Here is a 63601-nt window from a genome sequence, read left to right as displayed (position 1 = left end):
CTTCAGGAGAGTTGGTAAGTCTGCTCATTGGTAGGGTTGGGTAAGTGATCAAAATTGTCATCGGTTATTAGAAGAATAGGTTCCTCCTGCGGTGTTTTTCAGATGAATAAGTCTGAAACGAAACTGCTATTGTACTCTGGAGTTTCTGTCCAAACGAAACTGCAGGTGGAACCTCACAAATTTTGCCATAACGAATGACAATTTCGACATATGTCAAGAGGTTCACCCCGGACATGATCATGGGTGTGGTTTTAAAAGAGGCGTGGCCTAAATAATCGTTATTAACCATTATCGAGGTAAAATGCTCAATTGATCCCAGTCTTTGACTTAGGTCATAATCGGACTTACCTCTAGGTAACTATAAAGTACGGCTGTGCAATTAATTGAATTTGATTAATTCGGCATTTCAGAAAATTCTGATTTTCATCAAAATTGTGAAATCGATGTCAGCCCTGCCCCGGAGTCTGATATCTTCCATACAGCCTTTGTCCTCCTCCTGTAAACTATGATCAACACTTTTTTCACTGCAGTCAATACTTGGATAGTAGGACGTGGACGCCATATGAAATATATCCAACAAAGTGTCTAATATCTAATGACTGTTGCTCACCTCGTATCCGAAGTCTAGGGGGTACACGATCTTTCGCCTTTGGACTCCAAAAGGCCATATACTGTATATGTAGACAATCACCAGATAGACCGCAATCCTTCCAGACTTCAATAAAATATAACTTTTAATCCAAGTTCGTTAAAATTATGTAAAATTCTGTAATTTTAACGAGCATGGATTAAAAGTTATATTTTATTGAAGTCTGGAAGGATTGCGGTCTTCTATCTGGTGATTGTTTACTAATTGAATATATAGGCCACAAAACACTTGTAAAACTCCCAGGAATTCTTGAAATATGTGACATTTTTTTTAGAAGTTTTGTATATTGTTAGGGAGCGTTCACACTACCGTCGGTGTCCGACATGTAGTGTCCGCTCCTAGTGTCCGCTCAAAATCTGTCACGGACACTAGGAGCGGACACTAGATGTGTCCGTGACACCTGTCATTCACTTTAATGGGCATCGGGTGCGTTCTTTTGCACTCCGTGCCCTTCCTTTCCTGTCCGCAAGAGAAGATGTCCGACTTCTCAAGCGGACAGAGGAACCCTGCATGCAGGGTTTTTCTGTCCGCTTGAGAAGTCGGACATCTTCTCTTGCGGACAGAGAAGGACGGGCACGGAGTGCAAAAGAACGCACCCGATGCCCATTAAAGTGAATGACAGGTGTCACGGACACATCTAGTGTCCGCTCCTAGTGTCCGTGACAGATTTTGAGAGGACACTAGGAGCGGACACTACATGTCGGACACCGACGGTAGTGTGAACGCCCCCTAAGATGCTGAAAAAAGTGTAAGTGAATTAAAGGGATGTTCCAACAAACAACACTTACCTCTGATCCACAGGATAAGGAATACATGTCTGATCCTTGGGGTCCTAGCCACTAGAATGGGCTTCTATGACTCCACTTTGTGCATGGACTGGTTGTACCCATACGTCCACGTCACCGCTCCATTGAGTTCCAGAGACTGGAGATAGTCAAGTACAGGTGTAGAAGTGGTGATGAATGCAAATGTTCGTTCCATGCATATAGAGTACTTGGGGAATCCTGTTCTTGTGATCATTGGGGAAGTTTCAGTACTGGACACCTGAGGGATCAGACACATAACTTTTTATTCTAACGCTGAAGTTTTTCATGCCACCATGTGGTCACTAGAGGGCACTATAGTCATTACTTATGGATCACTGCCGCTTCTTCACTTCTCTTACACTTTTGGATGATACAAGTTTTGTTTCTCTCAGACTTTGTTCTGCTATTTGCAGAAGCCACTGCTTTCCGTCTGGATAAACAGTGCAGCTATATGACTATAATTACACTTCTTACACTTCTACATTACACTTCTATAAGTATATAGAGAGGAGTAACTGGAAGCCACAATGTAAAATCTGCACTGGGGCTACTACCTACTAATTTATAATATAGCGGTATATTTTATGTGGCAGATAGACCTATAGCTATGTGCCTGAGTATAGGGTAAAACAATCAGAGCCAGCAGTACGTTTTTCAGTAATTTGATCTATATCACCTGTGGGATCGAACCAGTCAAGTATCAATGAGCCTTTGGCACCCTTGACCCCGACATTGGTTCATAGGTTTCCATTGTTGGACACTTTTGGTAGGTAGTAAAGACTATATAAGGGAACACCTGACAGGTCCTGCCTTTCTGAAGATGATTTGACCCAGCCATCTTCATTCATCACAATTTGGCTCTTGTCACATCAGCTCACATCCTTACACTGACTAGACCATTTTATCGGACTGTTCACCTGCTGACTTATCTCTTAGCCCTGACAGGTGCTGCTCAGATTCTGGACAGCCATGTGCCCTATATTATATACAACGGACCAATGACCCCTGTATAGTCCACACACGGCCAGAATGACTAATGTCCTGAGTGTATAATACACAGAAAATCACACAACTGACTGAAGTAAAGAAACAAGCACAAGTCCCTACTGTATGGGAAACCTTGTATCCCGGGATCAGCGAATCCTGCAGCTCCGGGTCTCTGTACTGATATATACTGATATAGGTGCTCAAGCACAGCAGCTGTGGTGTGTATTATGAGATACCCCAGGAGCTGAGGTGTCCATTATTAGGATCTACAGCAGTACAGCAGCTGAGGTGTATAATATGAAGTTCTGCAGCAGCTGAGGTGTATAATATGAAGTTCTGCAGCAGCTGAGATGTGTATTATGAGGTAACGCAGCAACAACAGTGTGTATTATGATGTTCTGCAGCAGCTTTGATGTGTATTAAGAGGTACTGCAGCAGCTGTGGTATTACAAGGTTCTGCAGCAGCTGAGGTGAGTATTATAAGGTTCTGCAGCGGCTGTGGTGTGTATTATGAGGTTCTGCAACAGCTGAGGTGTGTATTATGAGGTTCTGCAACAGCTGAGGTGTGTATTATGAGGTTCTGCAGCAACTGAGGAGTGTATCATGAGGTTCTGCAGCAGCTGAGGTGTGTATTAGGAGGTTCTGCAGCAGCTGAGGTGTGTATTATAAGGTTCTGCAGCGGCTGTGGTGTGTATTATGAGGTTCTGCAGCGGCTGTGGTGTGTATTATGAGGTTCTGCAACAGCTGAGGTGTGTATTATGAGGTTCTGCAGCAACTGAGGAGTGTATCATGAGGTTCTGCAGCAGCTGATGTGAGTATTATGAGGTTCTGCAGCAGCTGAGGTGAGTATTATGAGGTTCTGCAGCAACTGAGGAGTGTATCATGAGGTTCTGCAGCAGCTGAGGTGTGTATTATGAGGTTCTGCAGCGGCTGAAGTGTACATTATGATGTTCTGCAGCAGCTGAGGTGTGTATTATGAGGTTCTGCAACAGCTGAGGTGTGTATTATGAGGTTCTGCAACAGCTGAGGTGTGTATTATGAGGTTCTGCAGCAACTGAGGAGTGTATTATGAGGTTCTTCAGCGGCTGAAGTGTACATTATGATGTTCTGCAGCAGCTGAGGTGTGTATTATGAGGTTCTGCAGCAGCTGAGGTGTGTATTATGATGTTCTGCAGCAGCTGAGGTGTGTATTATGAAGTTCTACAGCGGCTGAGATGTGTATTATGAGGTTCTACAGCGGCTGAGATGTGTATTATGAGGTTCTACAGCGGCCGTGATATTACAAGGTTCTGCAGCAGCTGAGGTGTGTATTATGAGGTTCTGCAGCAGCTGAGGTGTGTATTATGAGGTTCTGCAGCGGCTGAGGTGTGTATTATGAGGTTCTGCAGCGGCTGAGGTGTGTATTATGAGGTTCTGCAACAGCTGAGGTGTGTATTATGAGGTTCTGCAGCAACTGAGGAGTGTATCATGAGGTTCTGCAGCAGCTGAGGTGTGTATTAGGAGGTTCTGCAGCGGCTGAAGTGTACATTATGATGTTCTGCAGCAGCTGAGGTGTGTATTATGAGGTTCTGCAACAGCTGAGGTGTGTATTATGAGGTTCTGCAGCAACTGAGGAGTGTATCATGAGGTTCTGTAGCAGCTGAGGTGTGTATTATGAGGTTCTTCAGCGGCTGAAGTGTACATTATGATGTTCTGCAGCAGCTGAGGTGTGTATTATGAGGTTCTGCAGCAGCTGAGGTGTGTATTATGATGTTCTGCAGCAGCTGAGGTGTGTATTATGAGGTTCTACAGCGGCTGAGATGTGTATTATGAGGTTCTACAGCGGCTGAGATGTGTATTATGAGGTTCTACAGCGGCCGTGATATTACAAGGTTCTGCAGCAGCTGAGGTGTGTATTAGGAGGTTCTGCAGCAGCTGAGGTGTGTATTATGAGGTTCTGCAGCAGCTGAGGTGTGTATTATGAGGTTCTGCAGCGGCTGAGGTGTGTATTATGAGGTTCTGCAGCAGCTGAGGTGTGTATTATGATGTTCTGCAGCAGCTGAGGTGTGTATTATGAGGTTCTGCAGCGGCTGAGGTGTGTATTATGAGGTTCTGCAGCAGCTGAGGTGTGTATTATGATGTTCTGCAGCAGCTGAGGTGTGTATTATGAGGTTCTACAGCGGCCGTGATATTACGAGGTTCTGCAGCAGCTGAGGTGTGTATTATGAGGTTCTGCAGCAGCTGAGGTGTGTATTATGAGGTTCTGCAGCAGCTGAGGTGTGTATTATGATGTTTTGCAGCAGCTGAGGTGTATTATGAGGTTCTGCAGCAGCTGTGATGTGTATTATGAGGTTCTGCAGCAGCTGAGGTGTGTATTATGAGGTTCTGCAGCAGCTGTGATGTGTATTATGAGGTTCTGCAGCGGCTGTGATATTACAAGGTTCTGCAGCAGCTGAGGTGTGTATTATGAGGTTCTGCAGCAGCTGAGGTGTGTATTATGAGGTTCTGCAGCAGCTGAGGTGTGTATTATGAGGTTCTGCAGCAGCTGAGGTGTGTATTATGAGGTTCTGCAGCAGCTGTGATGTGTATTATGAGGTTCTGCAGCAGCTGAGGTGTGTATTATGAGGCTCTGCAGCAGCTGTGATGTGTATTATGAGGTTCTGCAGCGGCTGTGATATTACGAGGTTCTGCAGCAGCTGAGGTGTGTATTATGAGGTTCTGCAGCAGCTGAGATGTGTATTATGAGGTTCTGCAGCAGCTGTGATGTGTATTATGAGGTTCTGCAGCAGCTGAGCTGAGTATTATGAGGTTCTGCAGCAGCTGAGGTGTGTATTATGAGGTTCTGCAGCAGCTGAGGTGTGTATTATGAGGTTCTGCAGCAGCTGAGGTGTGTATTATGAGGTTCTGCAGCATCCTGAGGTGTGTATTATGAGGTTCTGCAGCAGCTGAGGTGTGTATTATGAGGTTCTGCAGCAGCTGTGATGTGTATTATGAGGTTCTGCAGCAGCTGAGGTGTGTATTATAAGGTTTTGCAGCAGCTGAGGTGTGTATTATGAGGTTCTGCAGCAGCTGAGGTGTGTATTATGAGGTTCTGCAACAGCTGAGGTGTGTATTATAAGGTTTTGCAGTAGCTGAGGTGTGTATTATGAGGTTCTGCAGCAGCTGAGGTGTGTATTATGAGGTTCTGCAGCAGCTGAGGTGTGTATTATGAGGTTCTGCAGCAGCTGAGGTGTGTATTATGAGGTTCTGCAGCAGCTGAGGTGTGTATTATGAGGTTCTGCAGCAGCTGAGGTGTGTATTATGAGGTTCTGCAGCAGCTGAGGTGTGTATTATGAGGTTCTGCAGCATCCTGAGGTGTGTATTATGAGGTTCTGCAGCAGCTGAGGTGTGTATTATGAGGTTCTGCATTATCACAATGACTGATATAATAATGTGGAACATTCTGGAGTCACAGGTGACATTTCAGGTGATTTCTTTGGTGACTTTATGATGTCACTTCAAACAATTTGAGGTAAAATAAATCTATACTATCTTACAATGACGTACTATGCTATAATATACTGTACTGTGACGTAATAGCTGACCGTGTGTCCGTGTATAATATCCTGTCACATAATAAGACGGGTCGGCGTATAGGACATAGTAATAACTGGTATAATCCAGCAGGACCTGTGACCCCGTGTGATATATGACGTGCTATGACGTGTATATAATCTATGTAATGTTACATATGACGTCTTACACGACAGAAGAACCGAAGACTCTCCGTCACCTCAGATTCAGTCAGAAGTATAAGCCCCGCCCCCTTCGCTCCGGATTGGCAGGCACCTTCCTCACGTACACAAATCCTGGCCAGTGATTGGAGGAATGCCGTTACCAGCCCCGCCTCAGTGTCGCTATTGGAGGAACTTTGTCCCATCCCTCGGCCCGTACTTGCACTTCTCTCTCCCAGCTGATGACTGGAAAGTTTTAGCAAGAGTTCGGGCACGGCGACATAAAACGGGTGTCCAACCTGCGCCCCACTCCGTCCCCGGCTGGGCTGACGGTAAGCGGGGGGTGCCGAGGGGCTGTAGGGGGCAGAGCGGAGCCGGGCAGAGGCCGCGCTGGCTGAGTTGTGTGGTTGTCATGGTAACCAGAGAGGCAGCAGCCTGAGGCGACCATGTGATCTGTGGCCGGGGTCTCTGCAGGATGCCCCCTATGTGGTGTAGGTGCCTGCTGGTACCGCAGGGGGGCAGGACTCATCAGGGCTACGGAGGGCTCAGGGCACTGACCCGATACCAAGCAGAGAGACTGAAAATGGGCTCAGAGAATCCCAACATGCCCCATAGTGATGGCCAGTGGCCGCCATGTGGGACAGACGTGGAAAAGTTGTGTGAGTGGGTGTGGCTAAACAAAGCGCGGTCGCCAAATTCCTGATCGACTCTACAGACCGATCTACAGGATGGAAGTCGCACCAGATATCTCTAGCAGGAGACATTTATATATATTTTGTGTCATTTGAACAAGGTTTAGGCTGAATTATTGATAAATGTACCCCAAGAATGTGTGTGGGGTGTCCAGGGAAGTGCAGGGACTCCTAAAGATTACAGTGAGGAGTCTGGGTCAGTGCAGAGACTCCTAAAGATATTAGTGAGGTGTCTGGGTCAGTGCAGAGACCCCTAAAGATCTTAGCAAGGTGTCTAGGTCAGTGCAGAGACTCCTAAAAATCTTAGCGAGGTGTCTGGGTCAGTGCAGAGACCCCTAAAGATCTTAGCAAGGTGTCTGGGTCAGTGCAGAGACTCCTAAAGATATTAGTGAGGTGTCTGGGTCAGTGCAGAGACCCCTAAAGATCTTAGCAAGGTGTCTAGGTCAGTGCAGAGACTCCTAAAGATCTTAGCAAGGTGTCTGGGTCAGTGCAGAGACCCCTAAAGATCTTAGCAAGGTGTCTAGGTCAGTGCAGAGACTCCTAAAGATCTTAGTGAGGTGTCTGGGTCAGTGCAGAGACCCCTAAAGATCTTAGCAAGGTGTCTAGGTCAGTGCAGAGACTCCTAAAGATCTTAGCAAGGTGTCTGGGTCAGTGCAGAGACCCCTAAAGATATTAACAAGGTCTCTGGGGCAGTGCAGAGACCCCTAAAGATCTTAGTGAGGTGTCTGGGTCAGTGCAGAGACCCCTAAAGATATTAACAAGGTCTCTGGGGCAGTGCAGAGACCCCTAAAGATCTTAGTGAGGTGTCTGGGTCAGTGCAGAGACCCCTAAAGATCTTAGCAAGGTGTCTAGGTCAGTGCAGAGACTCCTAAAGATCTTAGTGAGGTGTCTGGGTCAGTGCAGAGACCCCTAAAGATCTTAGCAAGGTGTCTAGGTCAGTGCAGAGACTCCTAAAGATCTTAGCAAGGTGTCTGGGTCAGTGCAGAGACCCCTAAAGATATTAACAAGGTCTCTGGGGCAGTGCAGAGACCCCTAAAGATCTTAGTGAGGTGTCTGGGTCAGTGCAGAGACCCCTAAAGATATTAACAAGGTCTCTGGGGCAGTGCAGAGACCCCTAAAGATCTTAGTGAGGTGTCTGGGTCAGTGCAGAGACCCCTAAAGATATTAGCAAGGTGTCTAGGTCAGTGCAGAGACTCCTAAAGATCTTAGCAAGGTGTCTAGGTCAGTGCAGAGACTCCTAAAGATCTTAGCAAGGTGTCTAGGTCAGTGCAGAGACCCCTAAAGATCTTAGCAAGGTGTCTAGGTCAGTGCAGAGACTCCTAAAGATCTTAGCGAGGTGTCTGGGTCAGTGCAGAGACCCCTAAAGATCTTAGCAAGGTGTCTAGGTCAGTGCAGAGACTCCTAAAGATCTTAGCAAGGTGTCTGGGTCAGTGCAGAGACCCCTAAAGATCTTAGCAAGGTGTCTGGGTCAGTGCAGAAACCCCTAAAGATCTTAGCAAGGTGTCTAGGTCAGTGCAGAGACTCCTAAAGATCTTAGCAAGGTGTCTAGGTCAGTGCAGAGACCCCTAAAGATCTTAGCAAGGTGTCTAGGTCAGTGCAGAGACTCCTAAAGATCTTAGCGAGGTGTCTGGGTCAGTGCAGAGACCCCTAAAGATCTTAGCAAGGTGTCTAGGTCAGTGCAGAGACTCCTAAAGATCTTAGCAAGGTGTCTGGGTCAGTGCAGAAACCCCTAAAGATCTTAGCAAGGTGTCTAGGTCAGTGCAGAGACCCCTAAAGATCTTAGCAAGGTGTCTAGGTCAGTGCAGAGACTCCTAAAGATCTTAGCAAGGTGTCTGGGTCAGTGCAGAGACCCCTAAAGATATTAACAAGGTCTCTGGGGCAGTGCAGAGACCCCTAAAGATCTTAGTGAGGTGTCTGGGTCAGTGCAGAGACCCCTAAAGATATTAACAAGGTCTCTGGGGCAGTGCAGAGACCCCTAAAGATCTTAGTGAGGTGTCTGGGTCAGTGCAGAGACCCCTAAAGATATTAGCGACGTGTCTGGGTTGTTACAGAGACCCCTAAATATATCAATGAGGTGTGGACATTAGTGAACCCTTCAGGGAAGTCCGTGTTTATGGTCTGTCGGAGGAACAGAAGAACGACCCTGTTGTCTATAATGGGGCCCATCAGGTGTTCTTTGTTTTTAACTGACACCACCGGACAATACAGTTGGACTTGCAGCATTTTTACGTCCAGTAATTTCTGACGGTTCTGCTCAGGCGGACCCACGCTGTAGGTGAAATTGTAGCCTTACATTCAGGACTCCTCTTTGTGACTCGTCACTGACCACAAGCAGATATGGGAAAACTAATTCTGTTAGGAAGTTGCAGAACTGGAGCTTCATTTGCAAAAAACTGGATTCTGTCTCCCTCCATGCTTTACACTGCAACTCTGCTTGTTCAGATCGGTTGCTCTGTGTCTGTATATGGAAAGATGTAAGCACAGGAGGGGTACTAGTGTAATCTGGCCACAATCGTGTGCGCAACCCTTGCGAATGGCTTATGGGTCTGGTTTAGACCCCTTTGAAGCTGTCGACTCTCCGTAGACTCCAAACAGAAGATGATAAAAGAAGACTAATCCGGGGCGCAGCTTCAGGATAAAACCACTGCAATGGTGCAAGACAAGTACGACGCGTTTCGGGTAAGAACCTTCTCACTTCCACAAACCTGCCTGAGGCACTGAGAAAATGCTCACGAAACGCGTCGTACTTGTCTGGTACCATTAGTGGTTTTATCAAGGGCGATGCGTTTCATGAGCATTTGCTCACTGCCTCAGGTAGGTTTGTGGAAGTGAGAAGGTTCTCACCCGAAACGCGTCGCACTTGTCTTATACCATAGAAGTGGTTTTATCCTGAAGCAGCACCCCGGATAAACCTCCTTTTATTGTCCTCCATCAAATTACAATACAGTAAGGTTAGCGTATGAGGGGAGGAGCCTCAATAAGGGGGAGGGGCCTGTGGAGTGTTAGATGGGCGAAGATTGTGCACATGTTCAAAGAATAGGCTATATATATATGCCATTCAGGGCTTGTGCACAGCTGGGTGACAACCTCTATGCGCAGTGCCTCGGCCTATGTAAGAGGTTGTCACCCATTGCCTGAGACCATGCGGAGTCGGAAGCAGCTGAACAAGAGATGAATCGAAGCCGCAACAGGAGACGCCCCTGGGGCAGATCTCTCGGGTCACTATATATCAGGCCGCTCGCTCTGTAGGGTTTACGCCGCGCTTTGATCTGCAGTATTATAGGCTCAGACAGATTATCTTGTTTGCACATCGGCCGTGATAAAAGGGACAACGTCAGGGAGTGTAAACATGGCTGAAAGGCACAGATTGAGGAAAGGGGAGAGAAAGTAATTTCTAAATATAATCCTGGACATGCCCTTTAAGATGGCATCAACGTTGCGGTCTGTACGCTATAGGGTATTATACTATACATAATGAGGAGTGTCATGTGTCGGGGTACATTATGGGGCAGGTGCGGTCTGTACATCATAAGGTACTATCCCATATATAATTGGGGGATAGTATGTCATGTGTCAGGGTCAGTTACAGGACAACTCAGATCTATACATTATAGGGTAATTATCCTATATAATGGATGGGTCATGTGTCGCTCAGATGCAGGATAACTATGTTGTATACATTATAGGGTATTATGTATGTATACAATGGACGGGTCATTTGTCGGTGTCAGTTACAGGACAGTTGTACATTATAGGATATTATTCCATATATATATAATTAGGTGGGGTCCTGTGCCGGGGTGAGTTACAGAATAGCTGCAGTCTGTACGTTATTGGTTATTATACTATACATAATGGGGAGTGTCATGTGTCGGGGTACATTATGGGGCAGCTGCGGTCTGTACATTATAAGGTACTATCCCATATATAATTGGGGGATAGTATGTCATGTGTCAGGGCCAGTTGCAGGACAGCTATGGTCTATATGTTATAGGGTAATATATATACAGTATATGTAATGAAAGGATCATGTGTCAGGGTCAGTTACAGGACAACTCAGATCTATACATTATAGGGTAATTATCCTATATAATGGATGGGTCATGTGTCGCTCAGATGCAGGATAACTATGTTGTATACATTATAGGGTATTATGTATGTATACAATGGACGGGTCATTTGTCGGTGTCGGTTACAGGACAGTTGTACATTATAGGATATTATTCCATATATATAATTAGGTGGGGTCCTGTGTCGGGGTGAGTTACAGAATAGCTGCAGTCTGTACGTTATTGGTTATTACCAATATAGAATAGGGGGTCAGTTGTTGTATGTGCAGTAGATCTGACCCTCGGCGCCGCCATCCTCCAGGTACACGCTGTTCTTCCTGGCACTTCCAGACTGTTTTATTTGGCTGCTGGTCAGGATATCGCTCCGCTAATTGCTGTTTGGCGAGGATCGGCTGTCTGGCGTTCGCCGTCCGTCCGTGTCGTGGAATGTTAATAACTGACAGGTCACTTCTGTACACAGGGATTCAGTTACCGAACGTCTACTCTAATGATGAGCAAACAAAACGCCACAAATTCCTGTGGACTGCATGACTTCAAGCGTTCAGAAGTCCTCCTGGCTCACACAGCTGATCAGCTTGGTGCCATGTATCCGTACAGATAATGTGAAGTGAACTGAACCTGTCTCTCCTGTCCTAGAATAGTGAGCGCAGCTCTGGAGTATAATACAGGATAAGTAATGTAACGTATGTACATAGTGACCGCACCAGCAGAATAGTGAGTACAGCTCTGGAGTATAATCCAGGATAAGTAATGTAATGTATGTACACAGTGACTGCACCAGCAGAATAGTGAGCGCAGCTCTGGAGTATAATACAGGATAAGTAATGTAATGTATGTACACAGTGACTGTACCAGCAGAATAGTGAGCGCAGCTCTGGAGTATAATACAGGATAAGTAATGTAATGTATGTACACAGTGACTGCACCAGCAGAATAGTGAGCGCAGCTCTGGAGTTTATACAGGATAAGTAATGTAATGTATGTACACAGTGACTGTACCAGCAGAATAGTGAGCGCAGCTCTGGAGTATAATACAGGATAAGTAATATAATGTATGTACACAGTGACTGTACCAGCAGAATAGTGAGCGCAGCTCTGGAGTTTATACAGGATAAGTAATGTAATGTATGTACACAGTGACTGTACCAGCAGAATAGTGAGTGCAGCTCTGGAGTATAATACAGGATAAGTAATGTAATGTATGTACACAGTGACTGTACCAGCAGAGTAGTGAGCGCAGCTCTGGGGTATAATACAGGATAAGTAATATAATGTATGTACACAGTGGCTGTACCAGCAGAATAGTGAGTGCAGCTCTGGAGTATAATACAGGATAAGTAATATAATGTATGTACACAGAGGCTGTACCAGCAGAATACTGAGTGCAGCTCTGGAGTATAATACAGGATAAGTAATGTAATGTATGTACACAGTGACTGCACCAGCAGAATAGTGAGTGCAGCTCTGGAGTATAATACAGGATAAGTAATGTAATGTATGTACACAGTGACTGCACCAGCAGAATAGTGAGCGCAGCTCTGGAGTATAATACAGGATAGGTAATGTATGTACACAGTGACTGTACCAGCAGAATAGTGAGTGCAGCTCTGGAGTATAATACAGGATAAGTAATGTAATGTATGTACACAGTGACTGCACCAGCAGAATAGTGAGCGCAGCTCTGGAGTATAATACAGGATAGGTAATGTATGTACACAGTGACTGTACCAGCAGAATAGTGAGTGCAGCTCTGGAGTATAATACAGGATAAGTAATGTAATGTATATACACAGTGACTGCACCAGCAGAATAGTGAGCGCAGCTCTGGAGTATAATACAGGATATAACTCAGGATCAGTAATGTATGTACACAGTGACTATACCATTGATATTAGGATATGAATCTTCTCTTCCACAGTGTGGGATCTGTTTATTCTCTGGGTATTAGAGCGCAGATTCCGGTTACTTCCCTATGTTCGGCTATTATGTGTCTGCGTACAGGGTTCATTCCCTTGTGGGTTTGCAGTTGTTGTGTGCCGTGTCAGCCATCATTGATGTTCTGCTTTCTTGTATCTTGATGCTCTATGAGGACAGTTCTCTTAATCCACTGAGATCCGTTACACATGTCATATCTACAGTCATACAGTATTAGCATGTTGCACTGATCAGGTCCCTGAGAAGTGTAAGCTCTTTGGCTCGGGCAGAAGCCATTATGCTTAATTTGGCTACTTCTTTCCACTGAGGGCAATAGGCGCCTGTGAAGATGGAGCTGAGGGTATTATATGTGGTCACTTTGGGGCATCAGTTAAGAGGACAATAACCGGAGGACAGAAGGGTCATTACCGGGTGTCGCACAGTCGCTGCACTCTTTAGGGACCTTCTCCCTGTAGTTTCTGTCACTCTTAATTTTTCACAAGGTCAATCCACAGCAACATGGAAGCATCTCCTGGATCCAGACAACATGGTGGAGCCCTCAATACACATACGGTAGTCGCCAGTATGGCAGTCAATGGGGAGCACATATATGGCCGCCTCTCCAGTCCTTCTCCACTTGTATGTGGTGGCCACCAGTTGCCATGTGATGTATGTGCCTGGAATATATGTTACACGGATAGAGAGTGACCTATATAATTCCATTTAGTGTTATGGTTTTGGTTGTACAGAATGGCTCAGTCCACTGTGCTGTGCTATACCCTCAGTATATAGCACTATAGCAGTATATAGAAGTCACTCCTAGGCTGGTGACCTCGAATCTCCGTTTGTCCCTGTCACTCCTGTTTGGAGACCCCGAGACTTCCCCAACGATGACTTTGACTCCAGTCTGAATTTTAGTGACTTGCTACTTCAGGTATCCTGAGGCGACATGAGTACGATTTGTTGGTCTCGTGACGGGAGATGCGACTAAAACAGTTGTACATAGATGTTTTCTTTGAGTCTTTCGGATGCCTTATGCTGAAACATGTTTATGCAAATTACTTTGCTGCTGTCATGGGGGCGGTCCCAAGCATTGCAAATGCCCTGGCCCCTGTCAGTACCTATAGTTTTGCTATATCGTTGTGTGCTGTATCAGAACTCCTCGGACACGTTGTGTGGACTCCGGCCTGCGCCATACCCAGAGAGATATCCTGTTTGTGCACCGCATGACATTCTTTGTAACCAGAGTTTTTAGACTGTCTGTCTCTGTCTGTAGATGTCCCCGATTTTTGTGAACTGTCGGTATACAGTATATAGAAGCTGATGGTTGTACTTGCAGCCCGGATTATTCCATAGCTGAGCCCTCCCTCCATGACACCCCGAGTGGCCGCCTGTGTCCGCGTCCTTGGTTATTCGGTGTTCCTTTCTCCGCTTGACTTGCCCTTGTGTAGCGCGCTGTGCGTCAGCTGCTCCGGCTCATTGCCTATCAATGCCTGGACCTGAAGCGCATTGTCTTCCACCATCCGCTCTGATTTGAGAACCTTCTCTCGTGTTACTCACATAGCAACCCGAAATAGAGGATTTTTGCTGCAGTGTTTTGCTTGTTGCTGGTGGAGAGATTTGTTTCTGGGTTACCCCCTGCTCGGGGCAGTGCGTGCCTCATACCTCATTGTTGTCCTGTCCTGCCTTGGTTGATGTGATGGGTTGTGTTAGAGATCCTGATACCAGATACCTCTGTTATACTACATTGCAGCGCCGTATAGGACGTATGGCCTAATATCTGATCTCAGTGTTACTAGTGCCGCAGGTGGATGTGCCCTAAGTGGAGACGGTCGGATAATAAAGCTAGGAAGCTGCAGGGACGGTATATTCCCCGCAGCGGTCTGCAACCAACATATAGAATGCAGTTTGCATATACAGTATATTGATGTTTGTAATGGGAAAGACTCCTAACTTGAATGCAGTGTGCACAGGGCCCAATAGGGAAATGCAAATGACATTTTGAGAGGCGGCTATATCCCTTATATCCCTCTCTTCTTCATGATTAAGATGCCTAAGGCAGGAGAAAAAGAATCTACAACTTCTAAGGTCTCTGTAATGGTTACTCAGGTCTGTATCTATATATACTATTCATCCTGAGCCTCCTGGTTCATGAATAGAAGGCATAGGGCAGCAAGAGAGCAACTACATGACAGGTGCATAGCAACAAAGATGTATTGGTGGTTGTTATCCGGGTTTCTTTCAGTATCTGCCAGTTGTTAACAATCGTCTATGGATGAGGTGATAATGTAGAGAACGGATAAGGGAGCAGTGATGGCCTATGGAGCGCAACGCTTGCCAGGATATTGCACGTCCGGGTCAGAAGAGTCCTTTATTCTCAGAGAGTTCCCACGTTATGGGAAATTCTGCAACTATTGGCCTGTCAATGCATCAACGTTCTCAAGATCTCATGACTTCATGGCAGGCTGAGGCTCCTCCGATGGTGGATCCAATGATTATACAGCAGTTTCTGTCCTGGTCCATGACAACAAATCCCCCCCTTCCCTTTGCAATCCATATTGGCGTCCACTTTTGGCCGCATACAGACTTGCTTGGATGAACTGTAGGGAATGTGTTTAACACAGAACATCTAAATGTGAAACCACTTGTATTTCCTATCCTAATACTCCTTAAGATGTTACCCACGCGTTTCCAGTGCATGTGTTGGGAAGCGGCTGCTGTGGTGAAGGTTGTCTGGTGGCTCCATTGCCGCTCCAGCTGCCATCTTTTGCCACAGCCCTACTGGATTCGGTCACAGCTCTCCTGCTCTGGTTGAATTCTGGTCTTGACCTCTGCCTTGTCCCTGGCTCTCCCTCTGCTTCACCCTTAGACTTGTTCTTCTAGCACCTGCTTGGCTCTGATCCTTGCCTTGTTCCTATCTCATCCACTATCCTGTCACATCCTTACCTTGCCCTTCCAATGTCCCTTGGCTCCATTCCTGACATGGCTATTGTTGTATCAGCGCTAGCACTGACCAACCATAACCATTCTGGGAATTGCGACCCCCAGCGATGTCCTTAATTCCTTGCAGGGTAAAGGTGAAGACCCTCAGACTCCTCTGCACCAAACAGGTTGTATGTTGGAGAATCCTTATTTCCCATACGTGACCATACCAGGTCTCCACACGAAGGATCAGCTATCAGTATCTCCTTTAAGACATCGTGGTATGAGCAGGTGTGTGTCCTTGGAAGCTCCAGATACCAGCAGTCGCCTCTGCAAATATTGAACGGGTCGGGACGCGCCCTGTGTTTTGTCTGATTTCCTCACTGACGTCAGAAGCTGAAATACCTGAGTTATAGAGTAACGGCCGTATGTGGAGATGATAGCAACGCAAATACCGAGAGCAACAGGGACGGCGGACGCAATAAAAACAGAGGGTCAGAGGAGGGGGTATAAGAATGGAGGTAACTGCAGACTGGCCCAGAAAGAAGGGAAATGACCCCCACTGTCCACAGCTATGGTCAGTGACTCCATCTTAGCTGCATTGTATTTTGGAGCCTGAAATCCTGTCGCATCCCTCCCCTATACTTTACCCCGCAACTCTGCTTCTTCCCAGGACAGAAGGTTGTAAACTGCAAGAAGGGAGGAGCCTTAGTGAAAGAGGAGGAGCCTGGAGAGAATATCACAATGTTGTTCTATAATTTCGATCACTAAAACATGTTTTTCAATTGCAATCCTCTTTTAGACATCGGTCAGTACGTACCTATTTCTATTACTTGATCTTGCGCCCCCTGCTGTTCTTTGAATCCTCACTCAGAGCGTCCTCCAGATGTATCAATGGTCGCACATGCTCAGTAGCTCTTTCCCGCTGTCCTATGCTATTATCTATTCTGTTTGGTGCTGCCTAGTGTTACATACCTGTTACAGTGCCCCCTGTTGTTACATACATGTTATGTTGCCTCTTTTCAGAGCGTCCTTTTGATATTTTAGTGCTGGTGGTCACACATGCTCAGTCTCTCTGCCCAGATCTTCTTGTACACGGGTCAGAGTGTTACTGACAATGGAGATGCCAGCGCAGATCGGTGGACATAATGAAAGGAAATGAAAAGCACACCAGGGGGCACCATAATGAGTATATAACACGAGGGGGCGCCATAATGAGTATATAACACGAGGGGGTACCATAACCAGTCTGTAGCTGCAATATCTAGAGGTTTGTGAATGGATAGGGCTACTTAGGACACTTACGTCCAGCCCAAAGGTTGCCTTTTAATGGTGGAACAAGCCCTATAAATGGCCATAGCTGCCGAGAGTCTTATGTATCGCTGTGGCTTTGATGGCTATGAGGCGGCTGCACTGCTTATGTTATGACGGCAAGTGTCAGCGCTTTCCTAGGTGCAGGGCTTGTAGGGGAATGCTGGATCTTTCTCCCTGGCTTGGCAGCGATGCCTCTGGCTCAGCTTTTGCAGCGGACTTGGTGGCTTTCATGTGGCTCATGTAATACATTATTTCTGGGATCGTCAGACATGTGCCGCCTTGTTCTGTGGTCGTGTATCCAGGATTATGGAGACAATGTGAGCTGGTGCAGGGAGTGTTTGCCTTCCATGCTGCACGGCCGATCGAACCAACCGTTGGTAGTAAATATGTTTGTATAGCTTAGTCGGCCATTGTTCATGGCGCCTTCTTAGTTCATTTGGACCCATAACTCCATCCTAAACTTTAGATCATCCAAGTACATCCTGACAGCCTAGGAGAGTAGACGGACCAGGAGGTCGGACTGGGATGTCTAAGGCCCATCAGAGGAATCGATTTTCAGTGCCCATGACATACAAGCCATAAAAAAAGGTCACATCGCTTTCTTGGCTCCATCGGATTTATCATAAGAAATGGCAGAATTCTACGCCAACAAGGATCTAGGTTTTTTTAGGTGTTTGGACCCCAGAGGATTACGCCAGCAAATGATGTCTGCCAATTACTTATCGATCCTCGCACCTTCCCATAGCTTCCTCCACTTTTTTTTTTTTTTTTTTTTTCTTCAGCCTTTAGGGGGCCCTGTGCGCCCCACATCACATTCAGATGGTTTCCTGGTAGGCAAGTCTGAGCCTATGTGCAAGCTAGGGCTTTATGTAATGGTTACATGACGGCACATGCACATGAAGAACAGGCTCCGGACAGTCAGACAGACAGACCACCATCACATAGGATTGTTTCATACGCCGACAAGCAAGATCAGCTCACGTAGTTGCCTTGTCCTCCATCCACACACAGGAGGCGCCTTCATTACACCCCCTGTCTCTGCCCGGATCATTTCCAGGTTCTCAGCAGAAGTAAATTTGGTGTTGCGGGGCCCGTTATGAGTCCTGGCATTGACAGCTGGTCACTCTCACCTTCGTTTGCTGTCTTTTCACACACAAGAAACTTGGACGGCTAAAGACTGCAACCGTATTATCTTCAGTGATGAATCCAGGATCTGATCATAGTCGGGTTGAGTATGAGGGCCTTGCGGTGAGCTCTTTAATCCTGCCTTTGCTGTGTAGTGACACTGCCCCCTGCTGGTGTGGTGTGTGGAGCCATCACATAGGACAGTCAGTCACCCCTAGTGGTGATACAAGGACACTAACAGATCAGTAGTATGTGCAGGACATCCTGCGGACACTTGTATGGTCTCTCATGGCAGGACGAACAACTGGTAATTTTCAGCAGGATAATGCTCACCCTCACACAATAAGAGTTTCCCAGGAAGGTCGAATATATTACACCCAACCCGTATATACAACTTGCAGCCACCACCTACTGAGTGACTGTTTGGTACATATTGGCTGTGTAAAGAGTTAACACACTTTACATAAGGTCATGGATTCTTTAGAGCATACAAGGACAATACGTAATAAAGTGTTAAGCTTAAAAGTTATGAAAGAAGACTCGTCTGCCGCTTTGAGGGACGGAAGAACAAGGGGTACATGGTGGGGACGTCATATCCGAATGCCCAGCAAGCAGGTGACATAGATTTCGGCACAGGCGCACAGACCCCGGAGGTTGCACCTAGTTCATGATGTGGCTGTGATCTGGAGGACGGGAGACCAAAAGTTCCCCTAAAACGTCCATGTCCATTGTATGACCGTCGTCCTGCCGGGACTGTAATCTCCAGCAACCTCATCGAAGTGAATGAATTTGCGGTTCTTTCCTTTACTTCTTGCTCTGTCACAGGATCGTCTGTTCCAGCTTTCAGCGAAATCCAAACTCAGCGCAACGTTTCATCTATTAAACGTTCAAATGACAGAAGTCAAAGACGACACAAAGAAGCTGCGCTCGCAATTCGCCACCGCAGACACCGAATCTTGTGCTAATGTTTAATAATCTCTATTGGAATGTGATCGCGGGGATCCCCGTTTGTGGCTTCTATGTAACCATTTGATGTAATGGACGTAGCGCTAGGCAGCCCCCTGCTGGTAAAGATTGGAATAGCACATGCACCAGTATTGCACAATGATGGGAGCAGTGGACTCTATGAAGAAGAGCTGACAATCTAAGCAGCGTTATATGCAGATTTATGTCCTCAAACATCATGTGATCCCGGGCACGGGTCTTCCCGGATACTTGCGTACCTAATAGGTGTCTTATTTTATAGCATAAATCAAAAATTTGCCTTGTCTTGCTTTCTACATGACGTTATCTAGTTACATTACTTCTTATACTCCAGTCGCCTCCAGAGCTGCATCTACAAATCTGCTTGGTAGACACGCGTCTTACAGTTTAGTAAGATCCCACAATGCTGTGCAATGTTACTTTACTGCAGAGGGTGCAAACACCACATCTCCCAGAATGCACCACACCTGTATAGGTATCTGCTGGGAGAGATTCATCCTGCAGCCTGCAAGGAGAATTGTGAGTGCAGCTCCAGCTGTGACTGGAGTATACATCAGAGAATTTTACTGAGCTATCCCTTTAAGTCCATGGACCCTGCGGCATTGTATCTGTGTGGTGTTCTTCTATCACTGAGCCGTAACTGTGAATTCAGTAAAACGATTGCCATAAAGTGAGTCGCGTGTCTGACCGTGTAACCACCCCGGGATACTCTTCTCTCCGGGACCGAGGATGCTAAACTTTGTTGTAACTTGTAAAGTGTCTCCTTTAATGCAGTCCTGTCAGGTGTTGTCTATTAAATTACCGCGCTTCTCCCTCCTGCGGCGGCCGCCGTTATTACAGCAGTCACGGCGGCCAGATGGTGCTTATATATTACTTTTTATGAACAATCTTGCAGTTACTTAATGTCTGTTCTATAAAGTACAAAGCAAAGTGTTAGAGAAGTCGAGGACGCTCTGTGTGTCGTGACCAGAACTTTGTACTTCTGCAGACTTTATAGTGTCTGTCGCCTCGGATCAGTATTTTAGCATTGGACCACAGAGATTGGCGTAGAGGACGGATGATGGGACAAGGTCGGGCTTTACACACTATAGTTGAGGCACCATAGAAGTCTTATAGTAGGGGAAATCATAAAGTAGAACATTCTAGAGTGAAGGTGCAGCGCAGGAGAAGTCCTGGGGATGGAAGAGGGAGAAGGAGATTAGGCAGGGTAGACTATTCCAGAGTATTGGCGCAGCATGAGAGAAGTCATGGATAGGGTTGAGCGATCGTGTTCGGAAAAGATCGGATTCCAAACACGATCTTTTTAAGTGGGATTGAGATCGGTGATCTTTTCCCACAATGCTTTGCTTAGCCTTCACACTGAGTATACGCTGTATAATCAGTGTGAAGGCTCCGCTGCAGTTCCATAGGAATGAATGGAAGCAGCCAGCACACAGCCTTAACCCCCTGCGCGCCGGCTGCCTCCATTCATTCGAATGGGAGGCTAAACTAAACATCTCTAGCACCTACTTACCTCTAGAGATGGCTGCTCCAGTGCCCTCCTTCTTCTTGTCCTCGATGCCGCTCCGCGCTGCAGTCTTCTTACCTCGATGCCCCGCCTCCCAGGTTAGTGTTTAAAGCGCTAGGTAGGCGGGGCTTGTGGCTTAGGAGAGTGTGGGCGGGTACAGGGCGGGGAGACGTGACGTCTCCCCTCCCAGTACCCGCCCACACTCTCCTAACCTGGCAGGGAGGGGCCAGCAAAGGGAGAAGACTGCAGCGAGGACAAGAAGAAAGAAGGCACCGGGCACCGGAGCAGCCATCTCTGCAGGTAAGTGGACATCAGGGGGGACTAAGTAGCCAGAGGATTAAAAAAAATCCTCTGGCTACTTTAGTGATTCACTACACAGCGTGGATTCTAACAATTGTTAGATTCCATGCTGTATAGTGAATAGGATTGCTTTTAAAATCTGATCTCCGATTAATAAAAAAAATCCCATTGACTTGCATTGGGATCGAGATCGGGTTTGAATGAAAAATGATCGGAAATCGGATTTTTAAAATCGATCCTGAAAAGTCAAGATCGGCTCAACCCTAGTCATGGAGATTGAAAAGGCAGGTTGTGATAGGACAAGGTAGAACATTCCAGAGTATTGGGGAAGCACAGGAGAAGTCTTGGAGATTAAAGACATTGTTATAGGTATAACATTCCAGAATATAAGAGCAGTGTAGAAGAAGTCTTAGAGATTGAAGAGAGAGGTTATGATAGGACAAGGTCGAACATTCCAGAGTATAGGCCAGGGACAGCCCAGTCCTGGAGATTGACATGAGAGCTTGTGACTCCAGAGTACAAGAGCAGCAAGGAGAGGTCTTAGAGATGGATGAGAGAGGTCATGATAGGACAAGGTAGCACATTCCAGAGTATAGGGGCAGCACGGGGGAAGTTTTGAAAACCAGAGGATTGGCAAAGCATTATATGTTATGGGAGCTATATGTGATCACATTCACGGTCTGTATAGCTGGGGAATATTTGTCCAGCCCCCCCACTTATCCCCAGGCTCCTTGGAGCTGTACTTAGCAACTTAAGAGTTAACAACCTTGAAGACAAGCGAACAAAGTGAGAACATGAAGCTTCAGCGATCCACCATGGTCCTGTCCGGGTTAAATATTAAGCTTCCACTTCTCGTGTATCCAGGAAGGTTTTGATGAGAGTCCTTTAATCTTGTACTAGAGGTAATGAGCGGAGAGGAATCTAAGAAGGTAGCGAGTGTCCAGACAACGCAGCGGGTGGGGTTTTGTAGCAGGACACTCACCTGTAGTTATACAGAATCACTCGTCTTACATGGAGGAGATGACTTGAAAAGCAACGCACAAGGGTAACATGTAAAATACCGCAGACTGTCCCACCGGCAGGTTATGTGGCTCTTTGGCTTCCGATGTGGGGGTCTTAATACTGCAGTTCTCCCACTCCCCGCACCTCATGATATTTATTTTGCCCCCTTTCACACAACTCCTAAACTATCTTTATCATTGTCTTTCTCTTAAGATGCTGAGCTCTGAAGGACGAGAGGCTGGAAGGAAGATGGTGGCACAGTGGCCTCGAAGCAACAGCGCAGAGAATAAAGTGCCGCACACCCGAATGGACGATGAAGCTGCCATCCAGGTACAGTGTCTTCTACTCTGGCGCCTTCTTCCTCACTCTGTCCCATCTTCTGTCTGAGCCATGTCTTCTTTGTGCTGTAGTCTTTCACTTTCCTCTTCTTTCCTTGTCTTGTCCTCTCTTTTAGACTCCTCCTTCTGTCACTGTCCTGGCATCTTCTTCATCATCATCGTCTTCTCTGTTCTTTCTTCAGTCTCTCGTTCTCTCTCTCTCTTGCCTTCATGCTCAACTTTGTCTCCTTCTCTCTGTATTGTCTTTATTCTTGACCTCTTCTCCTTCTCTGTAAGTCTTCAGTCTTGACCCCTTCCCTTTCTCTCTCTCTCCAACTTGTCTCCTACTCTCTGCTTTGTCTTCGGTCTTGACCTGTTCTCCTTCTCTACCTGTCATGTCTTCAGTGTCAACCTCTTCTTCTTTCTGTACCTTGGCCTCTACTTCTCCGTCTCCCTCTATCCTGTCATCAGTCTTGACCTCCTCTTCTTCACTCCCTGCCATGTCTTCAGTCTTGACGTCTTCTCCTTCTCTACCTGTCATGTCTTCAGTCTTGACATCTTCTCCTTCTCTCCCTGCCATGTCTTCAGTCTTGACATCTTCTCCTTCTCTCCCTGTCATGTCTTCAGTCTCGACCTCTTCTTCTTTCTGTGCCTTGGCCTCTACTTCTCCTTCTTCCTCTATCCTGTCATCAGTCTTGACCTCCTTTCCTTCTCTACCTGTCATGTCTTCAGTCTTGATATTCACTCCCTGCCATGTCTTCAGTCTTGACGTCTTCTCCTTCTCTCCCTGTCATGTCTTCAGTCTTGACGTCTTCTCCTTCTCTCCCTGTCATGTCTTCATTCTTGACGTCTTCTCCTTCTCTCCCTGTCATGTCTTCAGTCTTGATCTCTTCTTCTCCAACTGTCTTGTTTTCAGTCTTGACCTCTTCTTATCATTATTCTGTGCCCTGGCCTCTCCTTCTCCCTCTGTCCTGTCTTCCGTCTTGACCTCTTTTCCTCTCTCTCTCCTGGCTTTAATATTTCCTTTTTTCTTTCCTATCTTCCTTTCCTTCCTCTCTTTTCTTCTGTCTCTGAGGTCTCCGCCATGTTTCCCAGCCCAGTTACACAACGGTTTCCAGGTTCATGAAATTTGCAATATCGCATCAACCTCTTCATGACCCAATAAAAATAGATCCACCAGGTAAGGGGATGTGACTTATATCTGGTTCTGGGTCTTTGTCATCAGACACTCAACTCACCCCCCCCCCCCCCCCCACACACACACACACACACACACCTTCCCCTTCCTCTTCCCATTACTCTAGGCCCCCACCACCATACAGTAAGCCCTTAGCTGCTGTGTTGTGCAAGTCACCTAACAACACTGCCCCAATGTGACAACCCCTGTAATTTGTGAAGGGGAGAGCATCACTTAACATAGCTGAGAACAATGGTCATTGTCCTGTCCTCGTCAGTCACCGCCATCATGTCAGCTCATTATTGGTCTCATGTGTCATGTGACCTCATTCTACATCCCGTTTAGTTAGTAATTACAGGAGATTCATAGAAAACCCCAAGTGTGGAGTCCACGTATGTGATGTGCAAAGGTTTCAGGTTTCTGGTATGCAAAGAATGAAAAAGTTGCAAAATGTGTGACTGTTTTCACTTTTTCACCATCCTGATTCCTAAAATGTATACCATCTGTAACCTGGTGTAGGTTTCAGGATAGGAGCACAGCCTGGCGGAGGGTATATCTGATTTATGAGGAGGAAGTGCACCCTCCATCAATGCAGGGGATGTGAAGACTGGGATCCAGCAGAATAGTGAGCGCAGCTCTGGAGTATAATACAGGATAAGTAATGTATGTACACAGTGACTGCACCAGCAGAATAGTGAGCGCAGCTCTGGAGTATAATACAGGATAAGTAATGTAATGTATGTACACAGTGACTGCAGCAGCAGAATAGTGAGCGCAGCTCTGGAGTATAATACAGGATAAGTAATGTAATGTATGTACACAGTGACTACACCAGCAGAATAGTGAGCGCAGCTCTGGAGTATAATACAGGATAAGTAATGTAATGTATGTACACAGTGACTGTACCAGCAGAATAGTGAGCGCAGCTCTGGAGTATAATACAGGATAAGTAATGTAATGTATGTACACAGTGACTGTACCAGCAGAATAGTGAGCGCAGCTCTGGAGTATAATACAGGATAAGTAATGTAATGTATGTACACAGTGACTGTACCAGCAGAATAGTGAGCGCAGCTCTGGAGTATAATACAGGATAAGTAATGTAATGTATGTACACAGTGACTGTACCAGCAGAATAGTGAGCGCAGCTCTGGAGTATAATACAGGATAAGTAATGTATGTACACAGTGACTGCACCAGCAGAATAGTGAGCGCAGCTCTGGAGTATAATACAGGATAAGTAATGTAATGTATGTACACAGTGACTGCAGCAGCAGAATAGTGAGCGCAGCTCTGGAGTATAATACAGGATAAGTAATGTAATGTATGTACACAGTGACTACACCAGCAGAATAGTGAGCACAGCTCTGGAGTATAATACAGGATAAGTAATGTAATGTATGTACACAGTGACTACACCAGCAGAATAGTGAGCACAGCTCTGGAGTATAATACAGGATAAGTAATGTAATGTATGTACACAGTGACTGTACCAGCAGAATAGTGAGCGCAGCTCTGGAGTATAATACAGGATAAGTAATGTAATGTATGTACACAGTGACTGTACCAGCAGAATAGTGAGCGCAGCTCTGGAGTATAATACAGGATAAGTAATGTAATGTATGTACACAGTGACTGTACCAGCAGAATAGTGAGCGCAGCTCTGGAGTATAATGCAGGATAAGTAATGTAATGTATGTACACAGTGACTGCACCAGCAGAATAGTGAGCGCAGCTCTGGAGTATAATACAGGATGTAACTAAGGAGCAGTAATGTGGTTTTTGGAGTATATACCAGTTTTAATGAAACGTTTTTAACATTTTTAGCAAATCTATACATTCGGTAAGAAGCTCGGACAGGGAAGCTTTGGAGTTGTCGTTGAGGCCACTCACAGTGAAACCGGCAAAAAGTGGGCGATTAAAAAAGTCAATAGGGAAAAGGTAAGGCCGCGGTGTGCGGAGTTCTGTTCCTCTCATTGGATTCTGCTGACTGGTAGTTATCACAGCTGCCGGCCAACAGCAGAGAAAATCAGCATGCCCTGTGCACTCACATTTGTGTATCCCTGACGTACTTTCCTGTTCCTAGGCTGGAAGCTCTGCTGTCAAACTGCTGGAACGGGAGGTTTCCATCCTAAAGAGGGTAAATCACGAACATGTCATCCACCTGGAGGAAGTGTTTGAGACCCCAAAGGTGAGTGGCCATAGTCTCCTTGTATTTGGTTTAGGATGGCGGGGGTCCCCAGATCGGACTCCTATAATATGTCCTGGAGCTTATCATTAACTTAATGTAACAGACATCAGATGGCAAACCTAGTCACATCCCAATCTGCATCACTTTATCCGGACGTTGTTTCCTTTGCAGAGGGTATACCTGGTCATGGAGCTATGTGAGGGCGGAGAGCTGCGGGAAATCCTGCATCGGAGGAAGCGGTTGTCCGAGAGTGAAACGAGACATGTCATTCGCAGCTTAGCTTCCTCCATCGCCTATCTTCACAAGAAAGGTACGCAGCGGGATTTCTCTGTAGGGGCCCCATTGTGGGAGCTCTTCTGGTCGGTGCCGGGGTATCATCGTGCAGTGAAACATTATGAGACGTGACCTCAAGTTTCACCAACTCATCCATGACCTGTGTATAATGTCTCCCTCTGCTGGTACGTGTGGGGGATGCACAACATGTAGTTTTATGAGTGTTAACTTTTTGAAATTTTTAGGTTTTTTTTTACCGGCTATATTGATGTTGCTGATGTCTGGTGTGTGTATATACAGCATGATGAAGGTGTGGAACGTATGAATGATTTCTGAAATAGAAGGGTTAATAGTTTGTCAATAAACAAAATGAATCGAATGAAGAAAAGAGAGATGTGTCCTCCTTGGTACTTTTTTTTTGGCAGATCTTGGCAGGGAGGTTGTTCCCACCATCTTGGAGAAAGCCATATCTTCTGTGCATGTAGGCTTGCTCCAATCCATCTGTTTCTTCAGTTCATTCCAGACAGATTGGATGATAATGAGATCATCATATTTAGCTGCCTATAACTTTTGCACAGCACTGTATGTTTTGTATATATTATTCTAAGCAGCCACTGTAATAACACCATTGTGTCATAAGTGAACTTTTTTTGTGCAAAATTCTCATGCATTTTATTTGTTAAAATGTCGGATCATCGGTGGACAGATGTGTATATATTACATTACTTATCCAGAGCTGCGCTCACTATTCTGCTGGTGCAGTCACTGTGTAGATACATTACATTACTTATCCTGTATTATACTCCAGAGCTGCGCTCACTATTCTGCTGGTGCAGTCACTGTGTACATACATTACATTACTTATCCTGTATTATACTCCAGAGCTGCGCTCACTATTCTGCTGGTGCAGTCACTGTGTACATACATTACATTACTTATCCTGTATTATACTCCAGAGCTGCGCTCACTATTCTGCTGGTACAGTCACTGTGTACATACATTACATTACTTATCCTGTATTATACTCCAGAACTGCGCTCACTATTCTGCTGGTGTAGTCACTGTGTAAATACATTACATTACTTATCCTGTATTATACTCCAGAGCTGCGCTCACTATTCTGCTGGTGTAGTCACTGTGTACATACATTACATTACTTATCCTGTATTATACTCCAGAGCTGCGCTCACTATTCTGCTGGTACAGTCACTGTGTACATACATTACATTACTTATCCTGTATTATACTCCAGAGCTGCTCTCACTATTCTGCTGGTACAATCACTGTGTATATACATTACTTATCCTGTATTATACTCCAGAGCTGCGCTCACTATTCTGCTGGTGCAGTCACTGTGTACATACATTACATTACTTATCCTGTATTATACTCTAGAGCTGCGCTCACTATTCTGCTGGTACAGTCACTGTGTACATACATTACATTACTTATCCTGTATTATACTCCAGCGCTGCACTCACTATTCTGCTGGTGCAGTCACTGTGTACATACATTACATTACTTATCCTGTATTATACTCCAGAGCTGCGCTCACTATTCTGCTGGTGCAGTCACTGTGTACATACATTACATTACTTATCCTGTATTATACTCCAGAGCTGCGCTCACTATTCTGCTGGGGCAGTCACTGTGTACATACATTACATTACTTATCCTGTATTATACTCCAGAGCTGTGCTCACTATTCTGCTGGTGCAGTCACTGTGTACATACATTACATTACTTATCCTGTATTATACTACAGAGCTGCGCTCACTATTCTGCTGGTGCAGTCACTGTGTACATACATTACATTACTTATCCTGTATTATACTCCAGAGCTGCTCTCACTATTCTGCTGGTACAGTCACTGTGTACATACATTACTTATCCTGTATTATACTCCAGAGCTGCGCTCACTATACTGCTGGTGCAGTCACTGTGTACATACATTACATTACTTATCCTGTATTATACTCCAGAGCTGCGCTCACTATTCTGCTGGTGCAGTCACTGTGTACATACATTACATTACTTATCCTGTATTATACTCCAGAGCTGCGCTCACTATACTGCTGGTGCAGTCACTGTGTACATACATTACATTACTTATCCTGTATTATACTCCAGAGCTGCGCTCACTATTCTGCTGGTACAATCACTGTGTACATACATTCCATTACTTATCCTGTATTCTACCTCAGAGCTGCGCTCACTACTGTGTACATACATTAGCATAGTGTAAAGCTGACATTTTCCATCCTCTTACAGTTTCCCGCTCCATATACATCACTTTTGTTTGCACTTCTGCCTCTGATCTTCCTCCATTATTCTTACAGACATCGTCCATCGGGATCTGAAGCTAGAAAACATTTTGGTACAGGGCGGTCACACAGCAGAATGTGAAGAGATGCTGCTGAACATTAAGGTACGACAACACGGGACATGCTCTCGAGGAGGTTGTCAGACCTTCCCCCTTCCTTGTGTTCTCTCCTAGGCTGACCCCATATTTTAGGCCAGACCTGCAGTCCTCGCACCCCTGGTTAACCCTCGCTATTACCATATTTTTCTTGATTAGGTGACAGATTTTGGTCTGGCCGTGCAGAAGGGTGGAGTTGGTAGTGAAAACATGTTGCAGGCCACCTGTGGGACCCCGATCTATATGGGTAAGTGTGCGGGATTAATCCATTGTATGCATCAGCGCGGTCCCATCCCAGGGCCTGGGTCCTGGACGCTGCAGATGACTGTCAGGCAGGCCCGGTTCACACCACTTTGGGTCTTTGTTAATGTGTTTTGCAGGATCAGCAGCCGCCACATCAAACATTTAAGCCTGGATCTTCTAACTACCTCTGCACTGTGCCCCAGCTGCTGGCGCAGTCACTTCCAACAATTAAAAAGTCACCTATCATCTCGATATTCCTCCAGTCATCACTTCTATGGGAGGGAAAACACGGACTGAACAAGTCTGTACATAATTCATCTCAACATCTGCCGTCTCCCTGGGCTCATCGGGGAATAAATTAGACCCCATCAGCGAATTTGTTGGGCTGCGTGTTTAAGCATTTATAAGTGATTTCTGTATTATTAATATTAGTGTTTATCCTTTACTGGCAGCTCCCGAAGTGATCAACGCTCACGACTACAGTCAGCAGTGTGATATCTGGAGCATCGGTGTCATCATGTACATGCTGTAAGTAGGCGGCCGGGTCAAGGGTCAAGCACTGAAAATATGGGGGGTCACTTTCACCTCAAAGGGCCCTGCAACCGCTTTCTTTAGGCTGAAACACTGACCGTACTACTCCGTAATATGAGGAGTCACTAGGCTATCTGTGAAGTGTCCTGCACCCTCTCTGTAGAGTGCCACCCATACTCTGTACAATACTATGCTTCTTATTTCTCTATAGAGCACTGTACTCCAGCCTTCTGCTCCCTCCTTCTCTGCACTTCCCCTTTTTTTTATAATGTAGATTGTGAGCCCCATATAGAGATATGATATAGGGATCACAATGTACATTTTTCCCTATCAGTATGTCTTTGGAGTATGGGAGGAAATCCACGCAAACACGGGGAGAACATACAAACTCCTTGCTGATGTTATTCCTGACAGGATTTGAACCTAGGACTCCAGCGCTGCAAGCCTACAGTGAGCCAGTGAAACACTGAGCCACCATGTTACCCCCTCTGTACCTCCCCCTTGTCCTCTAGAGCACTGCGCTCCCTTTCCCACCCGCTCCTTCATTCTCCTCTGTAGAGTGCTTACTTTCCTCTCTGTGCCACCCCTTCTCCCCTATAGAGCGCTGTGCTCCTTCCTTGTCCTCTATGCCTCTCATTCTCCTCTGTAGAGCGTTCTGCTGCCTTTCCCCTCTATGCCTTCCGTTCTCCTCTCCAAAGCGCTGCGCTCCCTTTCCTTTCTGTGCCACCACTTCTCCGCTGTAGAGCGCTGTGCTCCTTCCTTGTCTTCTATGGTTCCAATTCTCCTCTGTAGATTGCTGCGCTCCCTTTTCCCTCTATGCATTCCATTCTTCTCTGCACAGCGCTGTCCACATTCGGTCTCCTCTGCACAGCGCCGCGCGCCTTCCGTTCTCCTCTGCACAGCGCCGAGCGCCTTCCATTCTTCTTTGCACGGCGCTGCCCACATTCAGTCTCCTCTGCACAGCGCCACGCGCCTTCCGTTCTCCTCTGCACAGCGCCACGCGCCTTCCGCCCTTCTCTGCACAGTGCTGCCCACATTTGGTCTCCTCTACACAGCGCCATGCTCCTTCCGCTCTCCTTTGCACAGCGCCGCGCGCATTTCCTTCTCCTCTGCACAGCGCTGAGCTCCCTTTCTCCTCTGTGCCACCTCTTCTTCTCTGTAGAGCACTGTGCTCCTTCCTTGTCCTCTGTGTCTCCCATTCTCCTCTGTAGGGCGATGCTCTTCCCCGGGTTCTTCTCTTTACTGTTATTGTCTGACCCGAGCTGTCATTTAAAATTGTACAGTGCTGCGGAATATGTTGGCGCTATATAAATATTATTATTATTATTATTATTATTATTATTATTATTTCGTGGTCTGATCAGGGGTCGTAGTTGAGCTGTAAATAAAAATAAAAAATCAGTCTAGCCTATCGACTTCACAGCCCTGACTCTCCCCATTCACCTCTTTCTCCATAAAATGCGCCGCTCCCCTCTATACAGTCCTTACCTCCCCCATCACCTATAGATCACTAGACTAGGGGCTAGTATTATCATGGAGGAGCTCATGCTATAGAGTATCTGGGCGCAGTCTGCCATCCCACACCCTATCCATATGTACAGGTATCCTGTTTGGGTGCGGTGACATGTCAGTGGACTGTCGGATGCATTTACGTAGCGGGATGAGGCTTCGCGGCGGTAAGACTATTCCGCGTGTCATGTAATTTAGAATCAGTGTCCTGTCATTTATTTCCACCACCGCAGTTTCAATTACAATCCCCCCGATAAGTCTCCTCGTCTCGGCGTTGTCATCGCTGATGGATATTTTTTTTTTTTCTTTATTATTATTTTTTTTTAACACCCTGATCTGAGCGTAAAAAAAAAACTCAACGCATAAATCGCGGCGTAATTCTCTGCTCCCTCAAGTGACTAATTGTGATTTTCATTATTCCGTCTATAATATCTTTATACGTCTGCAAAACAAATAAAAGGAATTTGCATTTTGATGAGGATCATTATGTAATGGTGCGTTCACTGACAGTTGTGAAATTGGGTTACACTCAACGGCGGAATAATTGACTACCGCAAAAAAAAGAGCCATTTATTAGTCAATAAAGTTCATCAGAGGAGCGGCAGCGACACCTGCAGGCCGGCCCTGGGCACTGCAGGGTGACTGATGGAGCGGAACAGAGGTCAGTGACGAAAACGTCAGTACGGCGCTAAGGTTTATGTTGGCGCTTTGTAAGTAATCAAATATCCGCCATAACATAACCAAGGACATCCTAGGGTCACAGTCCCTATAACAGCAGACCTCCGACATAATACAGGGACTGCAACCCACACGACCGGCAGATCTTCAGACTTTGTTGTTGGAGGTGCTGTAGCCCCTCGGATGTCTCTGGAGGTCCACTGGTTGTGCGGGCGTCACACCCTTGGAGGTCCCCGGCTCTGCTATGTCGGAGGTCCACTGGTTGTGCGGGCGTCACACCCTTGGAGGTCCCCGGTTCTGCTATGTCGGAGGTCCACTGGTTGTGCGGGCGTCACACCCCTGGAGGTCCCCGGCTCTGCTATATCCGAGGTCCACTGGTTGTGCGGGCGTCACACCCTTGGAGGTCCCCGGCTCTGCTATGTCGGAGGTCTACTGGTTGTGCGGGCGTCACACCCTTGGAGGTCCCCGGCTCTGCTATGTCGGAGGTCCACTGGTTGTGCGGGCGTCACACCCTTGGAGGTCCCCGGCTCTGCTATGTCGGAGGTCCACTGGTTGTGCGGGCGTCACACCCTTGGAGGTCCCCGGCTCTGTTATGTCCGAGGTCCACTGGTTGTGCGGGCGTCACACCCTTGGAGGTCCCCGGCTCTGCTATGTCGGAGGTCCACTGGTTGTGCGGGCGTCACACCCTTGGAGGTCCCTGGCTCTGTTATGTCCGAGGTCCACTGGTTGTGCGGGCGTCACACCCTTGGAGGTCCCCGGCTCTGCTATGTCGGAGGTCCACTGGTTGTGCGGGCGTCACACCCTTGGAGGTCCCCGGCTCTGTTATGTCCGAGGTCCACTGGTTGTGCGGGCGTCACACCCTTGGAGGTCCCCGGCTCTGCTATGTCGGAGGTCCACTGGTTGTGCGGGTGTCACACCCTTGGAGGTCCCCGGCTCTGTTATGTCCGAGGTCCACTGGTTGTGCGGGCGTCACACCCTTGGAGGTCCCCGGCTCTGCTATGTCCGAGGTCCACTGGTTGTGCGGGCGTCACACCCTTGGAGGTCCCCGGCTCTGCTATGTCCGAGGTCCACTGGTTGTGCGGGCGTCACACCCTTGGAGGTCCCCGGCTCTGCTATGTCGGAGGTCCACTGGTTGTGCGGGCGTCACACCCTTGGAGGTCCCCGGCTCTGCTATGTCGGAGGTCCACTGGTTGTGCGGGCGTCACACCCTTGGAGGTCCCCGGCTCTGTTATGTCGGAGGTCCACTGGTTGTGCGGGCGTCACACCCTTGGAGGTCCCCGGCTCTGCTATGTCGGAGGTCCACTGGTTGTGCGGGCGTCACACCCTTGGAGGTCCCTGGCTCTGCTATGTCGGAGGTCCACTGGTTGCACTGAGCTCTATTCACACTATCCCTCAGTTTACTTTGCTCAGTCCTTCCTGCCCTCTCCACTGGGTTTTATACAATCCCACTGGCACAGGACAGATGAGACGTCACAATTTTTGGCATTCAGCAACATTTTTTGGATGTGTTCCTTTACAGAGTTGACACCATGAGGATCGCCCCTTTCCATATGCCCCATACCCCTGTGAACCAGAACAGAGAGCTGCTGCAGGAAAAATAACACCGCAAACCTTGCACCCGTGACCTAGGCCTGTCTTGCATTTTTTGGGGTGACCTTTTGGTAATGTGTAGGGTTCAGCGATCGGGAAAGATCAGATCCCGATCGGCGATTTGAGCAAATTTCACGATCGGGATCGGCTGGAAAATGATCGGAAATCGGATTTTGAAATCTCAAGATCAGCTCAACCCTAAAAGTGACTTTTCCCATAGAGAAGCATTGACTAGGCTTGAGCGATCGGGAAAGATCAGATTGGCGATCGAGCAAATTTCAGGATTGGCTGGAAAATGATCAGAAATCGGATTTTAAAATCGATCATGAAATCTCAAGATCGGCTCAACCCCAGTAACGTGGTAGTGGGCAGGTCTAGCATTACCCCATGTCTGTGCACCCTTGCAGCGGACTTGGTGGCTTTGGTGCCCCACGGGTTCCAGATCCTCTGACTGTGGAGGATAAGACCATGAATCTACTTTGTGACATCCCGTGACTCTTTCATTCTTCCTGCAGGTTGTCCGGGGATCCGCCATTTATGGGAAGCTCAGAAGACAAACTTTTTGAACTCATAAAGCGAGGGGAGCTAAACTTCTCGTCTTCGGTGTGGCAGTCGGTAAGCGAGGCGGGTAAGTGCCCACACAGAATGCCAAGTGCTTGTTTACATCCACTCTTAAGGACAGAACCAGCGTGTGTCACCGAAAAAAGGCTTTTAATAGCCGTGAGAAGCCCCGGGCTGGACCGCGCTCTGGAGGCAGTGAGGGAGCGGCGAATAAAGAGCCTTTTAGCAGCGACACGCCAGGCCAGAGCCGGCCATTGTTCCGCTGACATGGAAGTGTACTTAGGAAAGGTTCTGCTATTGATCGCTTACATTAGAAGGACGGCTTGGCTCCTGTATTATCTAATGTCACAGAGCGGGAATAGCGTGAGCCTTGCGCCGCCGCCGCCTCCTCCCGCACACAGACTCACATGCACTTAGAGAAAACTCACACCCAACAACGGCCAGAAACAGTCGAGCCCCATTATATGTGCAAACGAGGGGGATTCTGGTCAGAACGACCGGCGCCCCGGAGCCTGCGATTATTATCCTGAATCCTGCCGCTATAAAAGACAAAAGGCAACACAAACACTTAAAGGGGATTTCAGACCACAATGAAGAGAGCTTAAAGGGATAGTAGAGAGTCCGGAAATATTTTCTGTACAAAAAAAAGGCCAAAGACTTCCATGATCTCTGCTTGCTGCGATTCAGTAGAAACCTTCATTATATATGACAAATCTCAGACTTCTCACAACTGAGGGCACATTGTAGAAAATCTGACAGCTCTGTGAACAGAACAAGGCAAGGAGAGGTTTAGAAGATAGTCAGAAGTATCTCTACTCCTATTCAGGTAATAGGTGCAGAGCTGCAGCGCCCTCTACCGTATAGTGGTAGTGCTGGGTACTGCAGCTCAGCACCTATTACATATGTATTACTCCATTTATGCCTAGAGTTCCATTATTAGAACTCAAATACAATGCAACCTCCGGCATAAATGGGTTAAACAGGAGCCCGGTCCTTTATTATAGCTTCCAGCAGTAACGGGATCAGCTTATTCAACACCCAGACCCCATTGGATCAAGCACTTTTCTCTCCACATGTTTCATTATAGTCTATGGGGTCTGTGGGTTTCCTGAAGGTAGCCGCTTTGTAATGCGTATTGGTTTCCATTCCAGGGGGAGGGGGTTCCCCCAAGCGGACTACCCGAACACCGATGTGAACCGAGCCATACTTGATTATTTTTTACTTTCCTTCCAGCCAAAGACGTTCTACAGAAACTCCTGAGAGTGGATCCTGCCGACCGGATCACTGCAAACGAACTGCTAGACAATCCTTGGATCACGGTAGGTCTCAAGTTTCATGGACATAAAGTGAGCTATTGGCATATGTGTAGCCAAACTGTAGTTACCCCCCAATAATAATCTCGCTGCATCTACATGGGCTAGAGTTGCTGTCCTGGGTGCATCTGTACGGCCTAGAACCCCTCTCTCAGACTCTGTGCATGACCTAGAGCCAATGTGTTTTGTTGAGTCTATATAGCCTAGAGCCGTGATGGCAAACCTATGGCACAGGTGCCAGAGGTGACACTCAGAGCCCTCTCTTTGGGCACCCATCCGTGGAACAGATTATACTGTGTAGCGGCCATCGTGGAGCAGATTATACTATGTTGGGACCAGTGTGCAGCAGATTATACTGTGTGTGGACCACTGTGCAGCAGATTATACTGTGTGTGGACCACTGTGCAGCAGATTATACTGTGTGGGGGCCACTGTGGAGCATATTATACTGTGTGTGGACCACTGTGCAGCAGATTATACTGTGTGGGGACTACTGTGCAGCAGATTATACTGTGTGGGGGCCACTGTGCAGCAGATTATACTGTGTGGGGACTACTGTGCAGCAGATTATACTGTGTGGGGACCACTGTGCAGCAGATTATACTATGTGGGGGCCACTGTGGAGAAGATTATACTGTGTGCGGGTCACTGTGGAGCATATTATACTGTGTGTGGACCACTGTGCAGCAGATTATACTGTGTGGGGGCCACTGTGTTGCAGATTATACTGTGTGGGGACTACTGTGCAGCAGATTATACTGTGTGGGGGCCACTGTGGAGCAAATTGTACTGTGTGGGGACCACTGTGCAGTAGATTATACTGTGTGGGGACCACTGTGCAGCAGATTATACTGTGTGGGGACCACTGTGCAGCATATTATACTGTGTGGGGCCATTGTGGAGCGAATTGTACTGTGTGGGGATCACTGTGCAGCATATTATACTTTGTGGAGCGAATTGTACTGTGTGGGGACCACTGTGGAGCAAATTGTAGTTGTGTATGGGTCACTGTGAAGCAGATTGGACTGTGTGAGGGTCACAGTGGAGCAGAAAGCTCTATAAAGCCCCATTCGTATGACCATATTTTGCAGGTCTGTAATTGTGTGCAATTGTGGATCCGTATATTATTAAGGTTAAATTGCCGCATTGGTACTTTGTAATAAATTAGTGGGTTTTGGGTTGCAGTTTGGGCACTCATCTCGAAAATCTTCGCCATCACTGAGCCACTGTCTCTGAGCATGCATATGACGTTGAATTGTTGTGTAGTTGTCCGTATGGCCCAGAGCCGCTGTCTTGGAGCCTGTATATGACCTAGTGGCTGTTTCAGACTGTGTAAGGCTTAGACCCATTGTCTCAGGTTGATGCTTTAATCTTCTTGCACTTATCAGGGGGACACCAGTAGCGTCCAGAGGCCGTCCAATGTGTTGGAAATGATGAAGACATGGAGGAACAGTCTGGACAACGACGACCATCTGGAAGGAGATTCAAATGGCGTTTCTGGGGCTGCCATTGAGGACCGGAGCAGCCCAGCCAGCAGCAATGGGACGTCTGAGACTGACAGCTGCAGCAGCAAACCGTCCACACCAACCAAACCGGTATATAGCAGAGACCAAAACACACCATGTATTGTCTATGGGCCCCCCCTTCCCATCCTGCCTCTATAGTAAAACGCTGCATCCCCCCCAACCAAATAACTTACCTCTGATTTACGGCACAGGCGCCTTCTTTCCTTGATAACAGCGAAAGATATTGGAACGTTAAAACCCCCAACGAGATTGGATTTAATGAGTAACCATCTCCTTCATTGTCCCATAAAGTCTCCGTTTTATTGTTATTTGCAGTTTATTGAAGAATTTAATATTTCTCTTCGATGCGTTGTATATCTGAGCGACGGTTTCAGTGTCTTTTTACTGGACAGTAAATGTCAGGCTCTGACTTACAGACGGGATGGCCGCAGAACCGAGTCGCGTTTTATCATAATGTGCTGCTTTGTTTAATTTTATTTGGATGTTTATACTCGCTTTATAACGTTGTGAGACAAAGGAGGGAAATGTGAATCTTAAAATTAGATTTTGGGCAATGCTCAGTATTGGGGCTGTTTACATGAGATCTGCTGGGGGGTTTATACGGCTTTACTATTGACCCTGCACCTCTGAAAGGGGTAAGGCATGAAAGTATGCCTGCTATATTGTAGTAACTATTTTTGCTTGTGGCCCTCACAGTACCCCAGTTGTGTTGCGTACCTTTCTCTCCATTACAGGATACCTGTCCTTAAAGGGATTCTACCATTAAAGCAACTTTTTTTTCCAATTACCATGTCGGAATAGCCTTAAGAAAGACTATTCGTTTCCTACCTTTAGATGTGGTCTCCGTCACGCCGTTCCTGAGAAATACCAGTACTTACTGGTATGCTAATGAGGTCTCGGCAGCAATGGGGACGTCCTTCTTCATCTGCTTCCTTCCCTTGTCTGTCGTCTACTTTCTTCGTCATGTCTGACGCCTGCGCAGTCAGATCTGACAGCGAGACCCTATTAGAGCCGACTGCGCATGCTCAGTGTACTCATCCAGGCGTTGGAGGGCTGTACGGACCTTACTTAGCATACGCAGTCGGCTCTAACAGGGTCTCAGAGCCGACTACGCAGGCGTCAGACATGACGAAGAAAGAAGACGACAGACAAGGGGAGGAGGCAGATGAAGAAGGAGGACGCCCCCATTGCTGCCGAGACCTCATTAGCATACCGGTAAGTACCGGTATTTCTAAGGAACGGCGCGACGGAGACCACATCTAAAGGTAGGAGACGAATAGCCTTTCTTAAGGCTATTCCGACGTGGTAATTAGAAAAAAAGTTGCTTTAATGGTAGAATCCCTTTAATGTAGATTCTCAGACTTCCCATCATGCAATGCACATGCCCTGGCCAATGAGAAGCACAGGATTACCTCCAATATTGGCCTTTCCTGCCCCTCATTTATGTACAATTAGGTAAATAAATTGAGGGTTCTCACATTCGCACAATGTAGTTCTAATGGCAATGACCACTTAAAGGGATTTTCCATGTCTGTAAATAGTTATTTTGCAAATCATTACATAGGAAAAAAAATTACAATCTTTTCAGACTGAAAACCCTTTGTGACCTAATACTTAACACGCGGTGATATTCTTTCCCTTGTGGATCCTATTCTAAGTGAATGGGGTTTGTCGATTGTCATTGGCGTCGGTGTGGCTTATCTATTGCCCCGCTATTTTTGGTTTTGTAACAGAACCCTGGAAGAAATGACAATGCAGGTTCTATTTGTATCCAGACTGATACATTGTAACAAACCAGTTCGGGTAAACTGTATCAGGTCGGAAGGGAAAATTGTGACATGATGTGTGTAGCTCCGTCGTTCTTCCATACAGCTGGGCTCCTTCTAGGCACCTCCGCTGGGCTCCTAGCCTGCACGGCGCAGTGACACGCCGCGGTTTGCCGTCTTCCATGTGCAGTGAATGCTTTGCTATAAACACTTGTTGACCTCATGAGTTATGAGAAATGTCTGCGGCCTTCACTTAGAAACCTCTGCTTCATTTGTTTTAGGTCGGTAAGAAGAAGCTTCTCTCCTCATCTCTACCAAATGGAACAGTCCTGAAGAAGAACACAAGTCTCCGGCCTTCTAATGCAGTAAGTCAAGGCAGTCTTTGCAGCAATGAGGGGTGGAGGGGACCACCAAGATAAGTTACAATCACGGATCATTGGTCTGTCTACATGGCCGTTTATCTATCCTGGTGTCTCAGGGTCACCGATCGATAATTAGGTGATATTTACAGCTGCATTTCTGTTACTATTTCATGTCTGGTTTTGTCCTCAGCCAACAGAAAGAAAAACTTCTCCAAAGTCCAAGCCCAGTCGTCTCCAAGACAGACAGGACCATTCTCCTTCACAGACCACAAGAGCGACCCCCGGGAAGTCGGACTCGGGAAGAATCGGTGCAAGTCCCAGCCTGGGACAGAGAGGGTCTCCTGGACCTCCGAGCACCTTCCGGATAAAAAAGACATTGTAATACCAAATAATAGGAAATCCTCGTGCCAAAATAACAAGAGCCTGCAGACAACCCGTTTCCCCCAAAGTGTGAAACTCACCAAGGACTAATTTCCGAAACTGCTAAAGGAAATTCAGCGACATCTCGCTGGAGCCGCACACTGGGGCCCCTCATTGTACTGACCTAGGGACGCCCTGTGCCCTGTATAGTAGCTTAGAGCAGAGTTGCTGCCCTTATATTCCGACCTTGTCCTTAACTCCCATCCACTACTTATCACTGTTCCTTAAAGGAGGCAGGGAGATCGAGGCTATGATGGCAGTGGGGAATCTATTGAAGCGGCGACGTGGTCCTGGGGCTCCCAAGTTGGGTGTAATGGGGGAATCTCTGCAGGCAAGGAGCTCAGGGTTAAAGCAGAAGATAATAGAAGTCCGTAGAAGAGACAACAGTGGTGGATGTTAGGATGGTCTTTGTACCTCTAGTCATCACTCCTCTATGGCAGATATTCCTCCGCTGGCAGTAAGTCTATACTTCTGTGCCTAGTTGGACGCACCAGCTACAGACTACAGAATGAAAGTGACTTAGAAACGTACAAAGTAAATTTCAGGATGTTGCAACGACGGCGCAACGCAGCGGCGCAGTCCCAATGTTAATAAAAAAGTCTCAGCTTGTATCGCCTACGGTGTCCGCCGGCCCATCCCTGGTCATTGTCCATTCTTCCATCCCTCATTCACCTGTGACCCATTGGAAAGGATCTTCAGAAAGGAAGACTCCGATTTTAAGGTTTTTATTTCTCATTTTTGACATGCCGCACATCTCGGGCCTGAATCCTACAGACTGTTCCTACATTTGTGCTGCTAAAATGGTGTTACGTCAAATCTGAGCGTGTCATTAGTAGTGGTGCTCGCCCGGCCTCTGACCACACGGTGCGGCTGACTGTACGCGGGCATACTAAACACACGGGCTATATGGGTTTGCTGGTAAATCATGTGGCCATTCCTCGCTACATGTGAATGTGATTTGGCCACGTGTGTTCAGCGGCACCGACTCTTACAATCCGTTTCAGATAAATGTGTTAACGCTTTCCATTAAAGTCTCGAGTTATCTGAGTCCAGTGTCTTGTCGTCTTGTTCCTCCATAGATCCTACGCTCTTCAGTCTGGGAGATTAAAGGGGTTATCCACTTTCTAATATTAAAGCCCTGTCCAATATCATTATTAGATCTGCAAGGGTTCAAAAACCGGGACCTCCGCAGATCAACTGGTTCAGGACCACATGGTAATGTTCAGATACTGCTCACTCGCTGTACGAACCAGAGAAGCAGCATTACGGACTACAATGCACTTTGCGTTGCGAGTGGTGTTTAAAAACCTCACTTAAAGGGGTTAATAATAAGGCAGGAACACCCATCGGCCCTTCTTTTGGCTCATAACAAGATCTACGTTGACCTGAAGACAGACTGGTTGTTAGGGACTCGCTACCTGACATCCCATTGAAGAGACTGGTTGTTACATTGTATCCCTAGCATCCAGCCTGTCCGTCCTGGTTTAGGACCTACAAGGATTAGGGTAGGTTCACACTTGTGCCAGAGTCTCGACCACTGAAACTGCTGGAAAGTTCTGCATGGAGGACTTTTCTCTCCGCTGATTTCAGTATAAAAATGGTGGACCCCAATATAGTCTACGGGTAGCAGTCCATCTCGCCGTCGTTCAGGTTCCCTTGGGGATCAAATCCTAACGTAAAGGTGCATGCCAAAGGAGGGGACACAGAAGACCCCACTGTGCAAGACTACCTTGTCCTTGGATGAAAATTGGATTGGATTCTGTGAACTCATCTGAGCATGCTCGCCCTGCAATTGGACCTGCTGCTGGCTTTTGATCCTTGTCCATTTCCTGCTGCGGGTCTGGCGTGTGCAATGCAAAAGTTATCAACCGATCCAGCTGCAGGAGTAAAACACCATGTGGTTTTTGCCCTGGTTGGGTTTGCTGATGGACATCAACATTCGTGGCCCAAGCCTTGACGTTGAGCAATCTCCATCACTTCCGTAGAAGTCAATGGAGCTGTAGTGCGCATGCGCAACCTGCCACTCCCTGATCTCCAAACTTCACAGACCAGACACTTGCCTCGTTCCATGGATTGTGGCATACCTTGCAAGAACTAGGATACCCCTTTAAGCTCCCTTTAGAATTGTCTGCACTGATACATTGTAACAAAAACACTCTGCTTCAGAATGTGGCAGCTCAGAGATCTTCAAACAGCAATGACTTAGAAAGTTTCAGAACTTTACATTCCGGGCCCAACCCCGTGAACGTCAGTCATATATTCGCATCCATTGTGTAAATGGGACTTGCCGTTAAATCGCCGCCTGCGGTTTATTAAGATCTCGTTTTCCTACGCTTTATGGTTTTGGTGTAAGAATCCTCCAATCACAGACCTTCGCCTCCTCCCCCCTCCGGCGCCAACTTGTTAAATATAGTTTCTCTTCACCGTGCCGTCACCCCAGAATCTAAATTAAGCCTTATTTTTTTTTCTTTTCTAATTCATTCTGCGATTTTACGAGGCGGCGGTGGAGTCGGCGCAGGCAGATGGTAGTTTTTTTCTCGGCAGGACTATCAATCTCGTAATGACGTTCCTTATTTGAAGCTACTTTGTATTCAGGATTTCTGCAATTATAATAAATGAGTTCATTTAAGCTTCAAATCAATCAGCGAGCAAAAAAAAAAAAAAAATGGAAGCGCCAATTACGGATGAAAAAGTGATCGCCATCGTCTTATACAATATTAATGCCGTGTGATGGGGGCTGTCAGCGGCCGCAGAGCGTTACAGCTGCGTACACTGGGAGCCGCGACGCTCTGCTACCTGGATGATTGCGTGAGTAAGATGTGATTGCTGTGTCACCTGCGTCCTGACAACCGCGCTAACGACTCATTAATGACGCCATTATGCGGGCCGCGTCCTGGACGACTTCGCTGTGTTCTACGCTCTACAGCCGCGTTACCAGGAGCGGATCCTATGGGGGAAGACTGAAGGGATCCCACATCCGCTAGAGGGATCCTCCATTATACTTACGCTGCTTTACATTATACCGACTGCGCATTGGTTGTATGAACATGACGTCCATGGCGACTTCTAGAGGCCCCACCAGACCCCCACACGTCTCCAATTTATATGCAGTTATTTGTATATATCATGGGACGTCCCTGATGCCATCTTACAGCAGTATCCATATATATTAGGAGCACCGAAAGTTGTACATAAGCCACACCTCTAACCCCGCCTATGCCAATCTCACCCAGTCTGCGCCCACACTGTATAATGCCCCTTATTAGTGGCACGGACATGGTGTAATGTCCCCACACAGTATAAATAATGCCCCCTCACTGTGGTCCCCATACCGTATAATGCCCCCCTTGTGAAACCCACATAGAATAAGGTCCCCCTCATTGTGCCCACCATATACTATAAATAATGCCCTCTCATTGTGCTCCCCATGCAGTATAATGTCCCCCTTGTGGACCCCACATACAATAAGATTCCCCTCGTATTGTATGAGCACAAATAATACCGTCTCATTATACCACCAAATAGTATAATGTCCACACATAATATTGCCCCCTATTGTACCGCCGATACAGTATAACTAATGTCCTTTCATTGCGCCTCCCATATAGTATAATGACCCCACACAGAATTAGGTCCCCGTCATGGTGGCCCCCACACAATATCCATCTTTTACCCCAGACACAGTATAACGCCCCACTTTTAGCCTCCAGTATAAATAATGGCTCCCTAAAAAGTATAAATAATACCCCCCTTAATGTGGCCACCACACAGTATGGCCTTGTGGTCCCTGTACGTTAGAATATCCATGTATGACCCTTTTTATAGCCCCCACAGTGAAATACACCAAAGATTTTGCAGATTTCTGTTAAAGGGATTCTAACATTAAACTCAATTTTTTTTGTCGCTAACATGTAGGAATAGTCTTAAGAAAGGCTATTCGTCTCCTACCTTTAGATGTCTTCTCTGCGCTGCCGTTCCATAGAAATCCCGATTTTTGCCAGTATGCAAATGAGTTCTCTCGCAGCACTGCGGGCGTCCCCAATGCTGCAAGAGAACTCTTCAGCGCCGCCTCCATCTTCTTCAGGAACGGGCTCTTCACGCGTCTTCTTCCAGGAGTTGGCTTCAAACTCCTAGGCCCCGGGCAAAGCTGACTGCACATACCCGACGGCCACAAGAAAATGGCCGCTTTCAATACTGTAGAGCTTACAATACTGTAAGCGGCCATTTTCTTGTGGCCGTCGGGCATGCGCAGTCAGCTTTGCCCGAGGCCTAGGAGTTTGAAACCAACCCCTGGACGAAGACGCGTGAAGAGTTCCTGAAGAAGATGGAGGCTACGCTGAAGAGTTCTCTAGCAGCATTGGGAACTACCCCCAGTGCTGCGAGATAACTCATTTGCATACCGGCGAAAACCGGGATTTCTACGGAACGGCAGCGCGGAGAAGACATCTAAAGGTAGGAGAAGAATAGCCTTTCTTAAGGCTATTCCTACGTGTTAGCGAGAAAAAAATTTGATTTTAATGGTAGAATCCCTTTAAGGGAAGCAAAAAAAAAACAGCAACATTCTGCTGTGTTGCTACAATGTATCAGTGAGTTTGTATCACACCTTCAGATGTTTCTTACCACTGTGTATATTGTATGTCTCCTGCATGGAGCCTCCTCCGACAGTCAGAATATAACATACAGCCATAGAATTGGTTCTACCTTATTGAAACTAACTGGCAAAGGGTTAAATACGGAGTAAATTATAGGAGACGATCCGCCGCCGCGCGCAGTTCATGGTTACCTGGAGGGGAACAAGCTTTGCAGTAATCGCAGGCGACAGCTGTTAATGGGGCAACACCAGATTCTGCCCCCTCGAGACACCCCGGGCCCTGTAACTACCGACCGTGACTAAACCCTACGGGGAGAGGAAATGTTTAACATGGCAGCAGAACAGTCGCCCACCGCAGGGTATCCGGGACTCTGTGTTACCTAATTCTTGTGGGATCCATGGCAAAGGAAACCTTCAGCTCTGCCCTCTGGGTCCATTCACTTATTACAACTCAGTAAACCGGAGCAATAAGAGCATTAACAATGTAGATAAATGTATTATATCCAAATACCGCAGAGTCAACGCCGTGTACACGAGAAGACGGAGCTACGAGCAACAGACCTTACCATCAGCACAACCTGCATTAATGGAGAGTCTGGAACTTTCTATTCATTCTAGAATATTTAAAGGGAATGTTCACAAATACAATTCAGTATGTAAGGTACAATTCTGCAATGATTAATATTATAAATATATGGTCAGATCTGAAAAATATACAGAAATAAGAGATAAAATCAGCACTAGGGGGAGCTTACTGCATACTGTGATATTATTAAGCGAATTTGGAGAGCTCTCTACATACAAAATATAGAATATTATTACTATACTGCCCCCTATGTATAAGAATATAACTACTATAATACTGCTCCTATGTACAAGAATATAACTACTATAATACTACTCCTATGTACAAGAATATAACTACTATAATACTGCCCCCTATGTACAAGAATATAACTACTATAATACTGCTCCTATGTACAAGAATATAACTACTATAATACTGCTCCTATGTACAAGAATATAACTACTATAATACTGCTCCTATGTACAAGAATATAACTACTATAATACTGCCCCTATGTACAAGAATATAACTACTATAATACTACTCCTATGTGTAAGAATATAACTACTATAATACTGCCCCTATGTACAAGAATATAACTACTATAATACTACCTCCTATGTACAAGAATATAACTACTATAATACTGCCCCTATGTACAAGAATATAACTACTATAATACTGCTCCTATGTACAAGAATATAACTACTATAATACTGCTCCTATGTACAAGAATATAACTACTATAATACTGCCCCCTATGTACAAGAATATAACTACTATAATACTCCTATGTTCTAGAATATAACTACTATAATACTGCTCCTATGTACAAGAATATAACTACTATAATACTGCTCCCTATGTACAAGAATATAACTACTATAATACTGCTCCTATGTACAAGAATATAACTACTATAATACTGCTCCTATGTACAAGAATATAACTACTATAATACTGCTCCTATGTACAAGAATATAACTACTATAATACTACTCCTATGTACAAGAATATAACTACTATAATACTACCTCCTATGTACAAGAATATAACTACTATAATACTACTCCTATGTACAAGAATATAACTACTATAATACTACTCCTATGTACAAGAATATAACTACTATAATACTACCTCCTATGTACAAGAATATAACTACTATAATACTACTCCTATGTACAAGAATATAACTACTATAATACTACCTCCTATGTACAAGAATATAACTACTATAATACTACTCCTATGTACAAGAATATAACTACTATAATACTACCTCCTATGTACAAGAATATAACTACTATAATACTACCCCTATGTACAAGAATATAACTACTATAATACTACTCCTATGTGTAAGAATATAACTACTATAATACTGCCCCCTATGTACAAGAATATAACTACTATAATACTCCTATGTTCTAGAATATAACTACTATAATACTGCTCCTATGTACAAGAATATAACTACTATAATACTGCTCCTATGTACAAGAATATAACTACTATAATACTGCTCCCTATGTACAAGAATATAACTACTATAATACTGCTCCTATGTACAAGAATATAACTACTATAATACTGCTCCTATGTACAAGAATATAACTACTATAATACTACTCCTATGTACAAGAATATAACTACTATAATACTACTCCTATGTACAAGAATATAACTACTATAATACTACTCCTATGTACAAGAATATAACTACTATAATACTACCTCCTATGTACAAGAATATAACTACTATAATACTGCTCCTATGTACAAGAATATAACTACTATAATACTACTCCTATGTACAAGAATATAACTACTATAATACTACCTCCTATGTACAAGAATATAACTACTATAATACTACTCCTATGTACAAGAATATAACTACTATAATACTGCTCCTATGTACAAGAATATAACTACTATAATACTACTCCTATGTACAAGAATATAACTACTATAATACTGCTCCTATGTACAAGAATATAACTACTATAATACTACTCCTATGTACAAGAATATAACTACTATAATACTGCCCCCTATGTACAAGAATATAACTTCTATAATACTACTCCTATGTACAAGAATATAACTACTATAATACTGCTCCTATGTACAAGAATATAACTACTATAATACTGCCCCTATGTATATAATTAGTGCCATCCTTCATACTATAGATGTTATTACGTCTCCTCCTTCCGCTTTCTCTATATTATGAGGGGTTTTTTACCTTGAGATTTTTTTTTTCTTCTTTTCCTTCCAATTTTATCAGAACCTGTTGCATTTTTTCTTCTTAATTTTACTTAAATGTGTCTTTCCTTTATAACAGGTGAATGGAGGAATAAATAACCTTCGGTGCAGGACGGGAGATTATAAGTCTCCGGGGAGATTCTCAGCAGAGAGAATTTGTCAGTTTAATGCGGCAGATGAAAACCGTAAATGACGAGCGAGCAGGTAAACAAAAAGTTATTAGCGCTGACCCGGTTCTCTCAATCAGACGCTCGCAGCGCGCGGAGAGATCCGCCGTTTATTAGGATGAAATAATAGTTTGGGGAGCGACGGCGTCAAAAGTTCATTACAGTGAGACAAAGACTTATGTATAATCAATGCTACAAAGCCGTTATTATTGACTTTAAATGAAATGCGCGGCGCGGCCGTCCCGACTGATACCGCCAGCCGCAAATCTGCAATAGTTTTTTTTGAACAATAAAGGATTAGCAGTATCAGGATAATGGACGCCGAGCGCGGGGGCTTAGACACCCTTATCTTAAATTAATACGGCGCACTTCTTTGTTATTAAGTTTATTTCTCGCCATTTTACTAAAAAACGACCTGAAGTATTTCAAAGGTCGATGAACGAACTGGTGGAACGAGGACGCCGGATGACCTGCAACGTAGGAGCGCAAATGGGGTGACCGCAAAGTCTAAAGTACAGCTATTAGGGTCGAGCCGATCTAGAGATTTCCGGATCGATTTTAAAATCCAATTTCCGATCATTTTCCAGCCGGTTGTGATCATGAAATTTGCTTAATCGCTGATCGGGATCCGATCTTTCCCGATCCCAATCACTCTCTATGGGAAAAGTCACTTTTGGGGTTGAGCCGATCTTGAGATTTCAAAATCCGATCTCCGATCATTTTTCAGCCGATCAGGATCCGATCTTTCCCGATCGCTCAACCCTGATCACTGACCAAATGACACTGGTCCTTAGATGCAAAGTGGGTATATAAGCTACTGGAAACAGTCAGCAAGCTTGTAGACAAGTCCGATTTTCACTTGTCACTTTTAGGGTTGAGCTGAACTTGAGATTTTAAAATCCGATTTCCGATCATTTTCCAGCCGATCCCGATCATGAAATTTGCTCTGATCAGATCTTTCCCAATCCCAATCGCTCAACCCTAGTCAATGCTTCTCTATGGGAAAAATCACTTTTGGGGTTGAGCCGATCTTGAGATTTCAAAATCCGATCTCAGATCATTTTTCAGCCGATCGTGATCGTGAAATTTGCTCGATCGGAATCCGATCTTTCCCGATCATTCAACCCTAATCACCGACCAAATAACACTGGTCCTTAGATGCAAAGTGGGTATATAAGCTACTGGAAACAGTCAGCAAGCTTGTAGACAAGTCCGATTTTCACTTAAGTCACTTTTAGGGTTGAGCCGAACTTGAGATTTCAAAATCCGATTATTTTCCAGCCGATCGCGATCGTGAAATTTGCTCGATCGCCGATCTTTTCCGATCCTGAACGCTCAACCTTAACAGCTATTCATCTAATACTGCTGACAACCAGCCCGTATATCATGTCTGAGTGGTTGTCACAGCCCCGCCCCCTGTTATGACATCACTGATATAATATGACATTATATTTCTATACATTCTACCTTTGGTGCTCATCCTTTACACTTTGTGACTCTTCTGCCTCGGGTTCGCGGCTCAGACACATTTACGGTTTTGGATTCTTTGTAACAATCGCTGATTTGCATGTATGTAAATATATGCAGATTGTGTGCTTAGTTTTATTCCTGCACATCTGGACACCCTAAAGGGAGCAGGGGTTGGATAAGAAAGGAATCTACATAAATTATGATGCTGATTCCGGCTCGTGGTTCGGCATAATGCGAAAGATAAGAAATATAACTTATGGATATTCCACGCAACGAGTAACATGGCAGCTGCTGCGAAAGAGAGAGCAGCGGAGATTACAGAGAGCGCCGGATGGAGAATGTTAATGAAGCAAATTAGAGGAGATTTCTAGATTTTCTATATTATAAATAATTAAGACGTCCGACCTCGCTGACACCTGAGATGATAGAAGACTCAGATAGAAACCGTGTCAGTATAAACTGAAGACTGCCAGCCGTGTGGATGAGGAAGCCCTAATGTCATGCAGGATGATGGGGCAATGAATACTAGCCCCCACCCCATCATCATCCTGGTGGTGAGGTCACTAACAGGGCACCCCCTGGTGCACATCCTGGGGAAGTGCAGGATGAGTTGTAGTGACTGATGACATCATAAACTGCTTGTGATGTCATGGACACCTCTGACAATGTATCACAACTGACTGTATACATATCGCTGCTCTCCGATACGTATACAATATATCACAACTTACTGACGCTCTCCAACACATATACAATATATCACAACTTACTGACGCTCTCCAATACGTATACAATGTATCACACCTTACTGACGCTCTCCAACACATATATAATATATCACAACTTACTGACGCTTTCCGATACGTATACAATGTATCACAACTTACTGATGCTTTCCGATACGTATACAGTGCATCATAACTTACTGATCCTCTCCGATACATATACAATATATCACACCTTACTGACGCTGTCCGATACATATACAATATACATCACAAATTACTGACGTTCTCCAACATGTATCCAATGTAGGATAACTTTCTAACACTCTCCGTTACATATGAAATGTATCACAACTTCCTGACGCTCTCCGATACACTAGGGGGCGCTCACTACAGATGATCTATACACCTTCCAGTAAACTCACTAACATAACCCTTAGGCCTTGAGCTCCCTCTAGTGGCAGCCAGACTTTACTCTGTAAAGGGAAGCCTGGGATTTGTAGTGTCACTATCCTTATCAATTACTAGATATACAGTATTTCTGACACATACAGACGCAGCAGTATGCCGATGTATAGGCCATGCAGGTGCTGTGGAAAGCTGGGTGACCATTCCTATAGTATTTCCTTGTTACAGGGACTTTCATCTAGTAATCCAGAGGCTGCAATGTCTGTGAGCTGTAATGGACGGGCGGCGGATGGGGGTCGTCATCCTCCGTCACTGTACAGTAAATAAAGCCGACCCCCGACCTTGGGACAGGATTTCTGTGCAGATGTTACGAGAATCTTTCATTCGTCAATCACCAAAGCCACAGATTGAGCGAGTCCTCATTATAGAACCCCCCACTGTGATTATAACCCCCAACATCTCCACCCATATGTCAGCCTGAGCGGCAATATCTCAGATCAGCCCAGGTATCAGCCATGTCACCGGCAGTCCTATGTAACACCACAGATAACACAGGGATAACTCTCTATATACAGGTAATGTAGTAGATGTCACCGGCAGTCCTATGTAACACCACAGATAACACAGTGATAACTCTCTGAGTACAGGTAATGTAGTAGATGTCACCTGCAGTCCTATGTAACACCACAGATAACACAGTGATAACTCTCTATATACAGGTCATGTAGTAGATGTCACCGGCAGTCCTATGTAACACCACAGATAACACAGCGATAACTCTCTATATACTGGTAATGTAGTAGATGTCACCGGCAGTCCTATGTAACACCATAGATAACACAGTGATAACTCTCTATATACAGGTAATGTAGTAGATGTCACCGGCAGTCCTATGTAACACCATAGATAACACAGTGATAACTCTCTATATACAGGTAATGTAGTAGATGTCACCGGCAGTCCTATGTAACACCACAGATAGCACAGTGATAACTCTCTGAGTACAGGTAATGTAGTAGATGTCACCGGCAGTCCTATGTAACACCACAGATAACACAGTGATAACTCTCTATATACAGGTAATGTAGTAGATGTCACCGGCAGTCCTATGTAACACCACAGATAACACAGTGATAACTCTCTGAGTACAGGTAATGTAGTAGATGTCACCGGCAGTCCTATGTAACACACAGATAACACGGTGATAACTCTCTATATACAGGTAATGTAGTAGATGTCACCGGCAGTCCTATGTAACACCACAGATAACACAGTGATAACTCTCTATATACAGGTAATGTAGTAGATGTCACCGGCAGTCCTATGTAATGTAGTAGATGTCACCGGCAGTCCTATGTAACACACAGATAACACGGTGATAACTCTCTATATACAGGTAATGTAGTAGATGTCACCGGCAGTCCTATGTAACACCACAGATAACACAGTGATAACTCTCTATATACAGGTAATGTAGTAGATGTCACCGGCAGTCCTATGTAACACCACAGATAACACAGTGATAACTCTCTATATACAGGTAATGTAGTAGATGTCACCGGCAGTCCTATGTAACACCACAGATAACACAGTGATAACTCGCTATATACAGGTAATGTAGTAGATGTCACCTGCAGTCCTATGTAACACCACAGATAACACAGTGATAACTCTCTATATACAGGTAATGTAGTAGATGTCACCGGCAGTCCTATGTAACACCACAGATAACACACTGATAACTCTCTATATACAGGTAATGTAGTAGATGTCACCGGCAGTCCTATGTAACACCACAGATAACACAGTGATAACTCTCTATATACAGGTAATGTAGTAGATGTCACCGGCAGTCCTATGTAATGTAGCAGATGTCACCGGCAGTCCTATGTAACACCACAGATAACACAGTGATAACTCTCTATATACAGGTAATGTAGTAGATGTCACCGGCAGTCCTATGTAACACCACAGATAACACACTGATAACTCTCTATATACAGGTAATGTAGTAGATGTCACCGGCAGTCCTATGTAACACCACAGATAACACAGTGATAACTCTCTATATACAGGTAATGTAGTAGATGGCACTGGCAGTCCTATGTAACACCACAGATAACACAGCGATAACTCTCTGAGTACAGGTAATGTAGTAGATGTCACCGGCAGTCCTATGTAACACACAGATAACATGGTGATAACTCTCTATATACAGGTAATGTAGTAGATGTCACCGGCAGTCCTATGTAACACCACAGATAACACAGTGATAAATCTCTATATACAGGTAATGTAGTAGATGTCACCGGCAGTCCTATGTAACACCACAGATAACACAGTGATAACTCTCTATATACAGGTAATGTAGTAGATGTCACCTGCAGTCCTATGTAACACCACAGATAACACAGTGATAACTCTCTGAGTACAGGTAATGTAGTAGATGTCACCGGCAGTCCTATGTAACACCACAGATAACACAGTGATAACTCTCTATATACAGGTAATGTAGTAGATGTCACCGGCAGTCCTATGTAACACCACAGATAACACACTGATAACTCTCTATATACAGGTAATGTAGTAGATGTCACCGGCAGTCCTATGTAACACCACAGATAACACAGTGATAACGCTCTATATACAGGTAATGTAGTAGATGTCACCGGCAGTCCTATGTAACACCACAGATAACACAGTGATAACTCTCTGAGTACAGGTAATGTAGTAGATGTCACCGGCAGTCCTATGTAACACCACAGATAACACAGTGATAACTCGCTATATACAGGTAATGTAGTAGATGTCACCTGCAGTCCTATGTAACACCACAGATAACACACTGATAACTCTTTATATACAGGTAATGTAGTAGATGTCACCGGCAGTCCTATGTAACACCACAGATAACACAGTGATAACGCTCTATATACAGGTAATGTAGTAGATGTCACCGGCAGTCCTATGTAACACCACAGATAACACAGTGATAACTCTCTGAGTACAGGTAATGTAGTAGATGTCACCGGCAGTCCTATGTAACACCACAGATAACACAGTGATAACTCTCTATATACAGGTAATGTAGTAGATGTCACCGGCAGTCCTATGTAACACCACAGATAACACACTGATAACTCTCTATATACAGGTAATGTAGTACATGTCACCGGCAGTCCTATGTAACACCACAGATAACCCAGTGATAACTCTCTATATACAGGTAATGTAGTAGATGTCACCGGCAGTCCTATGTAACACCACAGATAACACAGTGATAACTCTCTATATACAGGTAATGTAGTAGATGGCACCGGCAGTCCTATGTAACACCACAGATAACACACTGATAACTCTCTATATACAGGTAATGTAGTAGATGTCACCGGCAGTCCTATGTAACACCACAGATAACACAGTGATAACTCTCTATATACAGGTAATGTAGTAGATGTCACCGGCAGTCCTATGTAACACCACAGATAACACACTGATAACTCTCTATATACAGGTAATGTAGTAGATGTCACCGGCAGTCCTATGTAACACCACAGATAACACAGTGATAACTCTCTATATACAGGTAATGTAGTAGATGTCACCGGCAGTCCTATGTAACACCACAGATAACACAGTGATAACTCTCTATATACAGGTAATGTAGTAGATGTCACCGGCAGTCCTATGTAACACCACAGATAACACAGTGATAACTCTCTATATACAGGTAATGTAGTAGATGTCACCGGCAGTCCTATGTAACACCACCGATAACATCTACACAATAAACCCCTTGCTACATGTGATTTCCTGGACTGATACTTTGTACCAATCCCTCAGGGAAGAGATGCATCAGGGCTTTTTGGTGTGTGATATGAGCAGTTACATGGGACTGCCGGTTCTACAGGTTTTGATATTCTGCAGCCTCCACACGTCACCTTGTTGGCAAGGAGCAACTTTAATTAATCTCTCACTTAATTTATGCTAATCATGAATGTAACGCGCGGCGCCGTCTCTGCCGTAATGAGGGCGATCCTTCATTATTTAACGGTTCCGGCCTCGAGGTGTCTGCAGTTAATTAGAGCTCCGTTTGTTTGGGATTATTCCAAATAATGTAAAAAATGGAGACAACGCCATAATCTGCTAATCACCGGCAGCAAACAGCGAGCATGGCGTCATCTATGCCGTATGTCATGTGACATGTGATGTCATGAGCAGCAATGGCTATCAGGTTCTGCTATGTACAACTCCACTGTATGCGGAGACTGCGAAGACCCTACCTCATTTATGTGAGCGCAGCTCTGGAGTATAATACAGGATAAGTAATGTAATGTATGTACACAGTGACTGCACCAGCAGAATAGTGAGCGCAGCTCTGGAGTATAATACAGGATAAGTAATGTAATGTATGTACACAGTGACTGTACCAGCAGAATAGTGAGCGCAGCTCTGGAGTATAATACAGGATAAGTAATGTAATGTATGTACACAGTGACTGCACCAGCAGAATAGTGAGCGCAGCTCTGGAGTATAATACAGGATAAGTAATGTAATGTATGTACACAGTGACTGTACCAGCAGAATAGTGAGCGCAGCTCTGGAGTATAATACAGGATAAGTAATGTAATGTATGTACACAGTGACTGTACCAGCAGAATAGTGAGCGCAGCTCTGGAGTATAATACAGGATAAGTAATGTATGTACACAGTGACTGTACCAGCAGAATAGTGAGCGCAGCTCTGGAGTATAATACAGGATAAGTAATGTATGTACACAGTGACTGTACCAGCAGAATAGTGAGCGCAGCTCTGGAGTATAATACAGGATAAGTAATGTAATGTATGTACACAGTGACTGTACCAGCAGAATAGTGAGCGCAGCTCTGGAGTATAATACAGGATAAGTAATGTATGTACACAGTGACTGTACCAGCAGAATAGTGAGCGCAGCTCTGGAGTATAATACAGGATAAGTAATGTATGTACACAGTGACTGTACCAGCAGAATAGTGAGCGCAGCTCTGGAGTATAATACAGGATAAGTAATGTAATGTATGTACACAGTGACTGTACCAGCAGAATAGTGAGCGCAGCTCTGGAGTATAATACAGGATAAGTAATGTAATGTATGTACAGAGTGACTGCACCAGCAGAATAGTGAGCGCAGCTCTGGAGTATAATACAGGATAAGTAATGAAATGTATGTACACAGTGACTGCACCAGCAGAATAGTGAGCGCAGCTCTGGAGTATAATACAGGATAAGTAATGTAATGTATGTACACAGTGACTGCACCAGCAGAATAGTGAGCGCAGCTCTGGAGTATAATACAGGATAAGTAATGTAATGTATGTACACAGTGACTGCACCAGCAGAATAGTGAGCGCAGCTCTGGAGTATAATACAGGATAAGTAATGTAATGTATGTACACAGTGACTGCACCAGCAGAATAGTGAGTGCAGCTCTGGAGTATAATACAGGATAAGTAATGTAATGTATGTACACAGTGACTGCACCAGCAGAATAGTGAGCGCAGCTCTGGAGTATAATACAGGATAAGTAATGTAATGTATGTACACAGTGACTGCACCAGCACAATAGTGAGCGCAGCTCTGGAGTATAATACAGGATAAGTAATGTAATGTATGTACACAGTGACTGCACCAGCAGAATAGTGAGCGCAGCTCTGGAGTATAATACAGGATGTAACTCAGGATCAGTAATGTATATACACAGTGTGATGCTCAGGGCCCATCCTTGTTGTGGGGCCCCAACTCTCCTGCACCAGGATATTCCTCTTCTAGTATAATTCTTACATTCTTATATATTGTATGTTCTTCCCTCCAATGTTTTACATTAACCTTTGGACCTGTCTGATATTTTGCTGCCGGTGACGCTGCGGCGCGGAGCGGAAAACTTTCCGTGTGAATTAATGAATTAACAGTATCTTCCATTTGTATCTTTTGTGCTGTTTTACAACTCACTTCCAGCTGCGGCTTTGTAGGTAAAATGTGTTTCTTTACCATCTGCCTCCGACCCCCGCTGCCACCAGACATTTATAAATGTCACTTCCACCGCCTTAAAGTGCCGGCTCCTCGGCTAATTTGTAAGGATGATTTGTGCGGCGCTGACAGTCGACCACAGTAAGAATCATCTTTTCTTCTTGTTTAGACCCTCTTTACCTTCATTATTTGAGGTCTGTGGCACACACCTCCAGCTCAGCGCCCGTCAATCTCTCGCCAGAGTCGCACATGGCATAAGAAAAAGAGGCAAAAAAAAAAATTATATGAATCATTTTTCAATGTAATTTACGTAACCGTGTCTGGAAAATTTTACATTGCGCTTATAAATAGGACTAGGTAGGTGTTGAATTTCCCTGCAGCACCCCCAGAGGGGAAATAAAGCATTACAGCAAGCTCTAATTAAATGCATAGGAAAATTAGAATTCCCCTTGCTGTAATTTTTTTTTGCATCACTTTATGGCAGGACGACATAACGTGAGGATTTTATTGTTATATTTTGGATTTGGATAAAGTTCTCCGTTACGCCAAGTGCCGCTGTTTGGCAGTGATCCCGTCCCGATAGCGGCTGACACCTGACATGCGGCGGCGACAGGTGGATATTAGTATTTGTATTACAAGGTATCAGCCGCTCTCAGTGTCAATGTCACGTCAGACAGTCATTACAATCTCCCATTATTTTGCTGCACCGGCCGTCACAATGTAAGTTATTCCGAACGTGGATCCGCACCGCGCTCGACGCCGGCCTCACAATATAAATCTTTACACATGGATGACCGCCATTCTATAAAATTAATCTACAGCGGACCGAGTCCAAATATCAAAATGGGATTCCTGAGTCAATGACGTGAATATGAATGTGACTGTCAGAGGAGTCTATAGGAGACGTAGCGTAATAGAGAGAAGGCGTCATGGCCGACTGCACTGATACATTGTAACAAACTGACACGACAAGAGAAAGTGCTGCTGCCATGTTCAGAGCATTGTCTAGACTGGATACAGTGTTACAAACCCTCAGCTATGAAAAGTAATACATCAGGGCAGCAAAAAGAGAATGGGGAGAAGCTGAAAACCTCCTGACATGGCTGATAACAGATAGTAATAGATTGTATTCCCCTGTCCTACAGTCGGCCTCTCTCTAATCAATAAGTGATACCATTTAGCTGTCCCACATACAGTGTTGGCCAAAAGTCTTGTCCCCCCTGCAGTTCTGTCAGATAATCCTCGGTGTCCCCCAGATAATGATTACAAGCACAAACTCTTTGGTAATATCTTCATTTATTTTGCTTGCAATGAAAAAACACAAAAGAGAATGAAAAAAAAGTCACATCATTGATCATTTTACACAAAACTCCAGAAATGGGCCGGACAGAAGTATTGGCGCCCTCAGCCTAATACTTGGTAGCACAACCTTTAGACACAATAACTGCGCACAACCGCTTCCGCTAACCAGCAATGAGTTTCTTACAAGGCTCTGCTGGAATCTTAGACCCTTCTTCTTTGGCTCCCGCTCCAGGTCCCCCCTGAGATGTGAAGGGGGCGTTCTCCAAACTGCCACCAAGAGATCTCTCCCCCCCCCACAGGTGTTCTATGGGATTCAGGGCTGGACTCATTGCTGCCACTTTACAAGTCTCCAGGGCTTTCTCTCACCACCATTTTCTAGTGCTGACCTGAAGTGTGTTTTGGGTCCTTGTCCTGCTGGAAGAGCCCTGACCTCTGAGGGAGACCCCGCTTTCTCACACTGGGCCCTACATGATGCTGCACAATGTGTTGGTCGTCTTCAGACTTCATAATGCCATGCACACGGTCAAGCAGTCCAGTGCCAGAGGCAGCAAAGCAACCCCAAACCATCAGGGACCTCCGCCATGTCTGACTGTAGGGGGCGTCTTCTTCTCTTTTTCCCTGTAATCTCTATGTTGAGGCCTTTTCCTACTTTTGTCTCATCTGACCAGAGAACATTCTTCCAGAACGGTTTTGGCTTTCTCAGGTAAGTTTTGACAAACTCCAGCCTGGCTTCTGTCTGTGGGTAAGAAGTGGGGTCTTCCTGGGTCTCCTACCATACAGTCCCTTCTCATTCAGATGCTGACACTGGATAGTACGGGGTGACACTGTTGTACCCTCGGACTGCAGGGCAGCTTGGACTTGTTTGGATGTTAGTCGAGGTTCTTTATCCACCATCCACACAATCTTGCGCTGAAATCTCTCGTCAATGTTTCTTTTCCGTCCACATCTAGGGAGGTTAGCCACAGTGCCATGGGCTTTACACTTCTTGATGACACTGCGCACAGTAGACACAGGAACATTCAGGTCTTTGGAGATGGACTTGTAGCCTTGAGATTGCTCAGGCTTCCTCACAATTTTGCTTCTCAAGTCCTCAGACAGTTCTTTGGTCTTCTTTCTTTTCTCCATGCTCAATGTGGTCACACAAGGACACAGGACAGAGGTGGAGTCAACTTTAATCCATTTCAACTGGCTGCAAGTGTGATTTAGTTATTGCCAACACCTGTTAGGTGCCTCAGGTAAGTAACAGGTGCTGTTAATTACACAAATTAGAGAAGCATCACATGATTTTTCAAACAGCGCCAATACGTTTGTCCACCCCCTTTTTTATGTTTGCTGTGGAATTATATCCAATTTGGCTTTTTGACAATTCTTTTTGTGGTTTTTCATTGAAGACAAATTAAATGAAGATAAAAATACCAAAGAATTTGTGATTGCAATCATTATCTGGAAGAACACGAGTATTATCTGACAGAATTGAAGGGGTTCCAGCACTGTATATGATAAATCCTCCCTGTGTGTATTGTGTCCTATTACACTGATCATTCTGATAAAGTGGATTATAACGTATTGATAGATAGAATTGATCAGCGGCACCATCTTGATCGATTCTGAGTAATTGGAGAGTTTATCCCAATAATGAGGGAAAATGTCAGATCATTAGAAGGAATGAGGAGAAATCTCTGTCCACGGCCGATCCTGAGAGTATAGACGGGAACCTGTAATATTATATATCGCTGCCTCCTGCTGGCACCAAACCTGGGGCCGTGATATATGGGGATGGGAAAGGGGGGGAAAGCAGATTTTCTGGAGAGGGTCCTATGGTAGGGGGTCTGTGATTTTAGGGAATTGTCCTATGGGAAGGGTTTTGTGATCTATTAAGGGTCCTATGGGAAAGGGACTGTGATCTACGTAACAAGCTAATATAAGAATTGTTGCAATTTAAGCTTCCTGCTCCATAATAAACTGACTTTGACTCTGAATTCTCTGCAGAATCTGTCTCGTTAGAGCAAGACAGATTTGGCTCACAGAGCTGTCATATTACAGTTCACAAGTCTATGGAATGAGGAGGGAGAGGGGTGATAAGCAGAGGCAGAAAGAAGCAGAAACTGACGGAGACAACTGCTGCAGCTATAGTCAGTTTTCTATGTCACCCCAAGTTCTTTCTGGCATCTATACAGGTCGGTACATCGCCATAATGCTGTATCTGAGTGGTGAGAGTCATGGAGCAGAATCTACTGTCTTCTCCAAGTGCATTGTAGTATATAGCCATTAGTCATCAGCTCAGGGCAAACTGAAAATTTGAGCCTGCAGAGGGGAAAACTGCTAAAACTGCAGGATAGAAGCCATATAATGGCCTGATATAGCATCACTCACTGGACTGTTTTTAAAAGGTGTGTGCACTCTGTCCTATATATGGCAGTTTTCGTTCCGTGTTCCCATTTTGTTGACCTGTCTCCCCTCTCATGGAGCCCTCTATAATGGAGCTACGATCAGAGGTGCTACAGACACGACCAGGCAGGGGCCTATGGATAGTCTGCAGATGAGACATGATAATAAGTTGCACTGGATTCTGACTGTGGCCAAACCCGTCGGCGCCCGGAGGCCCCCCGCAGAATAGACATTAATTGGTCTCATTAACATTTTGTGATTCTAATGACTTGTAATCAATATCTGATGCAAATCCCATTATTGATGGGCAGGCCAGAGGTCCCGACTCTGTTTGCACAGCGACAACTCCGGGATTTCCTTTGCTGGAATTCCAATCAGGGCATTAATGCCGGTCAAACGCCTCGGCCTCCGCACCTCGCCTTCACAAGACAATTAATTCCCTTTTCGGATCTCATTTATTCCAAGGTGCGTGACAAGGTGAGCGGCCGCGGACGGCTCCGAGACACTATTTTGATAACTGAACACACGGAGCGTTGGAAAGTTCAGTCACTAAAACCCCAAGACAGTCGCAGAATACTAATAACCGGCGTCAGATTTTATACAATTATCACCCGAAGGCACCGGGAAAACGCAGACAAGAAGTGCGGGGCATCATCGGAAAGGACAGATAGGAAGATAAGCAGGCGCATAACCTACTGCCGTCCATAGTTATAGCAAGAACATGTCCTGTACTCTAGTCACATCCAGAGCTGCACTCACAATTCCATTGTTAAGGTGTTGTATGCACAATTCATATCCAAAGCTGCATCAAAAATTGTGCCAGTAGCTCTGAGGGATTCTCACTAAGCAATTTTTTCAGTATCACTATGGGCCACTGAGGGACATAATAGTGTGTGCAGGGGCCACTGAGGGACATAATACTGTGTGCAGGGGCCACTGAGGGACATAATACTGTGTGCAGGGGCCACTGAGGGACATTATACTGTGTGCAGGGGCCACTATGGGACATAATACTGTGTGCAGGGGCCACTATGGGACATAATACTGTGTGCAGGGGCCACTATGGGACATAATACTGTGTGCAGGGGCCACTATGGGACATAATACTGTGTGCAGGGACCACTATGGGGGATAATACTGTGTGCAGGGGCCACTATGGGGCATAATACTGTGTGCAGGGGCCACTATGGGGATAATACTGTGTGCAGGGGCCACTATGGGACATAATACTGTGTGCAGGGGCCACTATGGGGCATAATACTGTGTACAGGGGCCACTATGGGGATAATACTGTGAGCAGGGGCCACTATGGGAGATAATACTGTGTGCAGGGGCCACTATGGGGGATAATACTGTGTGCAGGGGCCACTATGGGGGATAATACTGTGAGCAGGGGCCACTATGGGAGATAATACTGTGTGCAGGGGCCACTATGGGGGATAATACTGTGTGCAGGGGCCACTATGGGGATAATACTATGTGCAGGGGCCACTATGGGGATAATACTGTGAGCAGGGGCCACTATGGGAGATAATACTGTGTGCAGGGGCCACTATGGGGATAATACTGTGTGCAGGGGCCACTATGGGGATAATACTGTGAGCAGGGGCCACTATGGGAGATAATACTGTGTGCAGGGGCCACTATGGGGGATAATACTGTGTGCAGGGGCCACTATGGGGGATAATACTATGTGCAGGGGCCACTATGGGGATAATACTGTGAGCAGGGGCCACTATGGGAGATAATACTGTGTGCAGGGGCCACTATGGGGATAATACTGTGTGCAGGGGCCACTATGGGGATAATACTGTGAGCAGGGGCCACTATGGGAGATAATACTGTGTGCAGGGGCCACTATGGGGGATAATACTGTGTGCAGGGGCCACTATGGGGGATAATACTATGTGCAGGGGCCACTATGGGGCATAATACTGTGCGCAGGGGCCACTGAGGGACATAATACTGTGTGCAGGGGCCACTATGGGGGATAATACTGTGTGCAGGGGCCACTATGGAGCATAATACTGTGCGCAGGGGCCACTGAGGGACATAATACTGTGTGCAGGGGCCACTATGGGGTATAATACTGTGTGCAGGGGCCACTATAGGACATAATACTGTGTGTAGGGACCACTATGGGGCATAATAGAGCACGCAGGAATGCGTAGGAGGGTGTCGGTCGAGGTCTTCGGTCTCGGCCGAGGTCTTTGGTGTCGGTCGGGGGCGGGGCCCCATGTCAAAAGTTTGCCATGGGGCCCCGCCATTCCTAATTACGCCACTGGTGCCAGTCACAACTCTCCCAATAATAATATCCATGGCACCGCCATAAAAGTGACGGCCACTGTGCCCCTATTACAATAAAATCCATGGCACCCCTATACCGGTGGCCGCCATAGTGCCCCCAAATCAACGATATCCACAGTAACCCCATAACAATTACATCCATGGCATACCTATAACTGTGGCAGCCACAACACCTCCAAATCAATAACATCACGTCACCCCCAAATCAATGACAGCTACTGCGCCCCATCACAATAACCATGACACCCCTATAACAGTGCCAGAGATCAGCAGAGAAGGATTTCCGGGTTACAGTGATCTGTGGCTTGAGGATATTGGGGCCCCCAGGACCCCGCGGGCCTTGTACATATATATTACACCTATAGGCGAGTTCACACATTGCAATGAAATTACATTTTTTTCCACAATTTTCACATAATTGCAGTGTAACGCTGAAGGTTTAACAGGAATGTTGTAAAATCATAGCAATATACCAGCTTTGTCAGTGAGGTGTGAAGTGACCCCAATACTTGTAAGACTGTTGTATGGTCATAGCCCGGATCACTTTCTTTCCAGCACTTTCCTCACTACGCGCCGCTTTGCTGCAGCTCTCGGTATCAGAGCTCGTCCAATATCTGAGGCTGCGGATAATAATTAATCCCTTTAAGATTTCATCACAGGTTCAGACTGGATTTTGGGATTCTTAATGAAGAAGCGTTTTCCTGGGTCAGCGCAGAAGTTCATCCCGGGAAGACAGAATTTAACCCTCCTGCGTCCAATTAATTCTGAGCCTGGCGCTCGGCCAAAACAACCCCCGTAATTCACAGCTAATTTCTGCCTGAGCCACCTGGAGAGCCGTCATGTTATGGAGGGAAGTGTCCACCAAGATGAAGGGAGGAGGAGGAGGACACGGGGGCATCTCCAGGGCCCACAATGGTTCTGGCTGGTTCTGTTCTGAGATGTGCAAGGGTGGGGGCCCTATAAAGTGTGTGACCTTCTGTAGAAATTCTGAGCCCCTGTGTAATCTGACGGCGAGACCCGCGCAGACCCCTCGTAATTAACTAGACAATTTCATCTGAATGATATTACATTTACTACAAATTAAAAGGAGAAAAATTATAATGGGAACAATAGAAAATACAGAGACAATCCAGCACTTAATTAAACCTGCCTGGTAATCGGCTCTGAAGACTCCGGAGGTAGCCAATCCCAGATGGATTATACGATTGTGGATTAGAAACTTTTCACAGTTTAATGACATAAAATATAATACAAGAAAAACGCAATCTACATATCCCACCCAAGTGTAATAATATACCTAGAGAAATACAACCCCTATATACAACAATATAACTACTATAATACTACCACCTATATACAAGAATATAACTGCTATAATACTGCTCCTATGTACAGGAATATAACTACTATAATACTGCTCCTATGTACAAGAATATAACTACTATAATACTACCTCCTATGTACAAGAATATAACTACTATAATACTACTCCTATGTACAAGAATATAACTACTATAATACGGATCCTATGTACAAGAATATAACTACTATAATACGGATCCTATGTACAAGAATATAACTACTATAATACGGATCCTATGTACAAGAATATAACTACTATAATACTACTCCTATGTACAAGAATATAACTACTATAATACTGCCCCCTATGTACAAGAATATAACTACTATAATACTACTCCTATGTACAAGAATATAACTACTATAATACTACTGCTATGTACAAGAATATAACTACTATAATACTACTCCTATGTACAAGAATATAACTACTATAATACTACTCCTATGTACAAGAATATAACTACTATAATACTACTCCTATGTACAGGAATATAACTACTATAATACTACTCCTATGTACAAGAATATAACTACTATAATACTACTCCTATGCACAAGAATATAACTACTATAATACTGCTCCTATGTACAAGAATATAACTACTATAATACTACTCCTATGTACAAGAATATAACTACTATAATACTACTCCTATGTACAAGAATATAACTACTATAATACTGCTCCTATGCACAAGAATATAACTACTATAATACTGCTCCTATGTACAAGAATATAACTACTATAATACTACTCCTATGTACAAGAATATAACTACTATAATACTGCCCCTGTACAAGAATATAACTACTATAATACTACTCCTATGTACAAGAATATAACTACTATAATACTACTCCTATGTACAAGAATATAACTACTATAATACTACTCCTATGGACAAGAATATAACTACTATAATACTACCTCCTATGTACAAGAATATAACTACTATAATACTGCCTCCTATGTACAAGAATATAACTACTATAATACTGCCTCCTATGTACAAGAATATAACTACTATAATACTGCCCCTATGTACAAGAATATAACTACTATAATACTACTCCTATGTACAAGAATATAACTACTATAATACTGCCCCCTATGTACAAGAATATAACTACTATAATACTACCTCCTATGTACAAGAATATAGCTACTATAATACTACTCCTATGTACAAGAA

The 63601-nt window shown here is 45.3% G+C and overlaps 1 protein-coding gene and 1 long non-coding RNA gene across 2 annotated transcripts; both read left to right on the top strand.

Annotated features, from left to right (window-relative positions):
* The first annotated feature begins 6375 nt into the window (after positions 1 to 6375).
* On the top strand, positions 6376 to 39837 carry STK33 (serine/threonine kinase 33). Its single transcript, XM_075280985.1, has 13 exons — positions 6376 to 6466; positions 22178 to 22294; positions 25286 to 25399; positions 25545 to 25649; positions 25821 to 25959; positions 28262 to 28350; positions 28501 to 28588; positions 29037 to 29112; positions 33408 to 33520; positions 34687 to 34772; positions 36155 to 36361; positions 38340 to 38423; positions 38611 to 39837. Exons 2-13 carry the CDS (start codon positions 22178 to 22180, stop codon positions 38800 to 38802), a joined length of 1410 nt encoding a protein of 469 aa, XP_075137086.1. The 5' UTR covers positions 6376 to 6466; the 3' UTR covers positions 38803 to 39837.
* Positions 39838 to 51067: 11230 nt separating this feature from the next.
* Positions 51068 to 51918, top strand: LOC142214674 (uncharacterized). Its single transcript, XR_012717276.1, has 3 exons — positions 51068 to 51195; positions 51412 to 51482; positions 51844 to 51918. It is a non-coding gene; the product is annotated as an uncharacterized LOC142214674 (long non-coding RNA).
* The last annotated feature ends 11683 nt before the right edge of the window (positions 51919 to 63601 follow it).

This window comes from Leptodactylus fuscus, chromosome 7 (genome assembly GCF_031893055.1).
Source record: "Leptodactylus fuscus isolate aLepFus1 chromosome 7, aLepFus1.hap2, whole genome shotgun sequence".
Taxonomy (NCBI): Eukaryota; Metazoa; Chordata; class Amphibia; order Anura; family Leptodactylidae; genus Leptodactylus; species Leptodactylus fuscus.
This window is presented reverse-complemented; position numbering and strand designations above follow the sequence as displayed.

Excerpts from the sequence above, each read along its gene's own strand:
- STK33 (XM_075280985.1), top strand. The coding sequence starts at position 22,178 with ATGCTGAGCTCTGAAGGACGAGAGGCTGGAAGGAAGATGGTGGCACAG. Across the intron at positions 25,650-25,820 it reads AAGTGTTTGAGACCCCAAAG|AGGGTATACCTGGTCATGGA; the intron begins GTGAGTGGCCAT and ends TTTCCTTTGCAG. Across the intron at positions 33,521-34,686 it reads GCAGTCGGTAAGCGAGGCGG|CCAAAGACGTTCTACAGAAA; the intron begins GTAAGTGCCCAC and ends CTTTCCTTCCAG.